This window comes from Oryctolagus cuniculus, chromosome 8 (assembly GCF_051225735.1).
Source record: "Oryctolagus cuniculus isolate XC-2025 breed Fujian yellow rabbit chromosome 8, ASM5122573v1, whole genome shotgun sequence".
In the NCBI taxonomy this organism is placed as follows: Eukaryota; Metazoa; Chordata; class Mammalia; order Lagomorpha; family Leporidae; genus Oryctolagus; species Oryctolagus cuniculus.
In genome coordinates, this window is record NC_142874.1 from 126,515,813 (window position 1) to 126,584,642 (window position 68,830).

A 68,830-nucleotide genomic window follows, 5' to 3' on the forward strand; every position below is an offset into this window, starting at 1 on the left:
CGCGAGCAGCCCCGCGGCCGCCTCCGCCGCCTGCCCGCAGCGCTGTCCCCCGCGGTTCCGCTCCCCTGGCAGCTGCGCCCGCGCCCGCGCCGCCGCCCGCGCCCTGGCCGAGCGGAGCGCAGCCGGGGAGCGCGGACGCCGTGGTCTTCGCCTTTCTCGCAGCTCGCCGGCGGCTGCCCGCGGCTCCGAAGGAGGCGGACGGTGAGCGGGCGCCCCGGGCGCCCTTTTCTTCTTTCGGTCGGAGTTGAATCTCTGCTGCCCGAGTCCAGGTGCTGGACTTCCGGACCGACGCGGACGCCCCTCTCCCGCCCGCGGCCGCCTTGTCATGCTGCCCAAAGTGGAGACGGAAGCGCTGGGACTGGCTCGGTCGCATGGGGAACAGGGGCAGATGCCGGAAAACATGCAAGTGTCTCTATTTAAAATGGTGAATTACTCCTACGATGAAGACCTCGAGGAGCTGTGCCCGTGTGTGGAGATAAAGTGTCTGGCTATCACTATGGACTGCTCACCTGTGAGAGCTGCAAGGGGTTTTTTAAGCGAACAGTCCAAAATAATAAAAGGTACACTTGTATAGAAAACCAAAGCTGCCAGATCGACAAAACACAGAGAAAGCGTTGTCCTTACTGTCGATTTCAGAAATGTCTGAGTGTTGGAATGAAGCTGGAAGCTGTAAGAGCCGACCGCATGCGGGGAGGAAGGAACAAGTTTGGGCCAATGTACAAGCGAGACAGGGCCCTAAAACAACAGAAGAAAGCCCTCATCCGCGCTAACGGCTAACGGACTGAAGCTGGAAGCCATGTCGCAGGTGATCCAGGCCATGCCCTCTGAGTTGAGCATCTCCTCTGCGATCCAGAACACGCACTCTGCCTCCAAAGGCCTACCTCTGAACCACGCTGCCTTGCCTCCCTCAGACTACGACAGAAGTCCCTTTGTCACCTCCCCCATTAGCATGACAATGCCACCTCCTGGCAGCCTGCAAGGTTACCAAGCATATGGCCACTTTCCGAGCCGGGCTATCAAGTCTGAGTACCCGGACCCCTACAGCAGCTCTCCCGAGTCCATCCTAGGCTACTCCTACGTGGACAGCTACCAGACCGGCTCCCCGGCCAGCATCCCGCAGCTCATCCTGGAACTTCTGAAGTGCGAGCCGGAGGAGCCGCAGGTGCAGGCCAGGATCATGGCCTACTTGCAGCAGGAGCAGGCCAACCGGAGCAAGCACGAGAAGCTGAGCACATTCGGGCTGATGTGCAAGATGGCGGACCAGACGCTCTTCTCCATCGTGGAGTGGGCCAGGAGTAGTATTTTCTTCAGAGAACTTAAGGTTGACGACCAAATGAAGCTGCTTCAGAACTGTTGGAGTGAGCTCCTAATCCTGGACCACATTTACCGGCAGGTGGTGCACGGGAAGGAAGGATCCATCTACCTGGTTACTGGACAACAAGTGGACCACTCCATAATAACAGCACAAGCAGGTGCCACGCTCAACAACCTCATGAGTCATGCCCAGGAGTTGGTGGTAAAACTTCGCTCTCTCCAGTTTGATCAACGGGAATTTGTGTGTCTGAAATTCTTGGTGCTCTTTAGTTTAGATGTCAAAAATCTTGAGAACTTCCAGCTGGTAGAAGGTGTTCAGGAACAAGTGAACGCTGCCCTCCTGGACTACACCATGTGTAACTACCCGCAGCAGACAGAGAAGTTCGGGCAGCTCCTGCTGCGACTTCCGGAAATCCGGGCCATCAGCATGCAAGCTGAAGAATACCTCTACTACAAGCACCTGAACGGGGACGTGCCCTACAATAACCTCCTCATTGAGATGCTGCATGCGAAAAGAGCCTAGGCCACAGCACCCCAGCAGCTCTGCTTTCCAAACAGAAGGAGACGGGGAAGAAGGAGGGAATTAAAAGAAATAAAATACTCTGAAGTGCTCCAAGCAACACATTAAAGACTTGGTTGGAAGACAGTGACTTTCCAAAGGCATAATCATCAGATACTTAACGGCAAATAAATGATGTATCAGGGTATTTGTATTGCAAACTGTGAATCAAATGCTTCTCCTCCCCAAAGGATTCCATATCAAAGACATTGGAAGGAAATGGACTGAGCTCACAGGTGGATGCCAACACTGTCAGAATAAAAAATGGACAGAACAATTCTTGTATATTTAAGCTGATCTCCGCTATGAAGAAATTGAGGAACTGATCTGCACCGTTAATTAGGCTTGTACAGGGGGGATCCTGAGCGTCCCGGATTCCTCCATGGTACGGCTGAACGGGACCCTCCGGAGAGCATCAGCCGCACCTACAGCGGCTGCTCCCTCCACCTTCAAACGCCCCAGCACCTTCTGGCCCTGTGACCACCGAATCTCTACCAGGGACCTGCGTTCTGCCACACCCAGTAGTGGCTCCACCAGACCGTGAAAAGCCTGGTTTTGAATGTGTGTGTGTCCTAGACTCCAAACAGCCAGAGAGCGCAGTCTGTCAATATGTTGAGCTCGCCATCTAAATGGTCATGTCAACAAGCAGGCAGTGTCTTGCTTCTGTCTTACTCTGAGCCCTCATTCGTGTTAAGGAAAGTGACTGCAAACTTTTCCAGCAAATGCTCCCCTAGCTAAAGCCAGTGAAACCTTATTTCTGCTGCTGTTGCTGAAATGTGGCTTTCGCATTGTTGGATTTCATTTAAAAAAAAAAAAAATCTGGCCAAACGGCTTGTTAGGATGCATCCGTCTTTCTAATCATCGAGGTTGGTAGTTCATTTAAAAATAAAGCGTTAAATATGTTTTCCTGGGATGTCAAAACGGTCACAGTCCTAGGTAGTCAAAAACAAAACCGAAGCATGTTGAGCTATGCAAACAGGAAACAAAAGATGAGCTGATGGATTCATTGACTTACGAGTCATTGCTGTTGCAATTGAACATCCCCGAAGCGTAGGGTGATTGTTACCTATGGCCTGGAAAGGAATGAGACAATGCAGTCTTCCTCAAAGAGCAAAGGCAGGCTGACCTCCCCAGAGCAAAGTCTGCTGTTGAACAAATATTGGAGGACACAGCATTGCAAACAGACTCTCCAAAAACACTAGCAGTATTATTAATTAACATGCAATGCCGCAGGTACAAAAGTCTTGCCTTATTTCAAAATTCTAAAAGGTAGCTGTGCAGATGTGGATCAACAGTTGTTTAAAATAAAGTATTAACACTTTAAAGTCAAAAAAAAAAATACATCACCCTTTTATGATGAAAACTCTCAGCAAATTGGGTATAGAAGGAACGTTCCTCAACAAAATCAAGGGAATTTATGACAAACCCATGGCCAGTGTCCTATTGAATGGGGAAAAGTTGAAAGCATTCCCACTGAGATCCAGTACCAGACAAGGATGCCCACTCTCACCATTACTATTCAATGTAGTCCTGGAAGTTTTAGCCATGGCCATTAGACAAGAAAAAGCAATCAAATAGATACAAATTGGGAAAGAGAAGTCAAACTATCCTTATTGAAGATGATATGATTTATATTCTTTATATATTCTATATTCTATATATAGTCTATATTCTATATATAGGTGATCCAAAAGACTCTATCAAGAGACTCTTGGCACTCATAGCAGAGTTTGGCAAAGTAGCAGGATATAAAATCAATGCACAAAAATCAACAGCCTTTGTATACAAAGACAATGCCATGGCTGAGAAAAAAACTTCTAAGATCAATTTCACTCACAATACCTACCAAAAAAATCAAACACCTTGGAATAAATTTTACCAAGGATGTCAAAGATTACAACATGAATTACAAAACGATAAAGCAAGAAGTAGAAGAAAAAACAAAAAATGAAAAATTTTTCATGTTCATGGATTGGAAGAATCAATTTCATCAAAATGTCCATTCTTCTGACAACAATCTACAGATTCAGTGTGATACCAGTCAAAAGACCAATGACATTTTCCTCAGATATAGAAAAAAATTATACTGAAATTAATATGGAAACAAAGGAAACTTTGAATAGCTAGAATAAATTTGTACAACAAAACCTAAGGTGGAAGCATCACAGTACCAGATTTCAAGACATACAGCAAGGCAGTTATAATCAAAACAGCCTCATACTGGTGCGAAAGCAGGTTGATAGACCAATGGAACAGAATTGAAACCCCATAAATCAATACAGGCATCTACAACAAACTTATATTTGACCAAGGAGCAAGACAGTCTCTTTAACACATTGTGCTCGGAAAACTGGATTTCCACATGCAAATTTATGAAGCAGGACCCCTACCTTACACCTTACACAAAAATCCATTCAAAATGGATTAAAAACCTAAATCTATGACCTGATATCATCAAGTTATACAGAACAGTGGGGAAACCCTGCAGATATTGGCAAAGTCAAAGAGACCCCAGATGCACAATCAAAGCCAAATTAACAAATGAAATTATATCAAATTGAGAAGCTTCTATATAGCAAAAAAACACTCAAGAAAATGAAGAGGCAACCAACAGAATGGGAGAAATTATTTGAAGCTATGCAATTGATAAAGGATTAAATACCAGAATATATAAAGAGATTAAGAAACTACACAGTAACAAAACAAACAACCCAATGAAGAAATGGGCAAAAGACTTAGACATTTTTCAAAAGAGGAAATAGAATGGCCAACAGACACATGAAAAAATGATTGGGATCACTATCCATCAGGGAAATGCAAATCAAAACCACAATGAGGTTTCACCTCACCCCATTTAGAATGGCCTTCATGCAGAAATCAACAAGCAACAAATGCCAGTGAGGATGTGGGGGAAAAGGCACCCTAATCCACTGTTGGTGAGAATGTAAACAGGTAAAACCACTATGGAAGACAGCATGGAGATACCTCAGAATACTGAATATAGACTCACCATATGACCCAGAATTCCCAAGGGATATAAAATCAGCAAATAAAAGAGTTATCTGCACCCCCTTGTTTATTACAGATCATTTCACAATTGCTAAGGCATGGACTCAATCTGAATGCCCCTCAGATGAATTCTGGATAAAGAAGTTATGGGATATGTATTCTATGGACTATTACACAGCAGTAAAAAAAATGAAATCTGACCACTTACGACATAATGGATGAATCTGGAAAACATCATATTTAGTGAAATGAGCCAGTTCCAAAGGCACAAATAGCATATGTTGTCCCTGATATGTGGTAACTAATAGAGCACCTAAAGGGTGATCTGAAGAAGTGATATTGACCCTTTGAAAAGCAATGACTTTAGGCGGAGCCAAGATGGCAGAATAGTGAGGACACGCACTGATAGTCCAGGAAAAGATAGTTGAATAAAAGTGGAGTTATTGTAGTCTCAGGAAAAGGCTCGGGAAAAAATTGCAGAGGAAATATGACCAAAGGAGATCCTCACCACAACACGATGTAATTAAACTCACCACAGTGAAACATAAAGAAAAGATCCTAAAATGTGCAAGAGAGAAATGTCAGATTACTCTCAGAGGATCTCCAATTAGACTCACAGCTGACTTCTCAACAGAAACCTTACAGGCTAGGAGGGAATGGCGAGATATAGCCCAGGTACTAAGAGAGAAAAACTGCCAGCCCAGAATATTATATACTGCAAAGCCCTCATTTGTGAATGAAGGTGAAATAAAGACCTTTCATAGCAAACAGAAATTGAAAGAATTTGTCACCACTCGTCCAGCCCTACAAAAAATGCTTAAAGATGTGTTACATACATAAACACAAAAACACAGCCATCAATATGAAAGCATGTAAAGGAAGGATACCTACCAGTAAAAGATCATAGGAAACTCAAAGCATATACTAGAAAATATCTTTGGGAAAATGGCAGGGCAAAGTCACTACTTATCAATAGTCACATTGAACATTAATGGGCTCTACTCTCCAGTTAAAAGGCAAAGACTGGCTGAATGGATTAAGGAACAAAACCCATCTATTTGCTGCCTACAAGAAACACATCTTTCCAACAAAGATGCAGGCACACTGAAAGTGAAAGGTTGGAAAATGCTATTCCATGCCAACAGAAACCAAAACAAAGCAGGTGTAGCCATACTAATATCAGACAAAATAAACTTTAACACAAAAACTGTTAAGAGAACAAAGAGGGACACTATATAATGATTAAGGGTTCAATTCAACAGGAAGATGTAACTATTATAAATGTATATGCACCTAATTACAGGGCACCGGTTTATTTAAAAGGTATGTTAAGGGACTTAAAGGGAGACTTAGATTCCAATACAATAGTACTGGGGGAATTCAATGCTCCACATTCAGAAATAGACAGATCACTGGAAAGAAAATCAACAAGGAAACAGCAGATTTAATCGACACTATTGCCCAAATGGATCTAGCAGATATCTACAGAACTTTCAATCCTACCTACATTTAAAGATTTTACATTCTTCTCAGCAGTGCATGGAACCTTCTCTAGGATCAAACACACACCAGGCAATAAAGCAAGTCTCAGCAAATTCAAAAGAATTAGAATATACCATGCAGCTTCTCAGACCACAGTGGAATGAAGGTGCAAATTAGCAACTCAGGAATCCCTAGAGAGTATGCAAAAACATGGAGAATGAACAACATGCTCCTGAATGAACACTGGGTCATAGAAGACATTAAAAGAGAAATCAAAAAGTTTCTGGAAGCAAATGAGGATAACAACACAACATATCAAAACTTATGGGATACGGCAAAAGCAGTGTTGAGAGGAAAGTTTATAGAAATAGGTGTCTACATCAAGAAATTGGAAAGGCACCAAATAAATGAGCTTTCAACACATCTCAAGGATCTAGAAAAACTGCAGCAAACCAGACCCAAATCTAGTAGGAGAAGAGAAATAATCAAAATCAGAGAAGAAATCAACAGGATTGAATACAAAAAAAAATTACAAAAAATCAGCCAAGCGAAGAGCTGGGTTTTTTGAAAAAAATAAACAAAATTGACATCCCATTGGCCCAACTAACTAAAAAAAGAAGAGAAAAGACCCAAATTAATAAAATCAGAGATGAAAAAGGAAACGTAACAACAGACACCACAGAAATAAAAAGAATCATCAGAAATTACTACAAAGAGTTGTATGCCAGCAAACAGGGAAACCTATCAGAAATGGATAGATTCCTGGACACATGCAATCTACCTAAATTTAGCCATGAAGACATAGAAAAAATAAACATACCCATAACTGAGACAGAAATTGAAACAGTAATAAAGGTCCTCCCAATAAAGAAAAGCCCAGGACCAGATGGATTCACTGCTGAATTCTACCAGACATTTAAAGAAGAACTAATTCCATTTCTTCTCAAACTATTCAGAACAATCGAAGAAGAGGGAATCCTCCCAACTTCTTTCTATGAATCCAGCATCACCTTAATTCCTAAGCCGGAAAAAGATGCAGCACTGAAAGAGAATTACAGACCAATATCCCTGATGAACATAGATGCAAAAATCCTCAATAAATCCTCACCAATAGAATGCAACAACACATCAGAAAGATCATCCACCCAGACCAAGTGGGATTTATCCCTGGTATGCACAGATGGTTCAATGTGTGCAAATCAATCAATGTGATACACACATTAACAGACTGCAGAAGAAAAACCATATAATTATCTCAATAGACACAGAGAAAGCATGTGATAAAATTTAACACCTGTTCATGATGAAAACTCTAAGCAAACTGGGTATGGAAGGAACATTCCTCCTTACCCAGTACAATCAAAGCAATCTATGAAAAACCCACGGCCAACATCCTATTGAATGGGGAAAAGTTGGAAGCATTTCCACTGAGGTCTGGTACCAAACAGGGATGCCCACTCTCACCACTGCTATTCAACATAAATCTGGAAGTGTTAGAGCCATCAGGAAAGAAAAAGATTAAAGGGATATAAATTGGGAAAGAAGTAGTCAAACTATCCCTCTTTGCAGATGATATGATTCTTTATTTAGGAGATCCAAAGAACTCTATTAAGAGACTATTGGAACTCAAGAAGAGTTTGGCAAAGTAGCAGGATATAAAATCAATGCACAAAAATCAACAGCCTTTGTATACACAGGCACTACCACAGCTGAGAAAGAACTTCTAAATAAATCCCATTCAAATAGCTACAAAAACAATCAAATCCCTTGGAATAAACTTAACCAAGGACGTTAAAGATCTCTATGATAAGAATTACAAAAACTTAAGAAAGAAATAGAAGAGGATACCAAAAAATGGAAAAATCTTCCATGCTCATGAATTGGAAGAATCAATATCATCAAAATGTCCATTCTCCCAAAAGCAATTTATAGATTTAATGTGATGCCAATCAAGATACCAAAGACATTCTTCTCAGATATAGAAAAAATGATGCTGAAATTCATATGGAGTCACAGGAGACCTCGAATAGCTAAAGCAATTTTCTACAACAAAAACAAAGCCAGAGGCATCACAATACCAGGTTTCAGGGGATACTACAGGGCAGTTGTAATCAAAACAGCATGGTACTGGTACAGAAACAGATGGATAGACCAATGGAACAGAATTGAAACACCAGAAATCAACCCAAACATCTACAGCCAACTTATATTTGATCAAGGATCTAAAACCAATTCCTGGAGCAAGAACAGTCTATTCAATTAATGGTGCTGGGAAAACTGGATTTCCATGAGCAGAAGCATGAAGCAAGACCCCTACCTTACACCTTACACAAAAATCCACTCAACATGGATTAAAGACCTAAATCTAGAACCAGACACCATCAAATTATTAGAGATCATTGGAGAAACCCTGCAAGATATTGGCACCAGCAAAGACTTCCTGGAAAAGACCCTGGAAGCACAGGCAGTCAAAGCCAAAATCAACTATTGGGATTGCATCAAATTGAGAAGTTTCTGTACTGCAAAAGAAACAGTCAGGAGAGTGAAGAGACAACCAACAGAATGGGAAAAAATATTTGCACTATGCTACAGATAAAGGGTTGATAACCAGAATCTACAGAGATCAAGAAACTCCACAACAACAAAACCAACAACCCACTTAAGAGATGGCCAAGGACCTCAACAGACATTTTTCAAAAGAGGAAATCCAAATGGCTAACAGACACATGAAAAATGTTCAGGATCACTAGCAATCAGGGAAATGCAAATCAAAACCACAATGAGGCTTCACCTCACCCCGGTTGGAATGGCTCACATGCAGAAATCTACCAACAATAGATGCTGGAGAGGATGTGGGGAAAAAGGGACACTAACCCACTGTTGGTGGGAATGCAAACTGGTCAAGCCACTATGGAAGTCAGTCTGGAGATTCCTCAGAAACCTGAAGATAACCCTACCATTCAACCCAGCCATCCCACTCCTTGCAATTTACCCAAAAGAAATTAAATTGGCAAACAAAAAAGCAGTCTGTACCTTAGTGTTTATTGCAGCTCAATTCACAATAACTAATATCTGGAATCAACCTGAATGCCCATCAACAGTAGACTGGATAAAGAAATTATGGGACATGTACTCTATAGAATACTATACAGCAGTCAAAAACAACAATGAAACCCAGTCATTTGCAACAAAATAGAGGAATCTGGAAAACATTATGCTGAGTGAAATAAGCCAGTCCCAAAGGGACAAATATCATATGATCTCCCTGATTGGTGACAACTAACCGAGTAACAAAAAGGAAACTTGTTGAAGTGAAATGGAAACTATGAGTAATGGTGACTTGATCAGCCTTTGCCCTAACTGTTGATGAACAACTTAATACATTGTCCCTCTTAGTATTTTTGTTTGTTTGTTCTACTTAATACTATTGGTTGAATTCTGGAATTAATACACATTATTCTTAAGTGTTGAAACTTAACTGAATAGTGATCCCTGTTAAATATAAGAGTGGGAATAAGAGAGGGAAGAGATGTACAATTTGGGACATGCTAAATCTGACTTGCTCCAAATGGTGGAGTTAGAAATGTGCCAGGGGATTCCAATACAATCCCATCAAGGTGGCATGCACCAATGCCATCTCACTAGTCCAAGAGATCAATTTCTGTTCACAATTGATCATAATGATAGGACTAAGAGTCAAAGGGGGCTGGCACCACGGCTCAGTAGGCTAATCCTCTGCCTTGCGGCACCAGCACACCGGTTCTAGTCCTAGTCGGGGCACCAGATTCTGTCCCGGTTGCCCTTCTTCCAGGCCAGCTCTCTGCTGTGGCCAGGGAGTGCAGTGCAGGATGGCCCAACTCCTTGGGCACTGCACCCCATGGTAGACCAGGATAAGCACCTGGCTCCTGCCTTCGGATACGCGCAGTGCGTTGGCCACAGTGTGCCAGCCACGGTGGCCATTGGAGGGTGAACCAATGGCAAAGGAAGACCTTTCTCTCTGTCTCTCTCTCTCACTGTCCACTCTACCTGTCAAAAAAAAAAAAGAGTCAAAGGGATCACATAAACAAGACTAGTGTCTACAGATACTAACTGATAGAATAAAAAATGGAGAGAATGTTCCAACATGGGAAGCGGGATACACAGCAGACTCATAGAATGGCTGATGTCCCAAACAGTATTCTGGCCTCAGAATCAGCCCTTAAGGCATGCGGATGCTGCTGAAAAGCCCATGAGAGTATTTCAGGCTGGAAAGCCAAGACACTCTGGCAAAAAAAAATGACCTAAATAAAAGATCTCCTCAAATGAGATCCCAGTGGAAAGAACCGGTCATCAAAGAAGGAGGTACCTTTCTCTGAAGGGAGGAGAGAACTTCCACTTTGACTACGACCTTGTCTAAATATGATCAGAGTCAGAGAACTCAAAAGGCTTCCATAGCCTTGGCAGCTCATGACAAGAGCCTAGGGTGATTACTGATGCCATAAACAAGAGTGTCAATTTATTAAGTCAACAACAGGAGTCACTGTGCACTTACTACTCCTGTAGGATCTCTGTCCTTAATGTGTTGTCCTATGTGATTTAATGCTATAACTAGTATTCAAACAGTATTTTTCACTTAGTGTTTCTGTGTGGAAGCAAACTGTTGAAATCTTTACTTAATGTATGCTAAACTGATCTTCTGTATATAAAGAGAATCGAAAATGAACCTTGATGTGAATGGAAGGGGAGAGGGAGCAGGAAAGGGGAGGGTTGCAGGTGGGAGGGAAGTTATGGGGGAAGAAAAAGCCATTGTAATCCATAAGCTGTACTTTGGAAATTTATATTCATTAAATAAAAGTTAAAAAAAAAGAAAAGCAATGACTTTAACAGACCTTGTCTTGACTGTCAGAGAACAGTTTTGTTTTCTCTTCTTCATACTTAACATAGAGGTAATCATATTTTTATAAAGTCAATTGAAAATATATCCCAGTAAAAAATATGAGTGGGAATAAGAGAAGGAGGAAGAAGTTTGTAACTGTAACTATAAAGCTGTAGTTCTGCATACATTCCCACAGACTACTAAGGGTACAGTTTAAAAACTTGCCATGGGACCCCAAATTCCATTAAGGCTGGGTGGTAAAACTGCCATCTTAAGTGTTAAAGTGACTAATTTAATTGTTAAAGAGATTATATAGGTAGGATTAAATGTTAATGGGATCATAAGATCAAGTGTCTGGTAACAAAAGTAGATAGAATTAAAAAGGCGAGAATGTTCCAACATGGGATGCAGTCCACACAGCAGACTCATAGAATTACAAGCACTTTAAATAGCACTCTGACCTCAGAATCAGCCCTTAATCACTCTGGTCTGGCTGCAAAGCCCATGAGAGCATTTCAGGCATGGAAAGCCAAGATGTTGTGGCAAAAAAAAAAATGCCGAAAATGTAGGCTCCCTGTGAGAGAGATTCCATTGCAAAAAAGTGGCCATCAAAGAAGGATGTACTTTTCTCTGAATGAGAGAACTTCCACTTTGCTTATGGCTTTTTCTGAATATTGACAGAGATTGCGGATTCAAAAGGCTTCCATAGCCTTGGCAGCTTATGACAAGAGCCTTGGGTGATCACTGACCTTATACATAAGAGTGTTAATTGTTAAATTAGCAACAGGAGTCACTGTGCATTTACTTCCCATGCAAGACTTCTGTCCTCAATGAGTTATATTATGAGAATTAACTGTAAAACTTGTTCTCAAACAGTTTGTGTGTGTGCGCAAATTGTTGAAACCTTCACTTAGTTTAGAGTTGGTCTTCTGTGTACAAAGTTAATTAAAAATGAATCTTAAAGGAGAATAAGAATGGGAATGGGAGAGGGAGAAAGAGGTAGGGTGGAAGTGGGGGTGGGAGGATGGGTATGGTGGGAAGAATCGCTATAGTCCTAAAGTTGTACTTATGAAATTTGTACTCATAAAAGATTTCTTTAGGAAAAAAACTGTTCTCCACTAAACACAGAGATAGACAAGGAGGAGAGAGGCTTGATTTAGAAGAGAAACAGACTGTATCCAGCCACAGAGGTCACAGCTGCAAGCCTGGAAGTATGCAGAGACACCACATGAGTGCCATCACCCTGCACACTCCTGGAAAGAAGCCACAAGGCCTGGCTTACCTGTCAAACACTAAGCACAAGTGACACAGCCAATGCCTAAGTGTTCGGTGTGGTGGAATGAGAAGGCCATGCCAAGATGGCCACTGGCAAGCGAGCATCAGTTACTCAGGAATGGCTTTGAATCCCACCTGGAAACAGAGCCTGCCTGGCAACAGGCTGTGATTGGATGGCTTTGGAAACTGCCTGGCAACAGGCTGTGATTGGTTGGGGCATAGACCACCCCTTGACTGGATTGGCTGGTCTTGGCTATATAAGCTGCTATACTAACTGAAATAAATGAGTCTGCGGGCTGCTTGCCTCAAGCCTGCTTTCACCCAACTCCCAGGGTCTGTGTCATGACTCTGCGCCTCTTGCCCCCACCACGATCCTCCTCTCAGAAATGAATCCACTGCAACATTGTTGAGAAATCAACTGCAACATTCTGGGATCTTCAGATCTGTCTCATCACTATTGCCTTGGGGAAACTGAGGAAGCTTGCAGATCTGCCTTCCCATGATGTCAGAATTGAAACCAAGGACCAGCCGGTGCCGTGGCTCACTAGGCTAATCCTCTGCCTTGCAGCGCCGGCACACCGGGTTCTAGTCCCGGTCAGGGCGCTGGATTCTGTCCCGGTTGCCCCTCTTCCAGGCCAGCTCTCTGCTGTGGCCCGGGAGTGCAGTGGAGGATGGCCCAAGCACTTGGGAGACCAGGAGAAGCACCTGGCTCCTGCCTTCGGATCAGCGTGGTGCGCCGGCCGCAGTGCACTGGCCACGGCAGCCATTGAGGTTGAACCAAGGGCAAAAGGAAGACCTTTCTCTCTGTCTCTCTCTCTCACTGTCCACTCTGCCTGTCAAAAAAAAAAAAGAAAGAAAGAAAAAGAAAAGAAACCAGGGACCAGCCTTGTAGCACAGCAGTGTAAGCTGCAACAACGCAATGCCGGCATCTCAACATATGGGCTCTAGTTTTAACCCTGACTGCTCCACTTTCAGTCCAGCTCCCTGCTGATGCTCCTGGGAAAGCAGCGAACGTTGGCCCAAGTTCTTGGACAACTACATCCACATGTGAGGCCAAGATGGAATCCCAGGCTCCTGGAATTAGCCTGGTCCAGTTCCTGCTGCTACAGCCATTTGTGGAAGTGAACCAGTGGATGGAAGATCTCTCTCTCTCTCCATCTCTTCCTCTTTCTGTAACTCTACCTTTCAAATTAACAAAGAAGCAAATCTTAAAAAAAATACAGGATGCAGCTGACACCTTCAGAGGCCACTTTTTGGAGCACAGCATGTCTGTTCTGTCCAGGAATGACCTCTCATCCTGCTTTCCTGGAACCTCCTAGTAAGTCTTCTCTTCCTTCCTCAAAGCTACACTGTGATGCTGTCTGTGAGGTTTTGTAAGAGAAAAATTTCAAGGTGTGGTGTACAGTAAAATATATTATCATATAGGGGCTGGCACCGTGGCACACTAGGTTAATCCTCCGCCTGCAGCACTGGCATCCCATATGGGCGCCGAGTTCTAGTCTCGATTGCCCCTCTTCCAGGCCAGCTCTCTGCTGTGGCCCGGGAGTGCAGTGGAGGATGGCCCAAGTGCTTGGGCCCTGCACCCACATGGGAGACGGGGAAGAAGCACTTGGCTCCTGGCTTCGGATAGGCTCAGCTCCAGCTGTTGCGGTCATCTGGAGAGTGAACCCAACGGAAGGAAGACCTTTCTCTCTGTCTCTCCCTCCCACTGTCTGTAACTCTACCTGTCAAATAAATAAATAAAATCTTTAAAAAATTATCATATAAAGAAAAATTCTATTCTGTGGCACTGTCTTAACAATACATAAGACATCTTGACTTTCACAGCCAAGGGTGAGTTTCAGCTCTTTCCTGCCCAGCTTCCCTCCTTCCACCTGCTAATTCTTAGAAAAAAGACCTCTTCTGTTTCTCAGAGAAGCTAGTTCAGCACACAAAAGCACTACAGTCCTAGTGACCCAATAAAGGTCTTCCAATGTATTTTGATTGCTTTATTAAACACTAAGTGCAGTTAAAAAAAAGAAAAGAAAAGAAAAAAATGAAAGTTTGGTGTATATACAACATGGAATACTAAACAGTGGTTAAAAATTTGGGGAGGAGGCAAGATGGCGGAATAGGAAGGGAGCACACTGATAGTCCGGGGAGAGATAGTTTAATAAAAGTGGAGATACTGCAGGTTCAAGGAAGAGTAGGGGAGGAAACAGCAGAAGAAACTCTTCCGGAATGCGTGATTCACAGCGGACCTGCGTGGAGAGTGTGGGAACCCACAGTTCGGGACACCAGCGGCAGACTCAACACACCAGCGCTGGAACGCGAGGTGAGCCAAACCTCAATAGCCCGAGACACCAGCAGGCAAGCGGAGAGAGGAGACTAGAGGGAATGACCCCCGGGGGGGAAAAGTTCACCAGGCTAACTGGAAGAGAGAGAGAGAGAGAAAAAAAAAAGGTGACTGGTACGGACACGGGTTTCTCTCTCTCTGCACACCTCTCAAGGGCGAGCAAGACAAAGAGCAGGTGCCATCTTGGACATACGTCATAAGCAGAGCGACCTCAGGTCTGCACTGGCCCTGAGCCTAGCAGAAAAACCTTACTCTGCGCAGGGTGAATTAACAGGAGATTAGGACCTATTAAATTTGTGGTGCTACTGAACTGAGACTGTGAAAAAAGAGATGGTGGGGGAGAGAACTCATGGAATTCATGTGAGTACTCTCCAGAGACGCTACAATTCCGTAACTTTGGCAACCCAGTGGGAGACTGAGGGAGAATTTGAGCCCACTCTGAGGGCCGAACAGATTCCCTGTGTGGTCCTTGGGAAAGAGCTTCTGATCTCTGGCTCCTGTGGGTATATCATTTGCCTGCTAACTACCTCCAACTTCATTCAGCTGTGCCTAACTACTTCCCTTTTGAATCAAAAAAAGAAAGAGAGAGAGAGATTTACCACGCCTAACCTGGGAGTGTCACCTTTGGCACACCAAACAGAGCTCTCAGGCCACACCCATCTCAAGCCCTAAGGCTCCATCAAAAACAGATAGTCCACTTAATCTAGAGTCATAGTATAACAAGAAAAAGCACCACAATGAAGAAACTAAATATCTCCAATATGCCAAATAACAAACACAAAAACCGAGGTAATAAAAACAAGGGAGTCACCATGAAGCCCTCAAATGAAAAAGACACCCCAATTCAAGATTATGAGGATGATGACATAGAAGAAATTCAAGAAGCAGATCTCAAAAAATTGATAAGAACATTAAGAAGTTCTCAAAAACAAATTCTTGAACTACAGAAATCCTTAATGGAGAAGATAGAAAATCTCTCTCGTGAAAATGAAATATTAAGGAGGAATCAAAATGAAACAAAACAACTAGTACAACAGGAAACTGGGATAGTGACTGAAGTGGAGAATTCAATAGATCAAATGAAAAACACAATAGAGAGCCTTACAAACAGAATGGGTGAAGCAGAAGAGAGAATATCAGACTTAGAAGACAGAGAACAGGAAAGGATACAGTCAGACCAAAGAAAAGAAGAGGAAATTAGAAATCTAAAACATATTGTCAGGAATCTTCAAGATACTATTAAAAAAAACAACATTTGGGTTCTAGGAGTTCCTGAAGGCATGGAGAGGGAGAAAGGATTAGAAGGCCTTTTTAGTGAGATATTAGCAGAAAATTTCCCAGGTTTGGAGAAGGACAGAGACATCCTAGTACAGGAAGCTCACAGAACCCCTAATAAACATGACCAAAAGAGATCCTCACCACGACACATTGTAATTAAACTCTCCACAGTGAAACATAAAGAAAAGATCTAAAATGTGTAAGAGAGAAACGTCAGATTACTCTCAGAGGATCTCCAATCAGACTCACAGCTGACTTCTCATCAGAAACTCTACAAGCTAGGAGGGAATGGCGAGATATAGCCCAGGTACTAAGAGAGAAAAACTGCCAGCACAGAATATTATATCCTGCAAAGTTCTCATTTGTGAATGAAGGTGAAATAAAGACTTTTCATAGCAAACAGAAATTGAAAGAATTTGTCGCCACTCGTCCAGCCCTGCAACAGATGCTTAAAGATGTGTTACACACAGAAACACAGAAACACGGTCATCAATATGAAAGAAGATAAAGGAAGGAAACCTCACAGCAAAAGATCACAGGGAATTCAAAGCATATATTAGAACTTATCTTTGGCAAATGGCAGGGCAAAGTTACCACTTATCATTAGTCACATTGAACGTGAATGGCCTGAACTGTCCAGTTAAAAGACACCGATTGGCTGATTGGGTTAAGGAACAAAACCCATCTATTTGCTGCTTACAAGAAACACATCTTTCCAACAAAGATCCATACAGACTGAAAGTGAAAGGCTGGAAAAAGATATACCATGCCAACAGAAATGAAAAAAGAGCAGGCATAGCCATATTAATATCGGACAGTGTAAACTTTACCACAAAAACTGTTAATAGAGACAAAGAGGGGCACTATATAATGATTAAGGGATCAATACAAAAAGAAGATATAACAATTATCAATGTATATGCATCTAACTACAGGGCAGCAGTTTATCTAAAAGATTTGTTAACGGACTTAAAGGGAGACTTAGACCCCAATACAATAGTACTGGGGGACTTCAATACTCCACTCTCAGAAATAGACAGATCAACAGGACAGAAGATCAACAAGGATACAGTAGATTTAAATGACACTATAGCCCAAATGGATCTAACAGATATATACAGAACTTTCAATCCTACAGCTAAAGATTTTACATTCTTCTCAGCAGTACATGGAACCTTCTCTAGGATTGACCACATACTAGGCCATAAAGCAAGTCTCAGCAAATTCAAAAGAATTAGAATCATACCATGCAGCTTCTCAGACCACAGTGGAATGAAGGTGCAAATTAGCAACTCAGGAATCCCTAGAGCATACGCAAACACATGAAGATTGAACAACATGCTCCTGAATGAACAATGGGTCATAGAAGAAATTAAAAGAGAAATCAAAAATTTTCTGGAAGTAAATGAGGATAACAGCACAACACACCAAAACTTATGGGACGCAGCAAAAGCAGTGTTAAGAGGAAAGTTTATATCAATAGGTGCCTACATCAAGAAATTGGAAAGGCACCAAATAGATGAGCTTTCAGTTCACCTCAAGGATCTAGAAAAACTACAGCAAACCAGACCCAAATCTAGTAGGAGAAGAGAAATAATTAAAATCAGAGAAGAAATCAACAGGATTGAATCAAGAAAAACATTACAAAAAATCAGCCAAACGAGGAGCTGGTTTTTTGAAAAAATAAACAAAATTGACATCCCATTGGCCCAACTAACTAAAAAAAGAAAAGACCCAAATCAATAAAATCAGAGATGAAAAAGGAAATGTAACAACAGACACCACAGAAATAAAAAGAATCATCAGAAATTACTACAAGGACTTGTATGCCAGCAAACAGGGAAACCTATCAGAAATGGATAGATTCCTGGACACATGCAACCTACCTAAATTGAACCAGGAAGACATCGAAAACCTAAACAGACCCATAACTGAGACAGAAATTGAAACAGTAATAAAGGCCCTCCCAACAAAGAAAAGCCCAGGACCAGATGGATTCACTGCTGAATTCTACCAGACATTTAAAGAAGAACTGACTCCAATTCTTCTCAAACTATTCAGAACAATCGAAGAAGAGGGAATCCTCCCAAATTCTTTCTATGAATCCAGCATCACCTTAATTCCTAAGCCGGAAAAAGATGCAGCACTGAAAGAGAATTACAGACCAATATCCCTGATGAACATAGATGCAAAAATCCTCAATAAAATTCTCGCCAATAGAATGCAACAACACATCAGAAAGATCATCCACCCAGACCAAGTGGGATTTATCCCTGGTATGCAGGGATGGTTTAATGTGTGCAAGACAATCAATGTGATACACCACATAAACAGACTGCAGAAGAAAAACCATATGATTATCTCAATAGATGCTGAGAAAGCATTTGATAAAATACAACACCTGTTCATGATGAAAACTCTAAGCAAACTGGGTTTGGAAGGAACATTCCTCAATACAATCAAGCAATCTATTGAAAACCCACAGCCAACATCCTATTGAATGGGGAAAAGTTGGAAGCATTTCCACTGAGATCTGGTACCAGACAGGGATGCCCACTCTCACCACTGCTATTCAATATAGTTCTGGAGGTTCTAGCCAGAGCTATTAGGCAAGAAAAAGAAATTAAAGGATACAAATTGGGAAGGAAGAACTCAAACTATCCCTCTTTGCAGATGACATGATTCTTTATTTAGGGGACCCAAAGAACTCTACTAAGAGACTATTGGAACTCAAGAAGAGTTTGGCAAAGTAGCAGGATATAAAATCAATGCACAAAAATCAACAGCCTTTGTATACACAGACAATACCATGGCTGAGGAAGAACTTCTAAGATCAATCCCATTCACAATAGCTACAAAAACAATCAAATACCTTGGAATAAACTTAACCAAGGACGTTAAAGATCTCTACGATGAAAATTACAAAACCTTAAAGAAAGAAATAGAAGAGGATACCAAGAAATGGAAAAATCTTCCATGCTCATGGATTGGAAGAATCAATATCATCAACATGTCAATTCTTCCAAAAGCAATTTATAGATTCAATGCAATACCAATCAAGATACCAAAGACCTTCTTCTCAGATCTTGAAAAAATGATTCTGAAATTTATATGGAGGCACAAGAGACCTCGAATAGCTAAAGCAATCTTGTACAACAAAACCAAAGCCGGAGGCATCACAATACCAGATTTCAGGATATCCTACAGGGCAGTTGTAATCAAAACAGCATGGTACTGGTACAGAAACAGATGGATAGACCAATGGAACAGAATTGAAACACCAGAAATCAACCCAAACATCTACAGCCAACTCATATTTGATCAAGGATACAAAACCAATCCCTGGAGTAAGGACAGTCTATTCAATAAATGGTGCTGGGAAAACTGGATTTCCATGAGCAGAATCATGAAGCAAGACCCCTACCTTTCACCTTACACAAAAATCCACTCAACATGGATTAAAGACCTAAATCTACGACCTGACACCATCAAGTTATTAGAGAACATTGGAGAAACCCTTCAAGATATTGGAACAGGCAAAGAATTTCTGGAAAAGACCCAGGAGGCACAGGCAGTCAAAGCCAAAATCAACTATTGGGATTGCATCAAATTGAGAAGTTTCTGTACTGCAAAAGAAACAGTCAGCAGAGTGAAGAGACAACCAACAGAATGGGAAAAAATATTTGCACTATGCTACAGATAAAGGGTTGATAACCAGAATCTACAGAGATCAAGAAACTCCACAAAAACAAAACCAACAACCCACTTAAGAGATGGGCCAAACCTCAATAGACATTTTTCAAAAGAGGAAATCCAAATGGCCAACAGGCACATGAAAAAATGTTCAAGGTCGCTACCAATCAGGGAAATGCAAATCAAAACCACAATGAGGTTTCACCTCACCCCAGTTAGAATGGCTCACATGCAGAAATCTACCAACAACAGATGCTGGAGAGGATGTGGGGAAAAAGGGACACTAACCCACTGTTGGTGGGAATGCAAACTGGTCAAGCCACTATGGAAGTCAGTCTGGAGATTCCTCAGAAACCTGAAGATAACCCTACCATTCAACCCAGCCATCCCACTCCTTGCAATTTACCCAAAAGAAATTAAATTGGCAAACAAAAAAGCGGTCTGCACCCTAATGTTTATTGCAGCTCAATTCACAATAACTAAGACCTGGAACCAACCTAAATGCCCATCAACAGTAGACTGGATAAAGAAATTATGGGACATGTACTCTTTAGAATACTATACCGCAGTAAGAAACAACGAAATCCAGTCATTTGCAACAAAATGGAGGAATCTGGAACACATCATGCTGAGTGAAATAAGCCAGTCCCAAAGGGACAAATACCATATGTTCTCCCTGATCGGTGACAACTGACTGAACACCAAAAAGGAAACCTGTTGAAGTGAAATGGACACTATGGGAAACGGTGACTTGATCAGCATAGCCCTGACTGTTAATGAACAACTTAATACATTATCCTTCTTAGTAGTTTTTTTGTCTGTTCTACTTAATATGACTGGTTTAATTCTGTAATTAATACACAGTTATTCTTAAGTGTTGAAATTTAACTGAAATGTAATCCCTGTTAAACATAAGAGTAGGAATAAGAGAGGGAAGAGATGTACAATTTGGGACATGCTCAAGCTGACTTGCCCCAAATGGTAGAGTTAGAAACATACCAGGGGACTCCAATTTAATCCCATCAAGGAGGCATGTACCAATGCCATCTCACCAGTCCAAGTGATCAATTTCAGTTCACAATTGATCATAATGAAAGGACTAAGAGTCAAAGGAAGCACATAAACAAGTCTAGTACCTGCTAATACTAACCGATAGAATAAATAAAGGGGAGAGTGATCCAACATGGGAAGCGTGATACTCAGCAGACTCATAGAATGATGGATGTCCTAAACAGCACTCTGGCCTCAGAATCAGCCCTGAAGGCATTCAGATCTGGCTGAAAAGCCCATGAGAGTATTTCAGGCATGGAAAGTCAAGACACTCTGGCAAAAAAAAAAAAAAAAAAAAAAAAAAAAAAAAAAAAAAACCCTAAATGAAAGATCTCTGTGAGTGAGATCCCAGTGGAAAGAACAGGTCTTCAAAGAAGGAGGTACCTTTCTCTGAAGGGAGGAGAGAACCTCCACTTTGAATATGACCTTGTCTAAACAAGATAAGAGTCGGTGAACTCAAAAGGCTTCCATAGCCTTGGAAACTCATGACTGGTGCATAGGGAGATTACTGATGCCATAAACAAGAGTATCAATTTGTAAAGTCAACAACAGGAGTCACTGTGCACTTACTCCTCATGTAGGATCTCTGTCCTTAATGTGCTGTACATTGAGACTTAATGCTATAATGAGTACTCAAACAGTATATTTCGCTTTGTGTTTCTATGGGGTGCAAACTGTTGAAATCTTTACTTAATGTATACTAAACTGATCTTCTGTAAAAAAAAAAAAGAAGAAGAAATTATCAATTCCCAACTTGACTCTCACTGGGATTAAACATGACAATAGGTCTGATATGATTTCATCATCATTTAAAAAATCATCTATTATTTTTCACTCTATGTTTGTGTGGGAGCAAACTGTTGAAATCTTTACTTAATGTATGCTAAACTGATCTTCTGTATATAAAGATAATCAAAAATGAATCTTGATGTGAATGGAAGGGGAGAGGGAGTGGGAAAGGGGAGGGATGCGGGTTGGAGAGACGATATGGGGGGGAAGCCATTGTAATCCATAAGCCGCACTTTGGAAATTTATATTCATTAAATAAAAGTTTAAAAAAAAATGAAATTTGGTCATTTTCAACACAATGGATGCAACTTGAAACCATTGTACGTATTGAAATAAGCCAGACCCAAAAAGACAAATATCAGATGTTCTCTCTGATCTGTGATAATTAATAGAGTACCTAAAAGGTAATCTACTGGAGTGAAATTGACACTCTGAAATGTGATCATCTTGAACAGCCCTTGTCTTCACTGTTGAAGAACAGGGGGCCGGCACTGTGGTGCATCGGGTTAACGCCCTGGCCTGAAGCACCAGCATCCCATATGGGCGTTGGTTATAGTCCTGGCTGCTCCTCTTCTGATCCAGCTCTCTGCTATGGCCTGGGAGGGCAGTGGAGGACGGTCCAAGTGCTTGGGCCCCTGCACCCATCTGGGAGACCTGGAAGAAGCTCCTGGTTCCTGGCTTCGGATCGGCACAGCTCTGGCCATTGCAGCCATCTGAGGAGTCAACCATCAGACGGAAGACCTTTCTCTCTCTCTGCCTCTCCTCTCTCTGCGTAACTCTGACTTTCAAATAAATAAATAAATATTTAAAAACAAAAAGAACAGTGTTATTTTTTCTTCATACCATTTGAATTCTTTATTTAGTATAGGGTTAATCTTCTGTGTATAAAGTTAACTGAAAATAGATCTTTACAAAAAATAAGAATAGGAATAGGAGAAGGAGAAGGAAGACATGTGGGAACATTGATGGGAGGGAGGGTAGTGTGGAATGAATCACTATATTCTTAAATATATTAAATGCATGAAGTTTGTATTCCTTAAATAAAATTTAAAACAAAAATTAAAACTCATGACAAAACTGCTTTGGTCACCACTATTTATGTATATATCTATATATATTTATGTATATGATATAAAAATTGCAAAGATCTATTTTGATAGTCATTAATGAATTTATAGAAGTTACTTCACTAAGAGAAACAGATTTTTTTATGTTTTAATTTTTTTAATTTTTATTTAATGAATATAAATTTCCAAAGTACAGAATATGGATTGCAATGGCTTCCCCCCCATATCTTCTCTCCCACCCGCATCCCTCCCCTTTCCTACTCCCTCTCCCCTTCCATTCACATGAGGATTCATTTTCGATTCTCTTTATATACAGAAGATCAGTTTAGCATACATTAAGTAAAGATTTTCAACAGTTTGCTCCCACACAAACATAAAGTGAAAAATAATAGATGACTTTTTAAATGATGATGAAATCATATCAGACCTATTGTCATGTTTAATCCCAGTGAGAGTCAAGTTGGGAATTGATAATTTCTTCTTCTTTTTTTTTTTTACAGAAGATCAGTTTAGTATACATTAAGTAAAGATTTCAACAGTTTGCACCCCATAGAAACACAAAGCGAAATATACTGTTTGAGTACTCATTATAGCATTAAGTCTCAATGTACAGCACATTAAGGACAGAGATCCTACATGAGGAGTAAGTGCACAGTGACTCCTGTTGTTGACTTTACAAATTGATACTCTTGTTTATGGCATCAGTAATCTCCCTATGCACCAGTCATGAGTTTCCAAGGCTATGGAAGCCTTTTGAGTTCACCGACTCTTATCTTGTTTAGACAAGGTCATATTCAAAGTGGAGGTTCTCTCCTCCCTTCAGAGAAAGGTACCTCCTTCTTTGAAGACCTGATCTTTCCACTGGGATCTCACTCACAGAGATCTTTCATTTAGGGTTTGTTTTTTTGTTTGTTTTTTTGTTTTGTTTTGTTTTGTTTTGCCAGAGTGTCTTGGCTTTCCATGCCTGAAATACTCTCATGGGCTTTTCAGCCAGATCCGAATGCCTTTAGGGCTGATTCTGAGGCCAGAGTGCTGTTTAGGACATCCACCATTCTATGAGTCTGCTGAGTATCTCGCTTCCCATGTTGGATCACTCTAACTGATAGAATAAATAAAGGGGAGAGTGATCCAACAGATTTTATTTTGGCTTTGTCATTGTGCATAGAGCATCATTATTCAGAATAATGATACATATAGGTTTCCCCTCTTTACAAAATAAACATCAATGAAAATTTAATGAAAGAAAGCATTTCAGGGTCTGTGCTATGGCGTAGCACATAAAGCAGCTGCCTGCAGTGTCAACATCCCATATGGGTGTCTATTGAGTCCCAGCTGCTCCTCTTCCAATGAAGCTCCTTACTAATGTGCCTAGAGGAAGAGGAAGATGACCCAAGTGCTTGGACTCCTGCATCTATGGGAGACCTTGAAGAAGATACTGGCTCCTGGCTTTGGACAGGCCCAACTTTGGATGGGCCATCTGGGGAGTGAACCAGCAGGTGGAATATCTCTCTCTGTCTCTCCCATGCTCGCTCGCTCTCTCTCTCTCTCTCACAGTGCCTTTTAAATAAATAAATAAATAAATAGATCTTTAAAAAAAGAAAGCATTTGTCCTTTTATTTTCTAGATATAATTATCATAATTAATTTCATTAACAATTGTTGCTAAAAATAATTTTGTAGGGTAGAAAAGTGATCAAAAATCTTTTGCATGTCTCTCTTCCACTTGAATGTCAAATATATCTCTTGTCAGGCCAAAGCACTGCCATGACTTTGTTTTCTTTGTTTCCTTTACTTTGCCATCTGTGTCCTGAGTCCAAAGGTTCTGGTTGACAATCTATAAAAGCACAATGTGGAATATTTTGCCTTATAAACTACTTCCCCTAAAATCGGCTTTAAAATTGCATATAGTATATTTAGCTCTTTATCCCATTCCCAGTGGTTTTTTTTCCTATGTATTGTGAGGGGAGACTACATAAGAATATAAACCTATAGTTTCCATATCCTCAGAATCCCAGACAGTAAAGCAGCTGGATGTATATGATTAGAGAAGGCAAGGCTAAAATGGGAAATCTTCCTATAGGAGGAAGGAAATCTAGCATTATATATTTATTCAATACAGCAAAAATTGTAACTCAAGAATTTTCAAAGCATAGTGTAGAAAATATATTTACTTCAACTTTTTACAAGATTGTACATATCTAGTTAGTAAGTCAGTTAAGGTGCTCCAAATCAAAAAAGAATTTTTCTAAGATGAAATATATATGAAAAATACATGTTTTGTATTTCATGAGAAAGGTAGTACTAAAGAGTTTCCTAAGCACTGTGCTGAAAGACTTCAGCAAGGTTGCTGAGTCTTCCATCTGCACTAGGTCACATGTTACATCTCTAAAGGTGAATCTGGCATCCATGCTTAGTTTTTGCTGAAGAAAAAAAAGTTCTGTCAAACTGCAAAATGGACATTGTCTAACACACCTTGATAATCACTTTTAGTGATTTTCCACTTCATTCTTCTGTACTTTTACATAAAATTCTATACTTACTTTTGATTCACACCCCTTTCTACTCAACTCTCACTTTTCATTCTTTTTAATATCAGAGTCACTTTGTGTTATTTGAAGTTAAGATCAGTTTATCCTGGAATCTCTCTTAGATTCATGGAAGTCCTAATAAAATTTGTGGTGCCCACTTTTATAAGGATCTGGCTCTGGTCTTTGGTAAGGATACAAATATTCTACTTGAGTGCATTATATTCAACAGATGATGTTTCTGGAAATGCATATGAAAACTTCAAGCTTTTCACTTCTCAAACCAATAGGTTAAAGTTCCAGTGAGTCTCATTTTTCAGTGTTATGATTAAAGTAGTATTGCTTTTGGATTTCTACAATTGAGTTGTGTGTTTCTTAATGTTAAGTCCACAGTAAAATATTTTTATAACTCACAGGTCTTAGTACATGATGACATCCAGCTTGCCACACCATGATTCACAGTGGTTGATAAAAAACAAATAGTCTCACCCGTCAGATAAACAGCCTTAGATTTTAACAGGCTCTAATCCCCCTTTTTCTTCTTTCCTATCACAACATTTTGATAAACAAGAAGGCAACATTTCATGACAAGGTAAGTAGTGATTGTCACACAAGCCAGCAGGAAGCCAATCACATCCAGGGAGTAGTACTGGAACCAGGTGAGGTCGTGAGCTGCAACTCGAAGATGTTTGGCTCCTTTGTGGTGCATGACAAACTCAATCCAGAAGACTGCTCGATCCAGGGGCTTCATGGGTTGATCATGGTGAATTCTTGATAACATCATGACATGCTCCTTGTAGCTGAACAAAATAGACATCAGCTTATAGAATGAAATGGAAAATATAGATATATTTTTCATGTATATGGGAAAGATGAGTATCACAAAAAAAACATGTTCTAAGTAATCACTATAGAGATCATATGTTTATAGGCTGGAATTTGTTGGATACATTAAATTTAAGATGGAAAGAACAGATATTTCTAACATCCCAACCTAGAATTTGGAATCAGTTAAGTCCCAGAGGCAAAAAAAAAAAAAATGAAACTAACAAAAACAAAACAAGCAAATCAACAACAAAAGTATTTTGATTTGTGGAGCTTGAATTATTCAATAAACAATGCTAAATGAATTTGACATACAAGGTTCAAAATACTTCAAAATTTACATATAGAAGGCACATCCATGGTAAAGTGCAGGTAAATGTCTGTACAATGTAGATAAGGAGTTGGTATCATCCAAGAGTTGGTATTGAGCTTAAATATTAATAATCGTTTGATGAATAAATTCATTGATTGAGATATGAAAGTGAATTGACTTTCTTTGAATCCAGATGCTGACTGATGTTTAGTTGTCCCTTTCACATATTTCCATGATCCTGGTTTTTCATAGGTGTACCCTAAGACTGATATATTTTGGACATACAATAAAGAAAGGCTGCAATGTAGAAGTCACACAATATGTACAAAAAAGTACTACATTGTGTGCTACTTCATGTATATTCAATTTATCTGGTAATAAATTCACTTCAGTTTTCAATATGTTATTCACGTTTTAAGTCACTATAAGATAAAACTTGGAAAATATCCAATATTATTGATACCAAGAGTACAGAAGTAATAGCATAATCAAAAGTAAGTTATATAAAGAAATAATTTTGGAAGAAAATGCTTCTACCTTCAAAAATTGTTATTAATCAGGGATATTCCATCTTATCTATTTCAAGTCAATTAAAATTTTATTTTATAGTTTCCAAGAGAGGCAACAACAACCAAAGCCATAAGAATCAAGAATATGCCCTTACAGAAAAGAAGTATCTTCTTTTTCTCAATAAGTTTTAATTGAGTAAATCTGAAAGCCTTAGTTGTTACTACTTGTCAGTGACAAAACTGAAATATTAAAATAAAATTGTGAAAATCATTGAAGATTCGAAATAGAGATTGATAATTCCATGTGGATTCACTGAAAACTGATTTAGAATAATTTTCAAAAACACAACTCTATGAGTAAATATGTGAGGTAATGACATGTTTACTGGCTCACTATAATACTATTTTTATTACACATATGAATGCCACATATCAGGCTTTTTACATCTGAAACATATGCAACAAAATCTATTTTAAAGTAACACTTTATGAGTTCTTATGCTGAAAGAATGTCATAACTGTGCTGCACGTCAATTAATACAATTACAGCACTCATGGTTCCCAGCTGCAACTCTGTTCCTAATACTTCCTTGGAATCCTCATTTTAATCATTGGCTAATTCAAAATTTGCACACTATCTTTAAGCATCTGAAAATCCTTTTATATATCCACCAAAAAAGTCATTGTGAAACTCCCAATGAATTATTGATGATTATCCTCTAGCATTAAGCAAATCTATACTCAACCTATCACTTTCCAAATCAATGTTAATCCCTTGACCCTGCACTGAAAACTTATCTAAAAATACTGTATAGTTTTAAAGAAACAATAATACTCATGAAGGGTCATTAATGACTGTCTTCAAGGCATTGAGCAAATCTGCACTGGACATTGTTTTCCAGTCCAATTTAACAGCTGCTCCCTTGGCCTTCAGGTAGACAATGTTATCAAGTTGATCTCCAAACAAAGGAATGCCCACCATGGGAATGCCATGGTAGATTGCCTCGAAGACACCATTGGCTCCACCATGAGTTATGAAAGCCTTGGTTTTTGGATGACCTGGGATTGAGTGATTTTCAGTAAAATTATTAATTATAATTCTTACAAATAAAGTGTAATATGTAATATGTGACACTAAAAGGGCAGTGCATTCTAAAAACATTACTAAGGACCATGAAACTTAATTTAAATTGCTTCAGATCAAGAGAAAGAGGCACCTAAGTGCAATGGGGAGGTAAGGGAAGGCCACATGGAAGATATGGTGTGTGATATGAGGCTTGGACCATATGCAAGATTGCCAAATGGGGACAAAAGAGTACTTTCTGGGAAAAAGAACTGAATATTTGCCAAATTAAAAGGTCAAGTGCCTGTTAGAATATGTTATCTCCATGAAATAGTGCATTCACTAAGTGTGATGCATGTGTTGTACAAGGTTATAGGGCATGGCATAAGATGCAGTGCTGGAGTCACAGGAAAGAAAGCCCACACTCCATTTTGAAATTCCTTATCACTTTCATTATAAAGGTTGTTGATTTTTCCCCAAAAAAAGTCATGCATAATAGTTGAAGGATATTATTTATTGATAGCATTTGTAAATCCTTGTATTAGAAAAAAATGAAAGATGAAAGATGTAATGATTGAATTATGAGTCAATCACACAATCCAGGAAATTATTATTGTTATTTAATTAATATATTTGAAATAAACAGAGCAAGCACTGCGTGCACATGCACACAAACACACACACACACACACACACACAGGGAGGGGGAGGACTGAGAGAACTAAAGGGAGAAAGAGATCTTCTAACTACTGATTCATTCATCAAATGCACACAACAGTTAAGACTGGGCCAGGCCAAAGCCAGGAGCTGGGAACTCAATCCAGGACTACTGTGTGGCTGCCAGTGACCCAAGGGTTTTAGCCATCAGCTGCCTTCTTCATCTAGGTTGAGTTAGCAGGAAGTAGGAATCAGAAGTATAGTTGGAAATTGAATCCAGGAACTCTAGTACAAGATGCACGTGTTCCAAGCAGCATCTTAACCCTTCTGCCAATTGCCTCTCCCATTGAAAATTATTGAGAAATTCTCTCTGAGAGGTAAATACACTTAAAATAAGGATACTTTGATTCTGGACCTAAAAAGTTTGTAATCATAAAATGCCAACTGTTATAATACATTGTATTTCTTCTAGCAGTCGGAAAGGAAAGCAAAAACATTTGGTTTGATTCCTAAGTTTTTCAATAATAAAGTCATACTACTGTCATCTTGATTGTTACTCATGTTTTCAGTGTTTGTTCTCCAGAGTCTTACCAAGAAGGTCATTCTGGGGGATCCACTTATAGAGCCGAGTGTTGGATCCTAATGTGCCTGGTTTCTTGCCTTCAAATCACCAAATAGCCTGTTAGGGAAAGTAATACCAATTCCATGAGTTGGATTTATAATTATAACATGTCAAAATTCTAAGGAGGTTGAGAGATCACTCTTAAATACCTTGGGTAGGAATGACAAAGAAGAGAGGACAAGAGAAATTAAGTAGTGAAAATTTAAAGACGAAAAATTTTACATCTCCTGTACTCTTGTTATATTCATTCAGGTTTGTAAGGTAATCATGGTGTGTCACATATAGTATCTTAGTCAAGTAAGATGATGAATGATAACTTACAATGATCTACATTATATTTATATGTGTTTGTCCTTGTGTATGTTTACAATGAGACTCATCTTCCAAATTTACTATTAATATTTTACATTTTTAAAATGGAAACATTTACTATATTCACTCTTCCATAAATTGTTGTATTAGAATTTGACATCTTATAGTTTACAAAAAGCAAATCTGCAATCAGTTATAGGTGAGAAATAAAATAGTTCAGCTTAGGAGCTACAACTAACTTATGGAAAAAATTTCAAGATCCATTTTGTGTGTGTGTGTATTCACTTAATTTTTAACATTTTGAAGCATTTTTATAGAAATATTTTAATTAATAAGTATAAATTTTATAAGTACAACGTTTGGATTCTAGCGGTTCTTCCCCCCATACCCGCCCTCCAACTCCAAACCACCTTCAAAAAGATTTATTTTGAGTTATTTTTACATACAGAAGATTAATTCTATACTAAGTAAAGATTTCAACAGTTAACACCCACACAGATACACAAAGTATAAAGTACTGTTTGAAGACTAGTTTTACTATTAATTCTCATAGTACAACACATTAACGACAGAGATCCTACATGGGGAGTAAGTGCACAGAGACTCCTACTGTTGATTTAACAATTAACACTCTTATTTATGATGTCAGTGATCATCCAAGGCTCTTGTCATGAGCTGCCAAGGCTATAGAAGCCTCCTGAGTCCACAAACTCTGACATTATTTAGACAAGGCCATATGCAAAGCTGAAGTTCTTTCCTCCCTTCAGAGAAAAGTACCTCCTTCTTTGACGGTCCCTTCTTTCCACCAGGATCTCACTCAGAGATCTTTCATATAGGTCATTTGTTGACACAGTGTCTTGGCTTTTTAAGCCTGAAATACTCATATGGGCTTTTTGGCCAGATCCAAATGCCTTAAGGGCTGATTCTGAGGCCAGAGTGCTATTTAGGGCATTTGTCATTCTATGAGTCTGCTGTGTGGCCTGTTTCCCACATTGGATCATTCTCTCCTTTTTTATTCTATCAATTATTATTAGCAGACATTTGGTCTTATTTATGTGATCCATTTGACACTTAATCCTATATTTATGATAAGTTATGAACTTAAACTGATCACTTTAACCAGTATGATGGCATTGGTACCTGCCAACTTAATGGGATTTGGAGTCCCATGGCAAGTTTTTAGCTTTACCCTTAGGGGTAAGTTTGAGGGAATGTGTGTCAAACTGTACATCTCCTTCCTCTCTTATTCCCACTCTTATTTCTTTAAAGATTTATTTATTTATTTGAAAGTCAGTGTTACACAGAGAAAGAAGGAGAGGCAGAGAGAGACAGAGACAGAGACAGAGAGAGAGGTCTTCTATCTGCTGGTTCACTCCCCAGTTGATTGCAATGGCCAGAGCTGTGCTGATCCAAAGCCAGGAGCCAGGAGCTTCTTCTGGGTCTCTCATGCAGGTGCAGGGACCCCAAGGACTTGGGCCATTTTCTACTGCTTTCTCAGGCCATAGTAGAGAGCTGGATCAGAAGTGGAGCAGCCGAGACTTGAACTGGGGCCCATACGGGATGCCAGCACAACAGGCAGCAGCTTAACCCACTACACCACAGCACCAGGCCCCCACTCTTATTTTTAACAGGCATCAAGATCCATTTTTGAAATAAAACCATAGTAGTATCACTATTGTTAGAATAGGAAATTCTTTAAATGTAGGAAAAAAGAGACAGTTCTTAATTAATAATGGTAGCTGAAAATTTGCATAATTGTGATAATGTTAAATTTTATTCAACTGTCTGTTAATTTTTCCATGATGTAATAAAAACATTGACAGCCATTATTGCTAATTACTGCTATAGCCAGATAGATATTTCCATCCAACTATCAACATAAGGTACTGATAGAATTCCCAAGCCATCCTCATAAATTGGAGTATAATCCACAAGTGTTCCATTTATATTTGCTATGGAAGATTTAAAGTAATTTCTTGTTCTCTGCATAATATAACATAATTGGTTACTAGAAGGTTATATCAGCTAGAAAACTAAAAAGCAGCTCACAAATACCAAGAGATCAAAGTCATCTTGTATATACTGGAAGTAGAGTTCCTACTATTACATATAGAGGGTGACACTGAACCCTATCGCATGTCAGGCATGCTTCTATTTAACTCCTTCTTATATTGCCATCTCTTTCCTCAATCCAGAGGGGGAGTTGTACTCAACTGTGAGGATCACAGTTCTGTGGAGTCACATTTTTATAGAGTACAGTTTGTGACTTCAATACAGGACCCATCTCTAATCTTTCCCATGTATCTGTCTGTTTAAGATAATGATGGAGTTTAGTCCTGAAGGGCAGGTTGGTTTTGCTCTGTTTCTCTAAATCTACTTAGATGAGTACAACCTAGACTCAGATTTGGTGAGCTCTGGACTTTTGTTCTCTGAATAGGCTCCTGATTAGTACCCGAAATAGCCCTATGTGCAAATTAGGGAAAGTAAAGAGACAAAGATTTTATGAGAACCTAAACTGTATAATACACTTGAGATGGTTTTCAATACCCCTTTAATGCTTTCATGCTAGTATAGTCAATAATGAAAATTTAACTCCTTTCTGAATATAGCTTTAGTGTACACAGTGGACTCACAACCCTTCCAGAAAAAGAAGCAATCAGCAGGGTAGAATTTGGTGATTTCTCTTCACCTGCCTGTAGTATGATTGAGGATTCAAAGTTTCACAAGAAACCTGTTAAGTACATATCTGATCATAATGTTAATGTCAACGTTATCTACAATGAAACAATCTCTGTGCTACTTTTTGAACCTGTCACATAGTTTTACTGATGTCTGAGATAAATTAGGACTATCATAATTCATACAGGAATATCTGTAATGAGACACTTTGCAGAGCTTTGCAGGCTTATTCAGCAGTTTCCCACCATTAGGGCACATTTCTGACCTTTTGGGGAAGCTGGGCAAGAGCTGATGCAATCACATTGGTTCTTTCCTCTGTCAGGTTGCTGACCATGGACCCCAGGGAAAACACCACCACTCCCTCTTCCCCAGAGCTCTGCACAAAGGCTTCCATCTCCTGTGAAGTGAAAATTGAGTCTGTCACAAAAGAGCAACATAGTTGTGTTGCCAATGTCTCAAAACAGGTTCTCTTCTAAAACTAAAACTTCTTGCCGATGGACACTATGTGATACATATTTAGAGATTTATAATCATAATTTATATCACTTATGCATTTTACAGAAAATATGTGATATTTTTATAAAATATTTATTTTACTTATTTGAAGGGAAGAGTTACAGACAGAGAGAGGTATTCCATCCCATGGTTTACTATTCAAATGGTCACAACAGCCAGAGCTGGGCCAGACTTAAGCCAGGAGCCAGGAACTTCTTCACAATCTCCCACGTGGGTGCAGGGGCCCAAGTACTTGGGCCACCTTCCTCTGCTTTCTCGGGCATATTAGCAGGGAGCTGCATCAGAAGTGGAGCAGCCAGTACTTGAACAGGCATCCATTTGCCACATGCAGATGGTCACTTAGCCCACTACACTACAGTGCTGGCCCCAGATGTACTTTTTATTTATCTTCTTTGTCCTTCTGTTTGCAACTAAACCTCCTATTTTAGTTGGTTTAGTATTAGTAAAAGTTCTTTGGTAAAGCAATTATAATGGTGGATATATTTGTATGTGTGTAAGCTTTAATCATTCCTTAATATTCAATTTAGGTTACTTACAACGTATTCTTAAAGGTAATTGCTACAAATATTGATTTTGCACTTATTACTTTTCTCTATACAATTTTATACATTTATGAAAGCAAAGAGTATAAATATTTTTGTCACTATCTAATCTGTCAAATTTCTTTCTTCCGTTTTACAAAAGATCAGAGATTATCTGAGCTTGTAGTAATTAATGAAAAAGCAAGTTACTAGAGGAAAGAGATATTTTAACAGGTTATGTAACCATATATCACAGTTCGGTACTTGGATTCAAACATTGTTTATGCAACTAAGTCCATGAAATCCCAAGTATTCAATTCTGGAAATATTTGAAGAAAATTGATATAGGTGCATTAAAAAAAAGTTGGGAACCATAATCAAGAATTTAGATCCTTTATTATCTCTAAGAATGAAAATATATATTGTCCAAAGGACAATATAGCAACTAGCTTTATCAAGCTGTAATAATAAGTCAGATAATAAAGTATCTCTTAAGAGATCATATTATACAGAGAATATATAGATATGCATATATAGGCCATGTTATAAGAATATATGCTTATATGATAGATCATTTTATACAAAATATATATAGAATACTTGCCTTCCACATGTCTTAAAAGTATGGTATGAATTTAAAGTATATTAAATTCTAGTTTTCCTTTATGAAAAATGCCATCATATCTACTGACAGAATTCTATTTCAATTATAAAATAAGGCCCTTTTCGGGCACAATTGGCATGAATTGCTAGGTCTTCATTTCCTACATGGTTCACATTTCCCCTGTTGTCATTGCCTCAGGCAGCTGAGACTGAGACCCAATATTCCCAAGGGAGTTTTACTGAGGTGTCCCATAGGCTTGCCAAAAGGCAGAAATCAGGTACTATTCCTCTCTTGTTTGATACAAGTCTTCTGGCTCTCAATAAGAAATGATGTAATGTGGTGGCAAAAGCAGTAAACGTAGGCTGTGGCTGCAAATATTTCAGAGCCACACATTTGTGTTGTTGAGAAATGGTTTTCCTGTTAGGGTGGAATACTGGTGAAAAGCCTCAATGCTTATAAAAAAACCTTAGCTCTCATCTTGTTCAACTGATGGCCAAAACATATACACTTGTTTTTAAATGAATCTACTGTATTTTTCTTCTCTTTGACTCCGCTTGAGAATATAATTTCAACCTATTGAAAAAACATCCCTGTTGGAAAAGGTTATGTTTACAGTGTCTGCACAGGGGCTGGCGCCATGGTACACTAGGGTAATCCTCCGCCTGCAGCGCCAGCATCCCATATGGGCGCCGGTTCTAGTCCAGTTGCTCCTCTTCCAGCCCAGCTCCCTGCTGTGGCCTGGGATAGTAGTGGAGGATGGCCCAAGTGCTTGGGCCCCTGAACCCACATGGGAGACCAGAGAGAAACTCCTGGCTTCTGGCTTCAGATCAGCATAGCTCCAGCCGTTGCGGCCATTTGGAGAGTGAACCAACGGAAGGAAGACCTTTCTCTCAGTCTCTCTCTCTCTCTCACTATCTGTAAACTCTACCTGACAAATAAAAATAAATAAATAAATAGTCTGCACATTTTAGGTAATTAATTGTATGAGCAACAACAAGAACAGTAACAATGCCAATAGTCAGCATTAGTTCTGGTTTACTGCTGGAGTGCCAGAGACATTTTATATTGTGTTTTATTTTTATATCTTAACTCACAGATAAAAAGTGCATATTTATATAGTACCACGTGAAATTTCAATGCTTCATCAAGGTGGCATGTACCAATGCCATCTCACTAGTCCCAGTGATCAATTTCTGTTCACAATTGATCGTAATGATAGGACTAAGAACCAAAGGGATCACAGAAACAAGAATAGTGTCTGCAAATACTAGCTGATAGAATCAAAAAGCGAGAGAACGATCCAACATGGGAAGTGAGATACACAGCAGACCCATAGAATGGCAGATGTCCTAAACAGCACTCTGGCCTCAGAATCAGCCCTTAAGGCATGCGGATCCGGCTGAAATGCCCATGAGAGTATTTCAGGCATGGAAAGCCAAGACACTCTGGGGAAAAAAAAAAAAAAAACCACCACCACCTAAATGAAAGATCTCGACGAGTGAGATCCCAGTGGAAAGAATGGGTCATCAAAGAAGGAGGTACCTTTCTCTGAAGGGAGGAGGGAACTTCCACTTTGACCATGGCCTTGTCTAAATATGATCAGAGTCAGTGAACTCAGGGGGCTTCCATAGCCTTGGCAGCTCATGACAAGAGCCTAGGGTGATTACTGATGCCATAAACAAGAGTGTCAATTTGTTAAGTCAACAACAGGAGTCACTGTGCACTTACTCCTCATGTAGGATCTCTGTCCTTAATGTGCTGTACATTGAGATTTAATGCTATAACTAGTACTCAAACAGTATTTTTCACTTTATGTTTCTGTGTGGGAGCAAACTGCTGAAATCTTTACTTAATGTATGCTAAACTGATCTTCTGTATATAAAGAGAATCAAAAATGAATCTTGATGTGAATGGAAGGGGAGAGGGAGTGGGAAAGGGGAGGGTTGCGGGTGGGAGGGACGTTATGGGGGGGAAGCCACTGTAATCCATAAGCTGTACTTTGGAAATTTATATTCATTAAATAAAAGTTTAGAAAAAAACAAATAAGGGTAAACAAATATTTTCAAACATCATAACAGTAACACCAACTATATATTGTGTTGGGAAAATAGTTAACACATTTAAAATGCCTCATATCCCACTGAAGTGAAACCCACATGTCAAAGAGACATTTTCCTTCCCTGTTTATTACAGCACTATTGACAAGAGCCAACAAGTAAAAATTCAATTTTAAATCTATCCACTGGTGAATGGATATCTGGAGTACCATTAAACAAAAAATAGGATGAATCTTGTTTGTAACAACAGTGGTAGAACTTGAGTTTATTATGTTAAGCAAAACAATCCAGGCATAGAAAGACAACTACTGCATCATCTCTTTCATACGTGGAATCTAGCAAAGTTGATTTCTTAGTGTCGCTCGCCCTCTTCATGGAGGAACGACACAGGACCCTGCGCTGTTCTTTTGTCTGCTCGGCCCTCCCCGGGTTTGCTGCTGGTTCTTCCCGGGTTGGCTACCATCCCTTCCACCTCCGTGGAAGGGCGGTTCCCCCTGCCACATTCCCCACTTCCGCGGGGGAGTGGCACACCGCCGGCCAGCTCTCTCGGGGGCTGCACAGGTGTTCCCCTTATATGTTCCCTGGTGCATGCCGTCTCTCTCCTCCTTTATAGTCCTCTTCCACCAATCCCAACTCTGCTACCCACACGCCGAGTACGCTGCTCTCCTCCAATCAGGAGCAGGTCCCACAGTTTATTGGTTGAACTGGAGGCAGCTGTGTAGAAGCTGTTTCCCTTCTCAGCGCCATATTGTGGGAGAGCAGATGCATAGAATAAGTCCTAATTCCAGTAACTTAGTCTAGTCTGGGTTGCTCCCCACACTTAGGAGTTGGAAGTAGATTAGCAGTTATCAGAAGCCAAGGAGATTAGGGGGATTGGAATGATGGGAAAATGTTGATAAACAATTATTTAGTTATAGTTAGATAATTGTAGTAAGTTCTGACAAAAATTAATCTGGAAGAAAAAGGGATTTGTAATGTTTTCACCACAAGGAAATTGTATATGTTTGAAAATATTTGTTTACCCTTATTTGAACATTACATAATGTACATAAGTATTGAAATTTCACGTGGTACTATGTAAATATGCACTTTTTATCTGTGAGTTAAGATATAAAAATAAAACACAATGTAAAATGTCTCTGGCACTCAGGCAGTAAACCAGAACTAATGCTGACTACTGACATTGTTACTGTTCTTGTTGTTGCTCATACAATTAATTACCTAAAATGTGCATGTGTATTATCAAAGATTCTACCCAAAAAAATGCCCTGAACCAGGCTAAGAAACATTATCATGTTCTGTGTCACAGAGACTACAGATACAAGTCACCTCTCACTTGCTGCTGCTATGGACACTGCTCTAAAATCTCTTACATAACACAACTGCCTCACACAAGCAGGTCAGGGAATCTGAGAGAGGTGGAGTATTTAATCATGAAAGAGACTCCAGGGGCCCACATTGCGGCACAGCTGGTTAAACCACTGGCCTCATCAATGGTGTCCCATACCAGAGTAATAATTCAATAATGTGACTGGGAAGGCATGGGAAGATGGCCGGGGGCCTTGCCATTCAAAGAGGAAACCCAGAGGGGGTCACATCTCATGGCTTCAGCTTGGACTAGTCCCTACAGTTGAGACCATTTAGGGAGTAAACCAGTGAATGGAAAATGTCTTTCTCTCTCTTTCTCTCCCTCTCTCTCTCTGTCAATCTTCCTTTCAAATAAATAAAATAGGTCCTTAATAATGTTGGAGAGGGGCCGGCACCATGGCGCACTAGGTTAATCCTCCGCCTGCAGCACTGGCATCCCATATGGGCGCCGGGTCTAGTCCCAGTCCAGCTCTCTGCTGTGGCCCGGGAGGGCAGTAGAGGATGGCCCAAGTGCTTGGGTCCGTGCACCTGCATGGGAGACCAGGAGGAAGCACCTGACTCCTGGCTTCGAATCAGTGCAGCGCCGGCCATAGCGGCCATTAGGGGGGTGATCCAACAGGAGGAAGACCTTTCTCTCTGTCTCTCCCTCTCACTGTCTAAATCTGCCTGTCCAAAAAAAAAAAAAAGTCCTTTCTTGTGAGTTTCTCATTGGAAGGAATAACCCCCCCCCATTTCCAATATCTCTGCCTTTGAATCAAATGCTCTAAATGAAGAATGCAGAGTCATTTCCATGGAAAATACAAAGCAAATCAACCATAGCACACAGGAACTTATTTACCTTGGGCAGAGGTTTCGCAGGTTTGCAGTGGAGCCCTCCGACAAAATCAAAGCAGCCTAATGTTTATTGCAGCTCAATTCACAATAGCTAAGACCTCGAACCAACCTAAATGCCCATCAACAGTAGACTGGATAAAGAAATTATGGGATATGTACTCTTTAGAATACTATACCGCAGTAAGAAACAACGAAATCCAGTCATTTGCAACAAAATGGAGGAATCTGGAACACATCATGCTGAGTGAAATAAGCCAGTCCCAAAGGGACAAATACCATATGTTCTCCCTGATCGGTACAACTGACTGAACACCAAAAAGGAAACCTGTTGAAGTGAAATGGACACTATGGGAAACAGTGACTTGATCAGCATAGCCCTGACTGTTAATGAACAACTTAATACATCATCCCTCTTAGTAGTTTTTTTGTCTGTTCTACTTAATATGACTGGTTTAATTCTGTAATTAATACACAGTTATTCTTAAGTGTTGAAATTTAACTGAAATGTGATCCCTGTTAAACATAAGAGTAGGAATAAGAGAGGGAAGAGATGTACAATTTGGGACATGCTCAAGCTGACTTGCCCCAAATGGTAGAGTTAGAAACATACCAGGGGATTCCAATTCAATCCCATCAAGGTGGCATGTACCAATGCCATCTCACTATTCCAAGTGATCAATTTCAGTTCACAATTGTTCATAATGAAAGGACTAAGAGTCAAAGGGAGCACATAAACAAGTCTAGTACCTGCTAACACTAACCGATAGAATAAATAAAGGGGAGAGTGATCCAACATGGGAAGTGAGATACTCAGCAGACTCATAGAATGGCAGATGTCCTAAATAGCACTCTGGCCTCAGAATCAGCCCTGAAGGCATTCGGATCTGGCTGAAAAGCCCATGAGAGTATTTCAGGCATGGAAAGCCAAGACACTCTGGCAAAAGATCTCTGTGAGTGAGATCCCAGTGGAAAGAACAGTTCTTCAAAGAAGGAGGTACCTTTCTCTGAAGGGAGGAGAGAACCTCCACTTTGAATATGACCTTGTCTAAACAAGATAAGAATCGGAGAACTCAGAGGGCTTCCATAGCCTTGGAAACTCATGACTGGAGCATAGGGAGATTACTGATGCCATAGACAGGAGTGTCAATTGGTAAAGTCAACAACAGGAGTCACTGTGCACTTACTCCTCATGTAGGATCTCTGTCCTTAATGTGCTGTGTATTGAGATTTAATGCTATAACGAGTACTCAAACAATATATTTCACTTTGTGTTTCTATGGGGGTGCAAACTGTTGAAATCTTTACTTAATGCATACTAAACTGATCCTCTGTAAAAAAAAAAAATTATCAATTCCCAACTTGACTCTCACTGGGATTAAACATGACAATAGGTCAGATCTGATTTCATCATCATTTTTAAAAAAATCATCTATTATTCCTCACTTTATGTTTCTGTGTGGGAGCAAACTGTTGAAATCCTTACTTAATGTATACTAAGCTGATCTTCTGTATATTAAGATAATAGAAAATGAATCTTGATGTGAATGGAAGGGGAGAGGGAGTGGGAAAGGGGAGGGTTGTGGGTGGGAGGGACGGTATGGGGGGGAAGCCATTGTAATCCATAAATCGTACTTTGGAAATTTATATTCATTAAATAAAAGTTAAAAAAAATCAAAGTTTGGTAAGAGTGGGCGAGGAAACTCCAAGTCCCAGTAGCTTCGAATGAGCCACATGTCAGCTTTCCCCATTAGCTCTGAGAATGTAACAGGTCTTCCTGAATTAAGAGAAAAACAAAGAAGAGGGAGAGTAATGAAAGAAATGTGATGTAAAGTATATCATGCATTGTCTGAAAGATTTTGGAATGATGCACGAATGATTTTTAAAGTGTACAGCAAGAAAACAAATATGTTTGTTTAGGCATTATATATTTTACATATAAAATATATCTGTTGTTCACATATTTTATATACATATATGTATGTGTGTATAAATGTATATATATATAAAAGACAATATCAGAGGAAAATTAATCTTGAGTGTCATCTAGTATGTTCATAATCATAAATAATCATTAAAATAGACCACTAGTGGATCAAACATGAAAATGTAGAGTAAAATAAGCATGGAAAAGCTTGGTGAAATTCTCAGTATTTCTATTTGTAGTTGTGTGATCCCCTGGAACATCCTAATCCAGTGATGGTCCAATGGCCTGAACCGACCCTGTGAAGTAAATCCTTGCATTACATTTGTCAGAGTGGTAGATCTTTTTATATTTTCATTTCACTTTTTACCTATAAAAGACAAATTCTTCTGAGCACATTCATAAAAGCCCACCTTCAAAGTCACAAAAGTTAGGATTAATTGAAAAATGTTTACCTAGTACTTCACTGTAAAATTGATCCCACCGCTTCTCATTAAATCTTGGAAACCAAAAGTCAAAATAAAGCACACATATCATATTTTTTACTCTCTCCATGAATGTCATTTGACTGCTTAAACCAGACATAATAACAGGTACATAGGAAGGAGGCAATAAGAGTCCTCCACCATGCTTTTGCAATATGTAGCCAGGAAAGCCACGAAGACTGTACACAAGGGGTATTTTAAGTAGCTCAGGTAGCAGCTCACCACCAGGACTAACAGGATCTGCAAGAATAACATCAAACCTTGATTCCTGCAGTTTTGCCATGAGTTTCTTGTTCAAAACTACATCTTTGCAGATATTTTCATTAATATCAGATAATTTTAAGATGAAGTTTTCCATTACTGTAAAATGCTCCCAATATCTACCTAATGACACCTTATATAACAACTGATTGATCCAATACATGGCAAAAGTTTCCATTTCATCTTTAGTGGGAGATGTAGGAAAAGTTTCAAATTTAATTCCAGACTCGTTGTTGGGATTAATTACAACAGAAGCAGAAGATCTCAGAACAGTGACTTCATGGCCTCACTGGACAAGTGCATCCAGGATTGTCTTCATATTCATCCAGTGGCTGTACTCCATAGGCCACACCAGCACCTTTCCACAACTCCCAGAGCCGAAGTAACAATTCAGCTGTAGCAGCAGCAGCAGAACTGAAATGCATTTCACAGACATCCTGGTGAAGTGCAGTGCTTCCTCTCCAATTGCTGTTCCTTTTTTAGCTAGTCAAGCTTGTATCCATGAAGAAATTCATCACGTAGTTAAAATATAACTGCACTAGTCAAAGTAAACACATCACATGAGCAATCAGATCTGTGCACTGGGATGACACATGGAAAAATCAAGATAGATGATCTCCTGTTTATATCAGTGTATTTCAAGTTTCTCGCACATTTTTTCTTAAAGATTTTATTTATTTGTTTGACAGGCAGATTTAGACAGTGAGAGGGAGAGACAGAGAGAAAGGTCTTCCTTCCGTTGGTTCACCCCTCTAATGGCCGCTATGGCCGGCGCTGCGCCGATCCGAAGCCAGGAGCCAGGTGCTTCCTCCTGGTCTCCCATGCAGGTGCAGGGACCCAAGCACTTGGGCCATCCTCTACTGCCCTCCCAGGCCACAGCAGAGAGCTGGACTGGGACTAGACCCGGCGCCCATATGGGATGCCAGTGCTGCAGGCGGAGGATTAACCTAGTGCGCCATGGTGCCGGCCCCTCTCCAACATTATTAAGGACCTATTTTATTTATTTGAAAGGAAGATTGACAGAGAGAGAGAGGGGGAGAGAAAGAGAGAGAAAGACATTTTCCATTCACTGGTTTACTCCCTAAATGGTCTCAACTGTAGGGACTAGTCCAAGCTGAAGCCATGAGATTGTGACCCCCTCTGGGTTTCCTCTTTGAATGGCAAGGCCCCCGGCCATCTTCCCATGCCTTCCCAGTCACATTATTGGGAGCTGGATCAGTAATTGGTCATATGGGACTTGAATTATTACTCTGGTATGGGACACCACTGATGAGGCCAGTGGTTTAACCAGCTGTGCCGCAATGTGGGCCCCTGGAGTCTCTTTCATGATTAAATACTCCACCTCTCTCAGATTCCCTGACCTGCTTGTGTGAGGCTGTTGGGTTATGAAAGAGATTTTAGAGCAGTGTCCATAGCAGCAGCAAGTGAGAGGTGACTTGCATCTTCAGTCTCTGTGACACAGAACCAGATAATGTTTCTTAGCCTGGTTCAGGGCATTTTTTTGGTAGAATCTGATAATACACATGCATCCATTTTGCTAAAGTAATGTGTATAATTCAGTGTTTCATGGTATTCTCATATAAATGTGTAACCACAATCACTAATCAATTTTTGGGCTTTTCATAACTCCAAAAGAGAGACCCAATACCCTTTATCCTTTGTGCTTCCCCTTCCAATGTCTGATTCCTACAGTCGTAGCAAGCACTCATCTACTTCCTGTTTCTAGATATTTGCTGTTGCCGGAATTTCGTGTTAATGAAATAGTACAGCATTTGAGGTAGAAACATTGACGCATGTCTCTGTGAGTGACCTCCCTGCCTGAGGAGTAAGTCTGCAACCTCTTTTCTTAGGTTGCTTCTGCCGTCATGGAACCCCCAGTGTTTGAGTGAGCTGGGAAGTGAGTATCTTGGAATTGGAATTCTCAGAGTGCAGTGATTGAGTAGAACTGAAAAAAAAAAAGAATATAACTGGATGGGCAAGCCTTGTGATGTAGTAGGTTAAGCCTCTGCCGTCAATGGCACCAATTTGTGTCCCAGCTGCTCTAGTTCCAATCCATCTCCCTGGGAAAGAAGCAGAAGATGGCTCAGCATCTCAGCTGCTAACTGCATCCACGTGGGAGAACTGGAAGAAGCTCCTGGCTCTTGGCTTTGACTTGGCCCACCCCTGGCTGTTAAAGCCATCTAGGGAGTAAACCAGCAGATGGAAGACCTCTCTCTCTCCCTCTCTCTCTCTCTCTCTCTTTCTCTCTCACTCTGTAACTCTAATTCTCATAATAAATTTTAAAAAGAAAATTTTACAAAGAAAAAATAGAACTGGAGACCCTGGAGACCCTTCTTGGCCACAGTTACCTGGAATTAAGGAATTAAACACATAGCAGACCTGTGTTTGCAAGAAAGACAGGAGTGTTGTTGCCCTCAATCTGGCTACTGGGAAGTGCAACTTACACTACAATGTTCAACTGCCAGCTGGAGGGCCTGATGATTTGTCTGTATCTACCTGCAGGAGATGAAGTTGCTTTAACACTGGTCAGGGTTTAAATGCCACAAGTCCTCACTCTTTTTACCAAATCTAAATCATTCTCTCTCTCTCTCTCTCTTTCCCTCTCTCTCTCCGTCTCTCTCTCTCTCCCCCTTTCTCTCCCCCACCACTCTGTTATTTAAATAATTTTCACTAGTTATTCCTTTTTCATCTGGGATCTGTTCTGTGGAGATTTTCACACTGCTACATGAGAAGTGGTGATCTCAAGGTTTTCTTACCAAATTTCCATGTTCATAAAATTTGCATAAAATTAGGTCTTTCTTTACAAGTATTGGAATTTTTAATGTTTTGCAATAATTTCATTGACAGATATTTAAGATATTATTATTATTAAGAATAATATTATTATTAATGCTTAAGATATTAAATAGATGGCTTAAAAACGGGTATCAAATGGATCTATGCTGGATTCCTGACCAGTCGAAGTATTCTGAAGGGCACTAAAATTATTGAGACCGTAATATAGTATCTTAAACCTGCTCTTTTAAATTAGCATGGCTATTATACCAACTGTTATTTTCAGTAACTAGAGAGAGTTTTAGATTATCTTTGTTGATTAATTTTATACATTACAGAACACTGATGGTTTTTAGGGTAAAATATGTGTGATTGCCTTTGGACAAGGTTACTAACATGTCTGTGTTTCCTGCCTCATAATTTTGAAAGTGATATGTAAAGCACACATTATATGGATAGGAATAGCTAGAGATTTCTAGTTTCTACTTCTTGTTTGAACTTATGCTTGGTTATGCAAGTTAAAATTTGTAGTTAATATAAATGTCTGACACTATACAAGGTACGATTATTACAGAAAAATAGAAATTTCTATGTACAAAGTAATGGAATATTTTCTGCTTCTTCATCAAGGGAATTTGCTGCCATTTATGAAGACTTAAATTCAATATGGCATATATATTCTTTTGTTTTATGTGATACTGATAATAATCTGATATGAAATCTTTAAACATATTATTGAACAAGTTATGTTTTATATGAATAAATATATAGAGATATATTGAGATGAACAGAAAATGATGTCTATATGACAATGTAAAATGTAGTACATAGAAAAGATGGTTCTTTATGTATATAGGTACTCCCACCTTAGTCATTTCTTTCAGTTTTTCTTACATTTAATTCAATTACTATATTTTTCAAAGAATATGAGGTTCTTACACATGTTTGCAGTGTGGAAAGATGAAATCTAGCTTATTAAACAGCATATATGTCACTTCACATACCTTTTTTGTGGTGAGATTTAGTAAGTTTGAAACATGTATATAAGTAACTAAGTCAACATGGTGAGCAATAGATCTCTAAACTCATTTCCTCTGTGCAGCTGAAACTTTGTACTCTTTGGCCTTCAAGTTTTTGTTCTACTCTTTGCTTCTACTGGTTTGGCTGTTTTAGATGACCCATCTGGGTGAGTTCCTGGGGTATTTGCCTTTCTGTTCCTGGGTCATTTGATTAGATTATCCCCAGCTTCATCCATGTTGTCAAAAAATGGCAGAATCCCATCCTGTTTTTAAGGTTAAATAATATTCTACAATGTATTATACTCTATCCTGACTGTTAAAATCTGCATGTTCTCTTTATAACTGATTAACCCAATTCCAAAGCTTACCTCTTCTGACTTGGAATTTTAGATTAATTTTTTTTTTTTTAACTTTTATTTAATGCATATAAATTTCCAAAGTACGACTTATGGATTACAATGGCTTCCCCCCAATACCGTCCCTCCCACCCACAACCCTCCCCTTTCCCACTCCCTCTCCCCTTCCATTCACATCAAGATTCATTTTCGATTATCTTAATATACAGAAGATCAGCTTAGTATACATTAAGTATGGATTAGATTAATTTTTAACAGATTTAACTTGGCATTTATTTGCCAAGTATTTTGAGTCACTTTCACCATAACTTGGTATTCTAGGTTTTCTGAAAATAATAAACTCACACTTTGCAACTCTTCCACCCCAAAGGAGAGTCAGTAGAAAGACAAATCATGGGTAGGATCCCTCATGAGAAAGGGTACCATTTTCTAATGTTTCTCAATTAATGGCAGCTGGTAGACTTTCCTTGCCCAAATAATAAAACTGTTTATCTTTTATGTGAATTCATTCAATATCTCTTTCTGTGAATGTAACTGTTTTTAAAAGTATTATAACAAGTCCTTTGGTTACTGTACATATCTCAGCATTTTCTACCAGTGGTATTCTGGGGCTAATTGTCCATGAATACTTCAGCTAGAGAACCCACAGGCTTGAGTATTTGCCATAAAATCTTGACCTGCACTGTATAAAGAAATTATGGGACAGGTACTCTATCGAATACTATACAGCAGTCAAAAACAACGAAACCCGGTCATTTGCAACAAGATGGAGGAATTTGGAAAACATCATGCTGAGTGAATTGACCCAGTCCCAAAGGGACAAATATCATATGTTCTCCCTGATCGGTGACAACTAACTGAGCACCAAAGGGTAAACTTGTTGAAATGAAATGGACACTATGAGAAACAGTGACTTGATCAGCTCTTGTCCTGACGGTCGATGTACAATGTAATACTTTATCCATTTTAGTATTTTTTTTGTTCTAGTACCATTGGTTGAACTCTGTAATTAACACAATTATTCTTAGGTGTTTAAATTTAACTGAAAAGTGATCCCTGTTAGGAATTTGGAAAACATTATGCTGAGTGAAATAAGCCAATCCCAAAGGGACAAATACCACTTGTTCCCCTTGATAGGTGACAACTAACTGAGCACCAAAAAGGAAACCTGTTAAAGTGAAATGAACACTATGAGAAACGGTGACTGGATCAGCCCTCACCCTGACTGTTGATGAGCAGCTTAATCTGTTATCCCTCTTAGTATTTTTTTTGTTTGTTCTACTTAATACTTTTGGTTGAATACCGTAATCAATACACAAGTATTCTTAAGTGCTGAAACTTAACTAAAAAGTGATCGCTGTTAAATGTAAGAGTGGGAATAAGAGAGGGAAGAGATGTGCAATTCGGGACTTGCTCAAGGTGACTTGCCCCAAATGGTAGAGTTAGAAACATACCAGGGGATTCCAATTCAATCCCATCAAGGTGGCATGTACCAATGCCATCTCACTAGTCCAAGTGATCAATTTCTGTTCACAATTGATCATAATGATAGGACTAAGAACCAAAGGGATCACAGAAACAAGACTAGTGTCTGCAAATACTAGCTGATAGAATCAAAAAGGGAGAGAATGATCCAACATGGGAAGTGAGATACACAGCAGACCCATAGAATGGCAGATGTCCTAACAACATTCTGGCCTCAGAATCAGCCCTTAAGGCATGCGGATCCGGCTGAAAAGCCCATGAGAGTATTTCAGGCATGGAAAGCCGAGACACTCTGGTGGAAAAAAAAAACCTAAATGAAAGATCTCCTCGAGTGAGATCCCAGTGGAAAGAATGGGTCATCAAAGAAGGAGGTACCTTTCTCTGAAGGGAGGAGAGAACTTCCACTTGGACCATGGCCTTGTCTAAATATGATCAGAGTCAGTGAACTCAGGGGGCTTCCATAGCCTTGGCAGCTCATGACAAGAGCCTAGGGTGATTACTGATGCCATAAACAAGAGTGTCAATTTGTTAAGTCAACAACAGGAGTCACTGTGCACTTACTCCTCATGTAGGATCTTTGTCCTTAGTGTGCTGTACATTGAGATTTAATGCTATAACTAGTACTCAAACAGTATTTTTCACTTTATGTTTCTGTGTGGGAGCAAACTGTTGAAATCTTTACTTCGTGTATGCTAAACTGATCTTCTGTATATAAAGAGAAACGAAAATGAATCTTGATGTGAATGGAAGGGGAGAGGGAGTGGGAAAGGGGAGGGTTGCGGGTGGGAGGGACGTTATGGGGGGGAAGCCATTGTAATCCATAAGCTGTACTTTGGGAATTTATATTCATTAAATAAAAGTTTGAAAGAAAAAAAAAAGAAAAAATTGGATACCTTTATGCAGAAGCATATAAAAACTCTTTAAACTCTTCACAAAAATCATCTCACAATGGATCATAGACCTAAACCCAAGTCCTGAAACAAAAAAAAAATTTTGTTAGCCTGGAAGAACTCACCAGGCAGTTTTCCTTTTTATAGCAGCTTCCCAAGAGAAGCAAGGGAAGGTAAAACATGTCTACCATAAAGTGAAATAGATTCGATATGGCAAAGCAATAATTTCCCTTATGTTTTTGCATTTTGAGAGATATCTGAGGGCTTCAACTGATTCAGAAAGGTAATCAGATTTCAGATTTGTCTAATTGTGCACCTCTGAAGATTCAAGAGTTATTTTTATATATATGTGTATATATAATATATATATATATACACACACACACACAGCTAGAAATTCCCTGTAACTTAATTCCAGTAGGAATGGTAAGTAGCATCTTATAAGGTCTCTTCCATTTAGTCTGTAATTGGTCAGAAGGGATCCTTCCTTCCAAGTGTTTAACAAAATTAAATATTCTGAAGACATCGGCTGTTCTTGGCTTTTCGATTCTGGCAGGTGAGAGAATTTTGTTACAATATCCCTTCAATAGATTGATAACAGTTTTATCTAATACTGGGTATCTGAATCAATAAGTTTGTCAGAGAAAGTGTACTACATATAACATTTCAAAAGAGGGTCTGGCACTGTAGCGTGGAAGGCAAAGCCATCTCCTGAAACACCAACATCCCAAATGGGCAATGTTTCGAATCCCAGCAGCTCGCTGCTGATGTGCTTGGGAAGGTAGCAGAAGATGTCCTAAGTACTTGGGCCCTTGCACCCATGTGGGAGACCTGCACGAAGCTCCTGTCTCCTGGCTTTGACCTGCCTCAGCCCCAATCATTGTAGTAATCTGGGGAGTGAACCAGCAGAAGGAAGATCCCTCTCTTTGTCTCTCTCTGCATCTCCTTCAAATAAATGAATAAATCCTTAAAAATTAATAAATGGTACAGGCAAAATTGGATATCCAATAAAACTAGATCTGCATCCATCATCATTTACAAAAAAAAATCAGCTCAAAATGGATTAGAGACCTGAAACTGTGAGACTATTAGACTATTAAGCAAAACACTTTAAGATGTTGGAATGTGCAAGAATTTTCTAGATAACATCCCAAAAGCACAGTAAATAAAAGCAAAACTAGACAAATGGAATTTCATCAAACTAAAGAGCTTTTGCACACAACAGAGTAATGAAACAACCTAAAGAATCAGAGACATATTTGCAAGGTATCATCTTCCAAAGGGTTAATATCCATAATTTATAAAGAGGTCAAATGATTCCATAGGAGTAAAATCCAATTTTCAATAATTGAGCAATCTAAACAGATATTTCTCAAAGGAAGACTCACAAGTGTCCAACAGGCAAATGGAAAAATACTCAACATACCTAATGATCAGGTAAATGCGAATCAAAACTAAAATGTTATATCACCTCACTCCTGTAAGATTGACTTATTATAAATGATAATAAGTGCTGTAAAGCATTCAGACAAAAGGGAATGTAAATGAGTACAGCCTTTGTGGAAAATGGTATGGAGGTTCTTGAAAGAACTATAAGCAGAATTACAATATGACCCAGCAGTCCTAATCCTGGGCATACATCCAAAGGAAATGAAGTACATCTGTCAAAGAGACAGTGGCATCCCCATATTTATTATACCACTTAAGTGCACATCAGCTGATGAATGGATAAAGAAAATGTGGTATATATACCCATTGGCATGTTACTTAGACCAAAAAAGGATAAAATCTTGTGTTTTGTAACAAAGCAGCACAGGGTCTGGGGCAGCTAAAGCCCTCAGTCCCTTCAGGCAAAGGCAGTTCCAGGATCAGCTACAGCCACCAAGGTGCAATTCAGCTTAGAGCTGTCTGAGTCACTAAGGACACTGCAGCCTGAGGGCAGCATCCTCTTCAAGAGCTTCTAGGAGAAAATTGGGCAGAACCTGAGAGAGGGCCAAGTTCAAGAGCAGGCAGAAAGTGAAGCTCCTGGAGAAGCGAACGTCCCGAGACCATTATAGAGACACTGGTGCTAGAGCCACTCTCTCCCCATGTAGCAGCTTGATGGTGCCAACCATCAAACTGGTCATGAACTCGCATAGATAGACTTGTTAAAAGTTTTTGTTAAATAATATTTTAAAGTAATTTCAAAGAAAATAAATAAATAAAAGCTTCATCTTCATAATTAAAGTATAGCATTCCTGAACTTCTTTACTTATAAATTTGCCTCAGAAGAAAAAAAATAATAAAGTAGATAATAAGAAAAATATGAAAATGCAGGTCTATAATCATAATAGAAAGTCTAAAGCATCATTCACAATAACATGGATAGATATGAAAAAATATTTAATAACTACATAAAAGATTTGAAGAAACCAGTTACAAATATAACCCAGATAAGATATACACATGCACACACGTCATAACTGGGAATACACACTTTACAAGAGTATATGGAATAAATATTGGAGTTAACCACTTGATGAGCCATAAGAAGATTAAGTAAATTTGAAAATATTGAAAAAATAACAGGTTACACAAATATTGTCCAGCCATATTGGAATTTAGGTTTTAAAAAGGAAAAAAAAAACTAAAATTCTCTAAACTTTGGAAATCAAGGAATATAATTCAGGAAATAAAAATCATAATCAAACATATGCATTCACCATATCATTTCCAGGAAAGTAAAGCTGCTTTAACATTGGAGAAAAGTGGTAAAAATACACTTTGCCAACAGTGTAAAGGACAAAATACTGCATTACCATCTCAATAAATGTACACAAAATCATGTAACAAAATCCAATACAGCTCATGGTGGAAAAAATACTCAGATAACTAAGAATAGATAGAAATTTCTCAAACAGATAAAGTGCAGCCACAAAGTTAAAGCTCATTCCATAATGGAGAAAAGGTAAATGTCTTCTTTGTAAGATATGGAATAAGATGAAGATGTCTGTTTTCATCACTTTTATTTAGCATTGTTTTAGAGGTTCTTACAAAGGCAATTAAGCAAAACATGAAATTTTCTGAAACATGCATATTTAAATCATGCAACTATATTCTCTGTTCAGGCCAGACAACATAACCATATATTGATAATAAGTTAGGAATCCACTATAAAAATATTAGTTTAAAGAACACAAAAAATCAAATATACAGAATACAATTTAGTTACATTTCTTTTTAAAAAAAATGATTATTGATTGATTGATTTTGAAAAGTTACAAAAAGAGAGGCAGAGACCAATGGAGATCTTCTAAACACTGTTTCATTCCCTAGGTGGCTGCAAGGTTAGGGCTGGTTCAGGCTCAAGTCATTAGCCAGGAACTTCATCCAGATCACCCACATGGGTGCAGGAGGCCAAGCAGTTGGGCCATCTTCCACTGTTTTTCTCAGGCTATTAACAAGGAACTGGATCAAAATTGGAACAGCCAGGACACAAACTACTTCCCATATGAGATTCCAGTATTGCAGGTGGCAGCTTCACCCCCTGGACAACAATGCCAATCTCAATACATTTCTACATATTATAATGAGCAATTAAATACACACACATACACACACACAACATTCCTATTGAAAATACAATCAAAAAAGATAAAAAATGTAGAATGAATTAGGAAAAGAAGTGGAAAACTTCTCTTTTTTTATTTTTTTTTCAGGGTTTTTTTTTTTATTTAGTAAATATAAATTTCCAAAGTACAGTTTATGGATTACAATGGATTGCCTCTCCCATAACTTCCCTCCCACTCACACCCCTCCCATCTCCCGCTCCCTCTCCCATTCCATTCACATTAAGATTCATTTTCAATTATCTTTATATACAGAAGATCGATTTAGTATATATTAAGTAAAGATTTCATCAGTTGGAACCCACACAGAAACACAAAGTGTAAAATACTATTTCGGTACTAGTTATAGCATTACTTCACATTGGACAACACATTAAGGACAGATCCCACATGAGAAGTAAGTACACAGTGACTCCTGTTGTTGACTTAACAATTTGACACTCTTGTTTATGGTGTCAGTAATCTCCCTAGGCTCTAGTCATGAGTTGCCAAGGCTATGGAAGCCTTTTGAGTTCGCCGACTTTGATCTTATTCCAACAGGGTCATAGTCAAAGTGGAAGCTCTCTCCTCCCTTCAGAGAAAGGTACCTCCTTCTTTGATGGCCCCATTCTTTCCAGAAGTGGAAAACTTTTACAAAGTAAACTACAAAAGATTGTGGAAAGAAATGAGGAAGATCTGAATAGATGGAAAGACACTGATGTGTATGCACTGGAAAATTAATATTACTGTTTGCTCTTTGCCCTTTTGCAAAATTTAGTTGGGTATTCGTGTGTAGATTTATTTCTGGGCTCTTTATTCTGTAAACTGGTGTATGGAAGTAGCCATAATATCGAAACTGTTACGAAGATTGAACATAAGTCCTATCAAAATAACAAGAAATGTTTTCACATAGTTAATATGTTGATACTAAAAATTTATATAAATATGCAAATGTCACTGGAAAAGTCAAAACAGTCTAGAAAGAGATATCAAAAAGAAAAATACTATCTAATTTCAAAATCAACAATAAATCTGTGGTAATCAAAAACTGTTGTATAGAAATACAGATAAATGTAGATTAATGTAATAGATTTTAGAAACTATCAAATGCCCACATAATTTGGTTCACTGATTTTCAATATGGTTACCAAAATAATCAATGGGAGAAGAATGATCTTTCTAAGAAATGCTGCAAGGATTCCAAGAAGGCAGAACAGGAAGGGAGCTGACTGCTCTAGTCTAGGGAAAGATAGCTAAAAAAGAAAAAAAAAAAAGTGGAGAGAGTGCAATCTCAGGGAAGAGTCAGGGAGAAAATGGCAGAAGAAGCTCCACACAAATTAGAGGGACACTGTGGATCTACGTGGAGGGTGTGGATGCACACAACTCAGGACCCCAGCATCTGAGAGCCTCAACAACCAGCTTTGGAGAGTGAGGTGAGACCAGATTGTAGCAGCCCAAGCCACTGGGGATAAAGCTGTCGAAAGAGCCTGGCATGAGTCTGGTTTGTAGTCCTGTAGGGGGCAGTGTACTTGCCAACCTAGAAGAAAAAAATAGGGGCACATTTCTCCCTGACCACACAGCACCAGCATCCTGTAACTAGCCGAGAGAAGGCAAACACCATTTTGGACATACATAACAGCTATATCAGCTTGTCTCAGTGCACCCAGCAATCAGCTGAGAGGAGATGCCTAAGTCTGGCTGGGAGAATTGATAGGGGGTTGTGACAATGAAAGCATTGTGTGTTGGGACTGTGAAAACACTGTGGCTTCATGAAAGGGTGCATGGTGTGGCTGGGTCTTAGAGAAGTCACATTGGGCAGCTCCTCATGCTCACGGCTCCCTGATTCCCTGGTGAGGGTCATTGTTGCAGGATTGTTGCTCACACCTAGGACTGCACAGATCCTTTGTGAGGTTTTTGGGGCAGCATGGATGAATATTGTACCCACTGGGACTAGCACCTGGGCATTGGTCTCCTTGGAGGAAAAGAGGTGACCATGAGACCACAACTGAACTGATCAAACCTCACCTCTGATAAAATTTTTCAAAAGGAAGGAAAAAAGAAGAGGAGATATAACATGTCTAACTTGGGTGTAACTTTGAACACTCCCCTTAATTGGAACACTGAACATAGCTCGAGGCCATATCCAGCACATACCTCTGGGTATTCAATCAAAGAGCACAGACTCCTCTAAGCCACAGACACATAAAATATCTCCACAAATTCATAAAAACAAATGCAGTAATTCAAGAAATGAGAATAAGGAAGACAACATTCTGCCCCCAAAGGAACACAAAACACTTCAATACTAGAATGTGAAGATGAAGAGACTAAAAATGCTGGAGTGGCCGGCACTGTGGCTCACTTGGTTAGTCCCCCACCTACGGTGCCAGTATCCCATATGGGTGCCAGATTCTGTCCCGGTTGCTCCTCTCCCAGTCCAGCTCTCTGCTGTGGCCCGGGAAGGCAGTGGAGGATGGCCCAATTGATTGAGTCCCTGCACCCGCATGGGAGGCCAGGAGGAAGCACCTGGCTCCTGGCTTCAGATTGGTGCAGCGCCAGCCATAGCAGCCATTGGGGGAGTGAACCAAGGAAGGAAGACCTTTCTCTCTGTCTCTCTCTCTCTCTCACTGTCTAACTGTATCTGTCAAATAAAAAAAAAATTTTTAATTTAAAAAATGCTGGAAACAGTATTCAAAAAACTAATCATAGGATTACTTAGAAGTAATCAGAAGCAAAACCACAAATTGAAAAAATCCATACATGTCATGAATGAAAATTTTTCCCATAAAATTGAGATTGTAAAAGAAATCAAAATGAAATATTAGAAATGAAGGATTCAATTGATCAAATAAAAAATGCAGTGGAAAGCCTCAACAATAGACATGGTGAGGCAGAAGAAAAAAAAATGAATTAGAAGGTAAATCTCTGGAAATTTTAGAGTCAGACCAAAAAAAAAAAAAAAAGAAGAAGAAGAAGAAGAAGAAGAAATTAGCAAGCTAAAAAATAGTATTGGAGATTTATGGGATACCATCAAACAACCTAACATACAGATCTTAGGAGTTCCTGAAAGGGAGGAGAAAAGAATGGATTAGAAAGCATTTTTAGTCAAATAATTACAGAAAACTTCCTTAATTTGGAGAAAGAAAGGGATGTCCAAGTACAGGAAGCACAAAGATCTCCTAATAGATATGACCAGAAAAGATCTTCACCACAGCACATTTTAGTCAAACTCTCCACAGTAAAACATAAAGAAAAGATTCTAAAATGTACACAGGAGAAATGCCACATTACCTTCAGAGGCTCTCCAATTAGATTCACAGCTGACTTCTCATCAGAAACTCTACAGGCTAGGCAAGAATGAGAGATATATTCTAAGTCTAAAGAGTAAAACAACTATCAACCCAGAACACTGTACCCTGCAAAAACTCTCATTTATGAAAGAAAGTATAAAAAGACCTTCCATAACAAACTGAATTTGAAAAATTATCATCATTCATTCAGCCTTACAGAAGATGCTTAAGGATAAGCTACACACAGAAACATAGAAATATGGTCATCACTATGAAAGAAGGTGAAAGCAGAAAATTTCTCAGTAAAAGTACAAAGGAACTCTAAATGAAAAATATGAATATTTATGAAAAATAGCCAGGTGAAGTCCTTTTTTATAAATAGTCACCTTGAATAGAAATAGCCTCAACTTTCAAACTGATTGAAAAAAAAAAAAAACATCTGTTTGCCGCCTACAAGAAACCTATCTCACAAACAAAGATATATAATGACAAAGTGAAAGGATGGAAAAAGATATTCCATGCTAACTGAAACCAAAAAAGAGCTGGTGTAGCCATCCTAATATCAGACAAGATAGTGTTTAACACAAAAACTGTTAAAAGAGACAAAGAAAGGCACTATGTCATGATTAAGGGATCAATTCAAAAGGAAGATATGACTATAATAAACATATATGCACCTAATTACAGGCCAACTGGTTATTTAAAATCAATGTTGATGGATATAAAGAGAGACATAGACTCCCATACAATAGTGATGGGGAACTTCAATGTCCCACTTTCAGCAATGGACATATCAACCAGACAGAAAATCATCAGGAAACAAATGAGTTAATAAACAATATAGAGCAAATGGTCCTAATGAATATTTACAGAAGTTCTCATTCTATAGTTGCAGAATAAACATTCTTCTCAACAGCACATGGAACTTCCTCTAGGATAAACTACATGCTAGACCATAAAGCAAGTCTCAACAAATTCAGAAACACTGAACTCTTACCATGTATCTTCTCTGAGCACAATTGAATGATGCTGGAAATCAACAAATCAGTAATCTCTAGAGCATATGTAAATAGATACAGACTGAGCAACATACTGCTTAATGAATACTGGGCCATAGCAGAAATCAAGAGAAATCAAAAAATGTCTGAAAACAAATGAAGATGACAATAAAACATTTCAAAACTTACAGGATACAGCAAAAGAAATGTTAAGAGGAAAGTTTATAGCAATTGGTGCCTAATCAAGAAATTGGAAAGGCACCAAAAATGAACTATCAATGTATGTCAAGGATCTCAAAAAAACAGCAAACCATATCTAAAAATTGCTAATAGAAAAGAGATCATTAAAGCTAGAGAAGAAATCAACAAAATTGAAATCCCCCCCCCAAAAAAAAATACAAAAGATCAGCAAAACAAAGAGCTGGGTTTCTGAAAAAAAAATAAAATTAACACACCCTTGGCCCTCCTAACCAAAAAAAAAAAAAAAGTGAAAGATACAAATCAATAAAATTAGAGATGAAAAAGGAACGGTAACAGCAAACACCACAAAAATAAAAGAATCATCAAAAATTACTACAAAGAGCTGCATGCCAACAAACTGGGACACCTAGAAGAAATGGATAGATTCCTGGACAGATATAGCATACCTAAATTGAGCCATGAAGACACAGAAAACCTAAACAGACCAATAACCAAGATGGAAATTTAATCATAAATAAAGACCCTCCCAACAAAGAAAAGCCCAGAACCAGATGGCTTCACTGCTGAATTCTACCAAGAACATTCTTGTCAGATATAGAAAAAATTATGCTGAAATTCATATGGAAATACATGAGACTCTGAATAGCTAAAGCAATCTTATACCCTTTTTGATACCCTCCAGAAAGGCCCACTACATTATCTGAGTTAATGGGGAAAGCAGAAATCTGACTCATATGAACCTACTGGGATGTGGAATTTCCTGACCCATGCATACCAAATATTGACTTCATTGCAGGGCTCCACTGCAAACCTGACAGACCCCTGCCTAAGGTAAACCTGCTCCAATTGTTTTGACTATTTGCTTTGTTCCTAGAAATGATTCTATGTTCTTCATTCAGAGGCTTTGAGTCATAGAAGCAAAGTATAAGTTTCTGCCAATAGAAATTCTAATTTCTCTGCCATCACAAATATGTGAATTTCACTTTTGCTGCAGAAGAGAGTCAGGTAAATTAAGGTCCTCTTCATTCAAAACCTAAGAAGAATCATGTATTCATGCATAAAATATTGATAAATCTGTAAGATAAAGCTGACTCAAGTGCTAAATACACCAAGTAACAATGCAGACAATATTTCATCCCTCACACACTTTATGTAATACTTGGAAGCATAAGCAGATAACAAAAATTTTGTAAAAAGTGTTAAACTTAGGAAAAATTGTGGACATTTTAGGTCTGCTCCAAGAATATGGGAAATATAAAGAGAACTCCCTTGGGGACATAGGTATCTACAGCTCGACACAGAGAGCAAAGAGAAAGTACATACTTAAAGCACAACAAAGATCATCAATTCTGCCTATAAAAATATTTATTTTTTATTTTTTGAAGGTGAATAAACTATTTCATATAATAGATTTAGGAGTATAGTGATACTTCCCACTTCACCCCCCCTCACACCCATGCTCACATTTTCCCTCCTCCTTCATTATTCTTTCCTATAATCTTTGCAATGATCTATTTTCAGTACACTTCATATTCATAAAATTAACCCTCCACTAAGTAAATAATTAAACAAATAGTAAGAAGAAAAAAAGCACTGTGCCTCAACACTAGAGACAAGGATGGTAAACAATCATTGAATCTCAAAATGTCAATTTTGCTCATATACATTACATTGTTTTGTTCTCTATTACCACATATCAGGGAAAACATATTTGTCTTTTTGGCATTGGTTTATTTCAAAAACTTAATGGTTTCCAGTTGCATCAATGTTGTTGCAAAAGACAAGATTTCATTCTTTTTTAAAGATGAGTAATATTCCATAGTGTGTGTGTGTGTATATATATATACACACACCACATTTGATTTATTCAGTCATCGGTTGATGGGAATCTGGATCAATTTTATATCTTAGTTATGAAAAATTGAGCTGCAGTCAACATGGAGGTACAAATAAATCTTTCATATGCTGAGTTCGTTTCTGTTGAATAAATTCCCAAGAGTAGAATAGTTGTGCCATATGGTAGATCTATTTTCAGATTTCTGAGGAATTTCCATGTCGTATTCCACATTGGATCTAGTTTGCATTTCCATCAACAGTGGATTATGGAACTTTTTCCCCCACATCCTCACCAACACGTATTTATTGTTGATTTCTATTTGAGAGCCATTCTAACTGGGGTGAGGTGAAACATTGTGGTTTTGATTTGCATTTCCCCTATGGCTAGTGATTCTAAGCACTTTTTCATGTGTCTATTGGCCATTTGAATTTCATCTTTTGAAAAACACCAGTTCAAATCCTTTGCCCATTTCTTAACTGGATTGTTTGCTTTGTTGTTATTGAGTTTCTTGAGTTCTTTTTAGATTCTCAATATGAATCTGTTATCAGTTGCATTGTTTGCAAATATTTTCTCTCATCTGTCAGCTGCCTCTTCCCTTTGCTGAGTATTTTCTTAGCAGTTCAGAAGCTTCTTAGCTTCTGTAATCCCATTTTTCTATTTTGGCTTTGATTTCCTCTCCTTCTGGAGTCTTTTCCAAGAAGTCTTTGCCTATGCCAATGTCTTGCAGAGTTTCCCCCAATGTTCCTCTAGTTATTTGATGGTATCAGGTAGTAGATTGAGGTCTTTGGTCCATTTTGTATTGACTTTTGTATAAGGTGTAAGGTAGGGGTCTTGTTTCATACTTCTACCTGTGGGGGTCAAATTTTACCAGAACGATTTTTAAAGAGACTTCCCCTCCCCCAGGGATTGATTTCAGCTCCTTTGTCAAGGATTATTTGGTTATAGATGTATGGATTGATTTTTGGGGTCTCTATTCTGTTCCATTGGTATATATCTCTATCTTTGTACCATTATCAGGCTCATTTGATTCTAATTGCTCTGTAGTATGTCTTGAAATCTGGTGTTGTGATGCCTCTAGCTTTGTTTTTGATGTTTAAGATTGTTTTAGCTATTGGGAATCTCTTATCTTTCCATATGAATTTTAGAATCTTTTTTTCTAGATACAAGAAGAATATTTTTGGTATTTTGATTGGGATCACATTGCATCTATTAATTGTTTCCAGTAGTAATGAAATTCTGATTATATTAATTCTCCCAATCCACAAACATGGAAGATTTTTCCATGTTTTGTGTCTTCTCTTTCTCTGATGTTTTGTATTTTTTGTCATAGAGATATTTCACCTCACTGGTTAAATTTATTCCAAGGTGCTTATATTTTTGTAGCTATTATGAATGGGAATAATCTTATAAGTTCTTTCTAGCCATGGCATTGTCTGTGTATACAACAGCTATTTTTGTGTGAGTTAATTTTATTTCGTACCATTTTTCAAAAATCTCTTATAAGTTCCAATAGTCTCTTAGTAAAATCTTTTGATTCCCCTATTTAAAGACTCATGTTATAAGCAAACAGGGATAATTTTACTTCCTCCTTTCAAATATGTACCCTATTCATTGCGTTTCCTTGTCTAATGGCTCTGGCTAAAACTTCCAAAAATATATAATAGCAATTGGACATCCTTGTCTGATTCTGTATCTTAGTAGAAATGCTTTCAGCTTTTCCTCATTAAATATGATGCTGGCTGTGGGTTTGTCATATATTGTCTTCATTGTGGTAAGAAATGTTGCGTCTTTACCCAATTTGTTTAAGATTTTTATCATGAAAGAGTGTTGCATTTTATTAAATACTTTCTCTGCATCTATTGAGATAATTATATGGTTTTTATTCTTCAATTTGTTAATGTGATGTATCACATTCAGTTCTTTGTGTATGTTGAACCATCACTTCATACCAGGGACAAATCTCCTTTGGTCTGGGTGAATGATCTTTCTGAAATGTTAATGGACTCAATTAGCTAGTGTTTTGTTGAAGATACGTACATATATGTTCATCAGAGTTATTGGTCTATACTTCTCTTTCTTTGTTGATTCTTTTTCAGTTTCAATTAAAGTTACGCAGGCCTTGCAGAAAGAGTTTGGAAGACTTCCACCTCAATTCTTTTTGAATAGTTTGAGAAAAATAAGAATTACTTCTTTAAAAATTGGTAATATTAAGCAGTGAAGTCATTTGGTTCTAGATTTTTCATTGTTGGGAGGATCTTCAATACTGACTCAAACTCCATCTAGTTATTCGTCTACCATGTCTTCATGACTCAATTTTGGTAGATTTTATGCATCCAGAAATCTATCCACTTCTTCTAGATTTTCTAATTTGTTGGCCTATAACTTTGTGTAGTAATTTGTGATGATTCTTTTTATTTATGTGGTATTCATTTTTAACATCTTTTCATCTCTGATTTTATTAATTTGATCTCCTTTTTTGGTTAGTTGGGCTAGTATATCAATTTATTTATATTTCATAAACACAGCTCTTCACAATTTTTTGTATTTCTTCAATTTTGTTTCTGTCTTCTCTAATTTTTTTAAAGATTTATTTATTTATTTGAAAGTCAGAGTTACACAGAGAGAGGAGAGGCAGAGAGAGACAGAAAAAGAGAGAGAGAGAGAGAGGTCTTCTATCCAATGGTTCACTCCCCAGTTGGCCACAAGGCCAGAGCAGTGTGATCCAAAGCCAAGAGCCAGGAGCTTCTTCCAGGTCTCCCACGTGGGTGCAGGGGCCCAAGGACTTGGGCCATCTTCTAGTGCTTTCTCAGGCCACAGCAGAGAGCTGGGTTGGAAGTGGAGCAGCCGGGTCTCAAACTGGCAACCATATGGGATGCTGGAGCTTCAGACCAGGGCGTTAACCCACTGTGCCACAGCACTGGCTCCTGTCTTCTCTAATTTTAATTATTTCTTTCCTCCTACTAATTTTAGGTTTGGTTTGTTGTTATTTTTCTAGGTCCTTGAGATGCAGTTAGTCATTTATTTCATGCCTGTTCCATTTCTTGATCCAAGCACTAATTGCTATAAACATTTCTCTTAATGCTGCTTTTGCTATATCCCAAAAATTTTGATATTTCATACCGTCATCTTCATTAGTTTATATGAATTTTTTATTTCCCTTTTGACTTCCTCTATGACCTATGATTCACTGATCATTCAGAAGCATGCTGTTGAGTCTCCAATGTGTTGGCATATTTTCTAGAGTTTCTTTTTTTCTTAAGATTATTTATTTATTTGAAAGGCAAACTTACAGAGAGGCAGAGGCTGAGACAGAGAGAAGTCTTCCATCTGCTGGTTGACTCCCTAAATGGCCACAATGGGAAGGGCTGGGCCAGACCAAAGCCAGGAGCTTCTTCTGGGTCTCCTGTGTGGGTGCAGGGGCCCAAAGACTAGGGCCATCTTCTACTGATTTCCCAGGCCATAGAAGTGAGCTGAACTGTAAGTGGAGCAGTCAAAACTCAAATCAACACCCATATGGGATGCTGGCACTGCAGGTGTCAGCTTTACCTGCTAAGCCACAGTGCCGGCCTCTAAAGTTTCTTAATAAGTTAATTTCTAGCTTAATTCCATTGTGGTTAGAGAAGATATATGGTATGATTTCAGTTGTTCTGAATTTTTTAAAACTTTTTTTATGGTCTAGAAGATGGTATATCTTAAGGATAGATGTTATTCTGCAGATGTGGGATGAAATGTTCTGTAGATAACAGTTAGTTTCTTTTCGTCCATAGTGTACATTAGCTCTATTGTTTCTTTGCTGATTTTTTTCCATTTTGATCTGTCCATTGATGAAAATGGTCATTGAAGTCCCCCATTAATGTAGTCTATTGTCTACCTTTTAATATCTCTTTTAAATAGCCAGGTATCCTGGCATTTTGTGCATATACATTTACTATACTCACATCTTCCTGTTCAACTGATTTCTTAATTATTACATAATGCCTGTCTTTGTCTCTTAACTGTTTTTGTGTTTTTGCATTAAAGCCTATATTGTCTGTTATTAGGATGACTATACCTGCTTGTTTTTGCTTTCTGTTAGCAAGAAATATCTTTATTCATAATTTCACTTTCAGTCTGTGTGTATCTTTGTTAGTGGGGTGTGTTTCTTGTAGGCAGCAAATAGATGGGTCTTGTTTTTAATCTATTTAACCAGTCTGTATCTTTTAATTGGAAAATTCAGATCATTTACATTCAAGATTATTATTGATAAATAATGACTTGGTCTTGCCATTTTTCCATAAATATTTCTATTGTTTGTTTTGAATCTCATTTGTACTTTTATTAGGAGATTTTCTACCTTCATAATCTTTCATGATAATCATTATCTTTCTATATTTCTGGGTGTAGCACATCCTCAGGTATCATTTGTAAGGCTGAACAAGTGTTGACAAATTTTTTTCAATTTCTGTTTATTTTGTAAGGTCTTAGTTTCACCTTCATTCATAAATGAGAGCTTTACTGGGTACAGTATTCTGAGTTGACAGTTTTTTTTTTCTCTTAGGACTTAGACTATGTCTCCATTCTCTCCTAACCTGTAGGGTTTCTGATAAGAGATTTATTGTTAGTATAATTGAATGTTTTACTGTTGAAAGTCTGACTGCAGTGTGTCATGGTTAAGATCTTTCCTGGTCACTTCTAATAAGAGTTCTATGTGCCTCGTACTTGGACATCAAGAGAGATCAAGCTGCTGCGGTCTCAAGTCAAGGGGTATTTATATGTCCTTAACACATTATCTCCAAGGAAAAAGGTTGTGGTTATACAATAGTTTCTGTGAAGACTGGGGGCAGTCTTATCAGAGCCCTTTCTAGCTTGTTTTTATATAAACCTGCATCTGGTCATGGAAACCTAGATCTTGTCCTCAGTGATAACTATTTGTTACAAGGGGCTTCCATCCTGTTTATTGTTGGGAAGGCACTGCAGGTTCTACATGCGGGCAAGGAGTTGTGGGTTGGCATTAGTTTGGCCTGCTTTTAGTCCCGATCTCCCTCAAGGATGTGGCAAGATTGTCCTCAACATTTTATGAGACCTGTGCCCTCTTTACTTCTCCAAATATTTTTTAAAATTTGTTTAATTATTTGTAAGACAGAGTAAAAGAGAGGCAGAGGCAGAAGCAGAGAGAGGTCTTCCATCTTCTGTTTCACTCCCCAAATGGGTGCAACAGCCAGATCAAGGCCTTTCCAAAGCCAGGAGCCAGAAGCTTCTTCTGGGTCTCCCACATGTGAACAGGGGCCCAAGGGCTTGGTCCATCTTCTGCTGCTTTCCCAGGCATATTAGCAGGGAGGATCAGAAATGGGGTAGTCAGGACCCAAACCAGCACCCATATGGGATGCTTATTGGCAGGTGGGAGCTTTATTCATTACACCACAGTGTCAGCCCCTATTTCTCCCAATATTTTACTATTGACTCAACATCAGGGAATGTACAACTCCAATTCCAGATATTCTCAAATAGTTCTACTTTAATTCTGAAATATATATTATCACAACTGAAAAAAAAGATTCACTGCAGCTTCAGCCTGTTGATTTGAGAAGAGCAAGAAACCTAAAGATTTTAGTCTGTGTTTTTCAGAAACATCATCTACTTGAATAAAATGCAATCAAGTGGAGGCATACATGTTCCTATGATGGAAAACCATAGCCAGATCATTATTAAAGGTGGCAAGACAACTTTTTATCAGTAAGAATGCTTGTCAAAATTATTGAAGAAATTACACCTGACAGACTTGGTGGGCATCTCAGTTAAAGAACTGAGAGTCCAGTCTACATTTCAACTGGAGTTTTTATAGAAATTTGGCCAGCGCTGCAGCTCAATAGTCTAATCCTCCACCTTGCGGTGCCAGCACACCGGGTTCTAGTCCCGGTCGGGGCGCCAGATTCTGTCCCGGTTGCCCCTCTTCCAGGCCAGCTCTCCGCTATGGCCAGGGAGTGCAGTGGAGGATGGCCCAAGTGTTTGGGCCCTACACCCCATGGGAGACCAGGAGAAGCACCTGGCTCCTGCCTTGGGATCAGCGCGGTGCGCCAGCCTCAGCGTGCTGGCCGCGGTGGCCATTGGAGGGTGAAACAACAGCGAAAGGAAGACCTTTCTCTCTGTCTCTCTCTCTCACTATCCACTCTGCCTGTCAAAAAAAAAGAAAAGAAAAGAAAAGAAGAAAAAGAAAAAGAAAAAAGAAATTGGTTACAAGCCTTCTGTTTCTCCTTCCCCCTACCTCTTCTGTAACATTCTATGGTGGAAAGTTTTCCGGATGTGGAGTTCCTGAAATCCCTCTGAACTTCACAATGGAGCTGATAACCCCCTTGGTGCACAGTAGGGAAGATTCCCTTTGGCTGCCCTCTGGGAGAGTGTTGGTAGCCCCTAAGAACGTTATTGAACAAGAACAAGACTTTTGATATTTAAACTCTGGTCTGCTTCTACATTTCTTCCCTTGTTCAATGCACATACTCACACACACACAAAGAAAAACCATCCAACAAGGCTATGAAATAAGGGCAAGTCTTAATGTGTAAATACTGGTCTGCTCCCAAGGCTGGCTTCTGTATTTCTTGCCTCATTAAACCACACAAAAACTTCTATTTTTTTGGCCCCTCATACACACATAAGCTAATGTCTACCTAGCTACCTTAACATTCTCCCCTCAAGAGAAATTACCCATAATCTTATAGGAGTAGCATAGGTAAAAGTCTATCTTCTGTATTTTCTTCAAGTTGGCAAATGAATGTAGATCTGGTTATAAGTATTCTTATCTTGTTGTCTGTCCTATGGTGTTTAATGGTGACCTTGAAAAGATTGTCTTGTATGGTCCAAAGAGCTGATCATATTGTCTAACATGACAGTCTCAAAGTCCTACATCATAACCATGTGGAGCTAGAAGGCTTTTATTCTGTTAGAAACAGAATGAGGGCATTAAAGACACATGGTATAAAAAGAAACAGTAAGAATGGAGCTTTAGGGACAAGGAAAAGAAATAACCAGGATTTCTACTACCCAACGCTGAACCAGAAATTTTGGGAATTTATTGGAGTAGGGTAAATGGGGTGTTACTGGCAAAACAAAGGGATGGAGTGCAATAAGTACAGAGGAAAGCAGAGTTAAAAAGTCTTTTAAGCATATACAGTGACAAATCACGCTCTTCCATGTATTGTACGTTCAGATATGGCTGCTGAAGCATCATCACAAGAGTGCATTTGCATTATAATGAAACACAGGTAGCTTTCTAGTCATTCTGAGCTGTTCCTCAAAGACTCCAGTCATAATTCTGGATGTAGCTGGTTTTGTCTGTTTTTAGCACAACATAGCTCAGCAGACTTCTAGCAAAGACAATTGTTACGGGATACCAAGTTACTACACAATGGCACATAAATGACTGTTGCAGGCTATTAATATTTTAGGTAACTGGCCGGCGCCGCGGCTCACTAGGCTAATCCTCCGCCTAGCGGCACCGGCACACCAGGTTCTAGTCCCGGTCCGGGCGCCTGATTCTGTCCCGGTTGCCCCTCTTCCAGGCCAGCTCTCTGCTGTGGCCCGGGAGTGCAGTGGAGGATGGCCCAGGTGCTTGGGCCCTGCACCCCATGGGAGACCAGGAAAAGCACCTGGCTCCTGGCTCCTGCCATCGGATCAGCGCGGTGCGCCGGCCGCGGCAGCCATTGGAGGGTGAACCAACGGCAAAGGAAGACCTTTCTCTCTGTCTCTCTCTCTCACTGTCCACTCTGCCTGTCAAAAAATAAAAAAAAAAATATTTTAGGTAACTAGGTAATCTTGCTAATAGGCAAGGGGAAGAGGGTCCTTTATTTTTCAGTTTCAATCCTCTCTTTTCTTTGTTCATTCCTCAGTTTGAGAGGAAGAAAGGACAATGACCACTCCTAGTTTCTTCCTGCTGATGAAGGGTGCAGATCAATCGGCATTTAAGGAATGAAACTTCTTGGCATTGAACTAGATACATTCTTAGTCACTTAGGCAGAACTGATAGAGAATTTGATATCCTCCAGACTCAGATATGAGATGGCACAGAAAGCAGGAGTGGGAAATGTCCAGCCTGCAGGACTTATACAGCCCGTAAAATAATTTGGTCATGCTGTGCAAAGGCAACCGTAGATGAGACTCGAAATTCAATACATCTACAGCAGGTTAATTTTTAGGCTGATAATTTTTTTGACCCATGAATGATGTCATAAATATCCAAATGGCCTTTGGCAGAAAAAAGTTCCCCCACCTAAGCCTAATGGCCTGCAATCTGAGGAACAAGTTTGCCAAGGAATTTGAGAACTATGGACTCAAATAAAAGGACTAATAAAACCATGACCAAAAACCTTGTAGTGGGTATCATCAATACCAGTGAGAAACTCTGGATATAATTGCAAACCTCTCAGAAATAAGGATTGCTAATGTTGTATAATCAGCTAGCCAGTTAGTATATTTCCCTCATATTCTGTTCTACTGCAGTTCTGTTAATCCACATGTAGCAGGAAGTGTTAACAACTGTATAAACAACTCCTTGTTCTACCAGAAAATACTTAAGGACTGTTCTGTTATCCATTATTACATTTGCTAAGGAGTGTATTAAGATCTTTAGTTTATCTACACTAAAGGCTATAGTTTTAGCCAATTACTACATTGGCTACACTGAGGCATTTAGATTTCAAAGGGTGGCCTCATGCTAAGTACATCCTCCCCTTGGTGCAATCAATCCCAGTGCCAAATTTACAGGAGATTATTCATTCCAAGACTGTCTTTTTTGTTTATTCCCTGTCTGCTTTCCTGAGTGAAAAATTCTTATCTTTGGGTATACATGTCCCAGTGTACTTTGACTACTGATTCACTGGAATGCTCTTGTCTGGTCAGAAGTTGGGCCCCTGTTTTCCTTGGACAATTGGTTCCCTGGACCTCCACAGAGAAACATGAATCATTTTGGTGCACACAGTGTCAACCATGTGTTATCCTGGAGGGGCAGGATAAGGTCAAAGATGAGTTAGTAGTACATGGGTGATATGAGGAAGACAGTGGACCTGATTCATTTGATCTGATAAGCTATCATGCCAACTTTTATTCTGGTTGGCTTATACAATCACAGTATTATCATCTGCATGAATTCCAGTAGTCAACATGTGTTAAGATTTTCTGGGAAGCTGGCTCCGCGGCTCACTAGGCTAATCCTCCACCTAGCGGCACCGGCACACCAGGTTCTAGTCCCGGTCGGGGCACCGGATTCTGTCCCGGTTGCCCCTCTTCCAGGCCAGCTCTCTGCTGTGGCCCGGGAGTGCAGTGGAGGATGGCCCAGGTGCTTGGGCCCTGCACCCCATGGGAGACCAGGAAAAGCACCTGGCTCCTGGCTCCTGCCATCGGATCAGCACGGTGCGCCGGCCGCAGCGCGCCGGCCGCGGCAGCCATTGGAGGGTGAACCAACGGCAAAGGAAGACCTTTCTCTCTGTCTCTCTCTCTCACTGTCCACTCTGCCTGTCAAAAAAAAAAAAAAAAAAAAAAAAGATTTTCTGGGAGAGATAGGAACATCCTTGGTAAATTTTCCCAATTTTTATTAGGGTCAGGTCATTTATTAAACATAAGAATTATTCACTAGGGGCAGCATTGTGCCATAGCAGTTAATTAAGCCACCACCTGTGAGTCTTGGTTGCTCCATTTCCAATCCAGCTCCCTGATAATCATCTTGGAAAGCAATGGAAGATGGCCTGAGTGCTTGGGCCCCTGTCACCCATGTGGGAGACACAGATGGAGTTCCAGGCTCCTGGCTTTGGCCTGACCCAGTCCTGGCCATTGTGGCCATTTGGCAAGTGAACCAATGGATCTCTCTCTCTCTCTCTCATCAGTTGTCCTTTCAAATAAATAAAATAAATCTTTAAAAATTTTTAAAAGATTTGTATAAAAAATGACTATTTTAGATTGCCCTGGCAAAAATGTCACAATTTGGAAGATTATATGCTTTAGCTAAGACACACATTTTAAGGTATCTTGAGTTGCAAATGTATGCTGAGTTCAAGCTCTGTAGAGAGGCATTGAAGAATACGTTTCAAAACCTGATTAGCATGTAAAGGGAAGTCAGATTAATATATGGGAATGTTGTCTGAGAAGTAGATATTACAGTAGCCTCTAGGGGGAGTGCCAACCTTACATAATTTGGTTCTCCTTTAATTAATAATGGGAGACTCTGGGAAATGTTTTTGGGCTGTGAAAACTGAGACTATTTTTTCCTGGTTATGAGGATTCAATATTCCTTTTCACCTCCTGCTGTAACAGTTTTTAGAGTTGATACAGAGTATTTGTATCATTACACAACAACTGTGAGCAGAAAAAGAGGGAGGGCCAAAGACTGTGCTCCATGGGGTTTCTTAAGATCGGGGATAGTTAAGTTACATGTATTAGATTCTTCAGTTTACAGAAGTATCTATGTCTGAAAGCAGACTCTCAACTTATTCAACTCTACATTAATATCTGAGGATGAACGAGGTTACATATGAAAGGAATATGACCTTCTAAAAGTAACATGATTGAATTTATCAGGTCATACCCAAGAAAGGCCGACGCTGCAGCTCACTTGACTAATCCTCCACGTGCAGCGCCGGCACCCTGGGTTCTGGTCCCAGTTGGGGCACCGGATTCTGTCAAGGTTGCTACTCTTCCAGTCCAGCTCTCTGCTGTGGCCCGGGAAGGCCACAGGTGCTTGGGCTCCACAGGTGGAGGATGGCCCAGGTGCTTGGGCCCTGCACCCACATAGGAGATCAGGAGGAAGCACCTGGCTCCTGGCTTCGGATGGGCACAGTGCGACGGCCATAGTGGCCATTTGAGGGGTGAACCAATGGAACGAAAACCTTTCTCTCTGTTTCTCTCTCTCTCTCTCTCACTGTCTAACTCTGCCTGTCCAAAAAAAAAATACCCAAGAAAGCATAAAATAACAAAAATTGAAAATATGCAATTAAGTAGGCCAATCAGAACAGCAAGACTGGCAGTTCCATTCAAAAGCTAAAGGGCACTATAATTACAGTGGAAGTTAATCTAGCATTTTTGGCAGAAGTCAATGAGTATCTAGAAATTGATCAATGTAGGGCAACAACACAAAATAATAGAATGCCAGGCAGTGACTATAACATTGCCTACGTATACTCACCTTAGTGGAACACACATATAACAAGATGAGCATTAGCTTTAGAAAAAAGAAATGAACGTTCTCCTACAAAGAATTAGTCAGTTAACTAGTACTATGCCAGTCAAAACAATAATATTCTCTAAATTCTGTCAAGATCTGACATTAGGACAAAATAGATTACTTAACTGGGAATTTTTTTTTGGGGGGGGGTAAGAATTTAAGATCAGTCAATCACTAAGTGGAGTATTCAGTTCCTTCTGATTGGGAGAAGCTGGTGTTTTCAATGTGCTAGTCTTCCATGAAGGGGAGTGTCAGATGCTGTGCTCTTTGCTGTGAGCGAAGTTTCTGTTTCCTGTGTTGCCCCAATAGTGGATGCCAAGAAAAGAGCTTGGTTCATCTAAGGGTTGCAATGCTTCATGTTTGACTTGGGAATGATGGATCCAAAGCTTGACTACCTGAAGTTTTCCTTAAGGATAACTCACCAGTAGCA

General features: G+C 39.2%; 2 pseudogenes; one reads left to right on the forward strand and one right to left on the reverse strand.

The window, feature by feature from the left end:
* Nucleotides 1-300: 300 nt before the first annotated feature.
* Nucleotides 301-2,887, forward strand: LOC100353617 (nuclear receptor subfamily 5 group A member 2 pseudogene; annotated as a pseudogene).
* Nucleotides 2,888-25,753: 22,866 nt separating this feature from the next.
* LOC100343489 (UDP-glucuronosyltransferase 2B13-like) lies at nt 25,754-41,225 on the reverse strand (annotated as a pseudogene).
* Nucleotides 41,226-68,830: the final 27,605 nt, after the last annotated feature.